Source organism: Balaenoptera acutorostrata, chromosome 6 (genome assembly GCF_949987535.1).
Source record: "Balaenoptera acutorostrata chromosome 6, mBalAcu1.1, whole genome shotgun sequence".
Lineage (NCBI taxonomy): Eukaryota > Metazoa > Chordata > Mammalia > Artiodactyla > Balaenopteridae > Balaenoptera > Balaenoptera acutorostrata.
The window spans coordinates 28,239,120-28,306,119 of record NC_080069.1 but is presented as its reverse complement, the minus strand read 5'-3'; the positions used below and the strand labels follow the sequence as shown (position 1 = coordinate 28,306,119).

The window sequence follows — 67,000 nt, the reverse complement described above, 5'->3', positions numbered from 1 at the left end:
TTCCTGTTCCTTTCTTTGTCTCTTGATGTCTTTCTTTGTGAACTGATGATTTCCTGTAGAGGAATGTTTGGTTTTCTTTACTTTTTCTCTTGTGTATCTACTGTAGGTCTTTGCTTTGTGGTTACTGTGAAGCTGATAAGCCATGAACATCTTATACATATAACAGTCTATTTTAGGCTGCGACAACCTAACTATTCACATACAAATTCTACCCTTTTACTCGCTCCCTGCAACAGTTTATGATTTGACGTCACAGTTTATGTATTTTTATATTGTTTATCTATAGCAAATTAGTGTGTAAGTGTAGTTATTTTTAATGCTTCTGTCCTTTAACCTTTGTATGATTAATTAACACACCATCATATTTATGCATTATTGTATTCCTATTTCACTATATACTTGCCTTACCAATGTGTTTTGTATCTTTTTGTTTTAATGTTCTTAGTGTTTTTTCATTTAACCTTGAAGAACTCCCTTTGGCAATGTAAGCAGTGTAGGTCTAGCAGTTGTGTATTCCATTAGATTTTCCTTGTCTGAGAGTCTTTATCACTCCATTTCTGAAAGACAACTTTTCAGGTAAACTATTTTTGGTTAATTTTTTTTTTTCTTTCAGCATGTTGAATTTATCATCCCACTCTCTCATACCCTGCAAAGTTTATTTTGAGGTATCTGCTGATAGTCTTATGGGGGGGGGGGTTCCACTGCATGTGATGCTTCTTTTTTCCTTGTTGCTTTTAAAACTTTCTCTTTGCCTTTGATTTTAGGCAGTTTTATCACAATGCTTGTTGGAGAAGATCTCTCTGGGTTGGATCTGTTTGGAGACTTATGAGCTTTGTAAACTTGGATGTCCAAATCTCTCTGCAGAGATGGAAAGTTCTCAGCCATTATTTCCTTAAATATACTTTCTACCCCTTTCTTTGTCTCATCCTCTGGGACCAGAGTTATGCATAGATTATTACCTGTAATGGTTTCCTGTAGTTCACAAAGGCTTTCTTCACTTTTTTTTTTTGGTTCTTTTTGTAAGCTAACATATGATGTATCATACAAAATGTTCAATATGCACTTGAAGAAAAGTGTGTGTTCTGTGCTTTTTGGGTGGAGTGTTCTATGTATGTCTTTTAGGTCTAATTGTTTTATATTGTTGTTCAGATTTTCTATTTTCTTATTGATCCTCTGGCTGGTTGTTCTATTATTGAATATGGGGTATTGAAATCTTGCTCTCTAGCTGTGGACGTGTCTATATCTCCCTTCAATTTTGTCGACATTTGCCTTGTATACTTTGGCGCTCTGAGGTTTGTTGTGTACATATCTATAGTTATTATATATTCTCAGTGAAATATTTCTTTTACCAATACATAATGTTCTTATTTTTCTCTTTTACCAGTTTTAGATTTAACATCTATTTTGTCTGATATTAATATATAGCCATGCAGCTCTTTTGGTTACTATTTGCATAGGATATCTTTTCCATCCTTTCACTTTTAACTTATGTGTATCCTTAGATCTAAAGTGAGTCTGCTGTATATAGTATATCCTTTTTGTAAAAATCAGCTGTGCAAAACTATGCCTTGTGCTTCAGAATTTTAATCCACTTATATTTAATTACTGTTAAGAAATAATTCTTTTGTTATTTTTCCATAAATAAAGTAATTATTTGTTTTCTGTAATTCTTATGGCTTTTTGTGGTAACTCATTTTGTCTATGACTACCTTCCCTTGTGTTTAGTAAATTGTTTGTAGTCACATGTGTCAGCTGCCTTCTAACTCCTTTTACAGATATTTTCTTTGTGGTTACCATAAGGGTTACATCTAACATCCTAAAGTTATAGTACTCTATTTTGAATTGAAACAATATAAATGTAATTGCACACAAAACTACCCCTTTATAATTCCATCTCCCTGCACTTTATGTTACTGATGTCTCAAGGTACATCTTTATAGTTTCTTTGCTCATTAGCACAGTTTTATAATGACATTCATGCATTTTTCTTTTAAATCCTGTAGAAAATAAAAAGTAAAGTTATAAACAAAATTATAATTTTTAAAAATTTTCTCATGGGTATACCTTTACTGGAGATCGTTATATGTTCATATGGTTTCAAATTACTCCCTAGTGTCCTTTCATTATAACCTGGAGGAGTCCCTTCAGCATTTTTTAGGGTAGTCTAGTGATCATGAATTCCCTCAGCTTTTGTTTAACAGTTTGTTAATATCTTACACATTTATAAAGTCATTATTTTCTGGATATAAAACTCTCAATTGGATATAAAATTCTCAGTTGATAAGATTTTTTTCCACTTTCAATACTTTCTATATAGCATCCAATGCCTTCTGGCCTCCAAGATTTCTGCTGAGAAATTCGTTGATAATCTTAATGAGGATGGATACCTTGTTCGTGACAAGTCACTTTTTTCCTACTACTTTCAAGATTCTCTCTTTGTCTTTCAACAGTTTAATTTTAATATATCTCAGTGTAGGCCTCTTTGGGTTTATCCTCTTTGTAGATGATTGAGTTTCTTGAATTTGTACATACCTCCTTTTCTCTAATTTGGGAGATTTTTGGCCCTCGTCCTTCAAGTAATCTCTCTGCTCTTTTCTCTCTTCTTCATCTGGGACTCACATAATGCATACATAGGTACATTTGATGTTTTAAATAACTTGATGTTTTAAATAACTAATTTTTAATGAGTCTCACTCTAGCTTCTCCTTGGAGCTATGTAGTTTATTATATGGGTCCACCAATAATCTAGTTCTCCAGAGAATGCAAATCTAAGATCTGCAGGTCTTAAAAAATTAACCTTAGTAAAGCAGTTTGGCCACTGAATTCAGCTCTCTTCAGAAAGGATTAATTTCCTCCACGCACCTCCTCGGTAATGATCGGATAAAAAGAATATGGGGTTATATGGACCTATTTTGAAATTTAGGTTCTGCCCTGATAATTGTAGTTTAGGTTACCCCCTTCTTTCCTTTGAAAGCTCCCTGAGGGTGCAACACTGTTATAGTCTTGAGTGGTTGTACAGATATATGGAGGGTTAGGTGACTAAATCCTATGTCAGGTTCTTTCCCTGAAGTTTGTCAGAATACTCAGATAAAATGATTATTTTAATTGTTAATTTTTACAGAGGGATGTCTAATCTGTGATTTGGTTTCACCCTACTTTCTAGCTAATAATTCTCAGTATAAAGGGCCCCTGAGAGTAGCTGTGATTAAATTCAAAAAGCAAATACAAATGAAACATAAATTCTTTAAAAAATAAAATCACGAGGTATTTTTAAAAAACTTTATTTGTTCATCATTTTGAAAGATTTTGCTGTTCTCCCCAACTGCCAAGTTGATAGTTTTTTTTTTTAGTCCCTTTCTTTCTTTCTTTTCTTTCTTTTTTTTCTTGCTTTGTTTCTGACAAGAAATTTGTCATCTTTATCTTAGCTTCCTTGTACAAATTATTTTTTTCTCCAGCTGCTTTTATTTTTTAAAGCTTTTTTAAAAAATTAATTTATTTTATTTTATTTATTTTTGGCTGCGTTGGGTCTTTGTTGCTGTGCACGGGCTTTCTCTAGTTGTGGTGAGCAGGGGCTACTCTTCATTGCGGTGCACAGGCTTCTCATTGTGGTGCCTTCTTTTGCTGCAGAGCACAGGCTCTAGGCACGTGGGCTTCAGTAGCTGCAGCACTGTGGGCTCAGTAGTTGTGGCTCGCGGGCTCTAGATCGCAGGCTCAGTAGTTGTGGCACACAGGCTTAGTTGCTCCACGGCATGTGGGATCTTCCTGGACCGGGGATCAAGCCCGTGTCCCCTGCATTGGCAGGAGGATTCTTAACCACTGTGCCACCAGGGAAGCCTCCAGCTGCTTTTAATATTTTATATTTATCACTGGTTTTGAGCAATTTGATTATGATATACTTTGGTGTAGCGTTATGTTTCTTATGCTTGACATAAACTTCATAGATGTATGGATTTACAGTTTGAAAAGTTTTCAAGCATTATTTCTCTAAATTTTCTCTCCCATATCCCTCACACTCCTACAGGAACTCCAATTGCATATTTACCTGGTCACTTGAAGTTTTTCTACCATTTGCTGTTCATTGTTAATTTTTTTCTCTGTTTTTTTTTCCTTATGTCTTTTCCCTAGAAATTCATAATGTGCTGTTGATCCCATCAATTGTATTTCTTATATCAAGCATTGTAGCTTTCATCTACATCTAGAAGTTCAATTTGAATCTTTTATCTCCCATGCCTCTACTTAACTTTTTGAATGTACAGAATACAGTGACAAAAACTGTTTTAAAACCCTTCTCCTAATTCTAACACCAGTATATGATTAGCAACAATTTTAATTGGTTTATTTTGCTCCCCATGGATCCCATTTTCTTGAATCTTTACAAATCTGGTCATTTTCAATTGGATTACAGACTCGTTGGGTGGTGGATATTTTGTAGCCAAATAAATATTCTTGAGCTTGGTTCTGAGATGTATTTATGTTATTTGTAAACGGTTTGATCTTTTTGTGTTTTGCCATTAAGATTTGTTAAGTGAGATGAGAGCAAGGCTCTTCTTTGGACTATCTTGTCCTGAACAAAGGGCCAGTCATGACCAAGCACCTCAACCTAAGGGAGCAGCACCAATTTGGTCAGGACTTTCTGCCAGGTTAGTGCCATACTCTCTTGCTCTCTTGCTGTGATTCCAACTAATAGACTAATCCTGAACAGAAAACCAAGAGCAGAGTAAAGGGATTTTTATTTCTTTTTCCCTACTGTCAACACAGCATCTAGAATAATAGGTGTCACACAGCAGGTTCTATGAATACACAGAAAAGATATTTCATATACATATAATATGTATAATATATGAGATGAGATGTATATATACTTCATCTCCATTAGTAATCTTTACTTAAATTCAATTATGACTTATTTAATAAAGCTCCACCAACCTTTTTGTGCTTATTATTTTTAATTCATTAGAGAGGTGTGTTAGTTTGCTAGGTCTGCCATAACAAAATGGTGCAGACTGAGGGCTCAAGCAACAGAAATATATTTTCTTACAGTTCGAGAGTCTAGAAGTTCATAATCAAGGTGTCCTTAATTTTGGTGTCTTCTGTGGAATCTCTCCTTGGCTTGCAGGTGTTTGTCTCCTTTTTTAAATTGAAATATATTTGACATATAACATTATGTAAATTTAAGTTGTAAAACATGTTGATTTGATAGGTTTATGTATTGTAGTATGATTGCTGTTGTAGTGACAATTAGCACCTTGATCATGTCACATGATTATCTTTTTTTTTTTGGTGATTGGAATAATTAAGACCTAGTCTTACCAAGTTTGACGATTATAATACAATATTGTTGTTTATATTCACTATATTGTGCTTTAGATCTCTGGGACTTTTTTTAGTGTTGCCTTCTTATTGTGTCTTCATATGGTCTTTCTTCTGTAGGTATGCATTCCTTGTGTCTCCTTGTGTATCCAAAGCTTCTTATAAGAACACCAGTTGGATTGGATTAGAGCTTACCTTAACAGCCTCATTTTAACTTAATTACTTCTCTGAAGGCCCTAACTCTGAATATAGTTACATAGTAGGGTACTCAGGCTTAGGGCTTCAACATATTAATTTGGGAGATGGGCACAATTCAGCCCATAATAGAGGACAAATTTATGATAAAATTGAAAATGAGTAACTTGTCATTATGTGCATGAAAATCCAAGACCATTAATACTAAAATTAGTTAAAAAATAAATTAGAGAATGAAGGAGAAAATATTGTTAATATATCAAAACAAGCATCTCTCCTATGTGCAAATAAATATTTGTTATACCATATGTGAGAGTGTTTTATTTACCGTAATAAGATTCAAATTGAAAGAACTTAAAAAATGTTTACCTATATGTAAGTCTATATGAAGAAAAGTATTAACCTGCATAAGAGATTTAAAGAAGAGAGAGGATATATAGTGGCCAGGATTATATTAGAGGCAGACAGGATAATGTCACTATTTCACTTTTGTAAAGATATCTTTTCTTGCAGGTGTGCAGGGTGCAGCCCAGCAATGTAGTTCTAAATAGTTTGACCTGATGATATGATTACACTTTAATTAAGGGTCAAAATAAGCTGTAAATAAGTAGAAAAAAGAAAAGCTTGTATTTGAAAAATGTATTTTTGTGGTGTACTGCACTGAATAAAGTTGAGGCTAATTAACATTGGTTATGTTTGGGAAGGAGATGGAGAGCGGGAACTTCCTCCAATTATCCCATCAAGCACTACTCTTTTGATGAGACTGATCTTGTGTTTTTGTATAATTTAAAACAAAATGTTGAAATATATTTATATACATTAAAGAACACAGGAAACACTCCATACAATGTTGAAAGAATAATGATTTTTCAACAGCCTTGCTCAGATCAGAATTGGTGGTGTATGAAAAAAATCCTTGAAAAGTATATTTGAGTATTTTCCTAGGCCTATGTCATGAGGAGGGCCATCTAGTTTGCATAAAACAAACATGGTTGGGCTATCAGTGCATTATACTGTCATATTTAGATTTAGCGTTAGAAGGTCAGGCATTTTTACATAGAAAATCATTGCCAAATGCAAGTTCATGTACCTGATGCACAGTAAGGCCAAACAGACCAAAACATTGATGTTTGGAGCAGGTAAAGATTTACTGCAGTGGTCAAGCAAGGAGAATGAACGGGTGGCTCATGCTCAAAAGACCTGAACTCCTAGATGATTTGGGGGGAAGAGTTTTATAGGCATATTTGGGGGCGGAACCTGCAAGGTATCTACTTTGGTTGGTGATGAGGTGACTGGGTGCTCTTCAGGAATATTGTGCTCAACCTGAAGTTAACCATCCTCCTGCAGAGAGGGGGCTTTAGATCCTGCAACAAAACTCAAAGATATTTTATGTATAATCCCCTGAGGAGGAACCAGGTCCCTGTTTTACAGCTGCACTATTGTTTCTTGACTGCTCCTCTTTGCTTCTGCATTCCCTCCCTTCCCTGGTTAGTAACTGTTTGAATCTGTCCTTTGGAACTCAGCGATGGTCTAGGAGCTGAAACCTTTTTCCTACAAAGATGCAAGGGACTGGGAAAGGCTTTTGTATCCAGAAGAGCCCTGTAGCGTCCTGCTTGGTTTCAAAATTGCAGTAAATGAAAAAGAAGTCTGTCCCATTATGACTAAACCAGTGAACTCACTTTTGAGAAAATACGCTATTTGTCTTTCACAAAGGACGCCCCCTTGATGCCAAGTAGGTTAATTAATGCAGAGACGGAAAATTCTATTCCATTAGGAGGATATTTTCTCGGGACTATCAGGATCTAGCAATCTGGAGAATCTGATATCAGTCATGACCTTTACGTGCTTGCCTTGGTACACCCACATAGGCCAGGTATGGAGATAGGCCAAGAACCACAGTGCGGAGAAACACCCGATCCGGGGTCTCGGGGAACCCAGGACCACGGAACAAGCATTTCCCCCGTATTTCTACTCTGCCGCAATAAATTGATTGCTCTGTTCAAGACACCCCAGGGCGCGGGGAGCGACGGGAAATGTAGTCTTTCTCCCTCCACAGCCCTCCTGGTCTCTGGGGCTTCCTCTGCGCCTGTGCAACATAGGCCCCACCTCATCCCTTCCGCCCTCACAGGCATCGTGGTGTGTAGAATCTGGAGCTTCGGTCCTCGCAGGTGCGGGGTCTGCACGGCGGGGACGGGGACTTCGCGTGGCCTGAAGCTTTGCTGAGAGCCGCGTTCCTGTGGCGGGGGCGGAAGCGGGACGTCTCGGGCCGTCCTCTGGCCCAGGCGGGACTGCAGTGCCCGGGTCTGGCCTGGATCTCGGCCCTGGGAAGGTGGGTGGGGCGATCCCGGTTCGGGCCTTGTGGTCTCCGGGGCAGGTGGAGCTGAGACCCGTTAGGAGCGGGGACGGTGCGTGTGGGTACGGAATGCTAGGTCCCGCCTGCGTCTGACGGGGGGACGCCGGGGCGGACAGTGGGAGGGAAAGCGCGGTGGTCACGCTGGCCGTGAGCGGGCCAGAAAGCGCGCGCGGAGGGTGTGCTGGGCAGCCCTGCTCTGGAGCGGGAGAGACCCGGTCAGTTACAGCCGTGTCACCTGTACTGTGGGCGGGAGAAGTAACCTGGGGGCGAGTCAGGTCTGCAGAGGAGGCTATGAATAATGCCTGCTTCATGGCGTTGTTCTGAGAATTCGATGTGGTGTCATTTGGAAAAAGAGCCAAGTGCCAGGTACTAACCGCCGAAAAAGTGATAATAGCTGTTGTACTTAGAAGGCACTTTGTTCTTTTCATTGGGTGGTTTACATAAGCTCCCAATTATCTCGTGATAGCGGTATGAGCATCTGCATTAGACACACTTTAAGCAAAAAGCAAATTTGAGTCTCAGGTTGGTGAGGTGGTCCTGAGTTTGAGAGGGCCGGTGACTTCTCCAGGCTCAACCGGATTGTGACAGAGCCAGGAGTCGAACAGTCGTTCATACTGTTCAGTCATCAAAAGAAACTTATCAAGAGTCCCTTTTGAGAAACTGCAGCCCACTTAAATAATGTTTTTAAAAATTGTCTTAAAGCTTGCCATCCTTTTTACTGGGCTTCCTGTGGATTTTCTAACTCAAGGGGTAAACAGTTTTGCTGGGTAAACAGTTTTGCTTGGCAAACAAAGTAAGGATGCAGGCTGTGTCTTTCCTTCTACTGTTAATTTTAATGAAACATGTCCTTTGGTGTATTTTAGTCTGTTAGTTTTTGTTTGTATTGTTTAAATTAGTAAAAAAAAGTTATTTTTACCAACTGAGAAGTGGTAGGTTTAAGCCCCATGATCATTTCAAACTGGAAAATGGACAAGTGGTGCTTCCACAGGGTACTTCCCTTGCCTTTTCAAGGGCCAAAGTGAGTCCTTAGGGAGGCTACCCCTCAGCTGGTCTGCTGAGGCAATTGGGGAGTGAATGTAGGAACTATAAGGCAGGCCGGGTGTCCTGACCCTTTCCTCTTTCTGTCCCCCCAGCTGAGTCTTCACCGTCCTCTACGCTCTCCCAAGACCTACTGAAAATGAACATATCTGAGGTGAGCTCTTTATTCATCCCCCTGTTAGTGGTATGATGGATTCAACTCTTGATTTCAGATTGCTCTCAGATTGTGTTACACATCTTTTATCAGTGTAAGTTATTTCCCTTTTATAATCAGTTTTACTTGGGTCATGAATGTACCCTGAATTATATCGAATACCTTTTTGTATCTATTGGAGTAAATCTATAGCTTATTTTTTTGAATCTCCAAATATTAGAGGTAGCAGGTAGCTTAAATGGATTTTAGAATGTTCACTTACTCTTGAATTCTTGTATAGACCCTACTTGATAATGGGTGTGAGCCTTTTTTGTTTTTGGTTTTAAATTTGTAACTGACATCTTTTTGCTATTATCATATTTGAACTTTTATTCTGTATTCACACACTAGATTAGCCTATAATTTTGTTTTCTTATGTCCCTGACTAACTGTGGTATCTTGGCTATATTAGTCTTTGGGGCTCTTTTCTGCTCTTTTCTCCTCTCCTCTCCTTTCCCTTCCCCCTTCCTTCATGTATCCTTTCTCTCTCTCTCTCTCTGTCTATTTCATATGAGAAAATCATCTGTTATAGACTTCCTGAAACTCATCTCTAAAACTGGACTTTGTGAGTACATCTGCTTTTTGTGTGTTGATGTAAATTACTGAGTCACTTTATTTAAACAGTCATGGATCTAGTCTGGTTTTCTATTTTTTTATTATTTTCAGAGAAAATTGTACATTTTTGTCTGTTTTTACAATGTATTTTCATGACCTTGCTGATAGTTTTCTTATATTTGTTGTTACATCAATAATTTCTGTCTTCATATATTTAAACTTTCTACTTAACACAGGGAATGCTGATGAGAAAACAACCAAATGTGTTAATGGGTTGGCCCTGTCATAAATCTAGAATTTCAGAGTCTGAGGTTGGGCTTGGAAATTTGTACAGGTAGTATATTCTAAATACTGAGTTGAGGGAGCATGCACTCAACCATTTTGCTGGTTCCAACTTCAGTACACCAGCTGTCACTTTCTTTTTTAGATAGGTGATATAGTCACATGACTATAAAATCTAAACAGAAAGCAGATTGAGGTCTTGATCAGTTTGAATTAATTATTTTTTGTGGTGCAAAGTATGAATCAAAGTTATTGTTATTATTTTTTGTCTAATGGAGTTTTTTAGTCTAACATGATTTGTGTCAGAATATACTTTCTCCATTGAATTGCCCAGACACCTAAATTAAAGAAATGTGTGTGTGCATTATGTTTATATATATCATTTTTAGACTTTTTCTTTTGATCTCTGTGTTTCATTTTCATTAACATCACACACTTTCTTTGTCTTAAGCTCTATGGTATGTCTTGAAATCAAGTAATATCAGTCCTCCGACCTTGTTCTTTTTCAAAACTGTTTTCATATTCTAGGTTGTTTGCTTTCTATGTAAATATTAGAATTAACTTGTGATTCTAAAAATCCTGGTAAGCTTTTGATTATGATTTCATTGAATCTATAGATTTCTTTGTGGAGAACTGACAATCTCCATCATACTGAATCTCCTAATCTATGAATTCAATATTTATCTCTGTTTACTAGGTTGTTTAGAGAATTTTGAGCTGAGAAAAGACATGACCTGACTTATACTTTAATAATAACTCTGAGAGTGGACTCTAGTGAGACAGTGGTGGAAACAAACGATGTAGCAGGACTTTCAGTAATCCTTTCAAGAAATGGTGATGTTAGCAGTTGTACTTTGAAGTGATCAAATTTTGGATGGAATTTAAAGGCAGAGCCAAAACTATGAAAATGCCTGCTTCCCTAGGACATCACAGATAATGTGTGTACTGTCAGATATTTTTGATTTTTCATAATGTGAAAAAATTTCAGTTTTTATCTTACATTCCAAAGGTATTATCCATGTCACCTAATTTTGAATTCTTCAGATTGATGAGAAATGTGCTTTCACAGACATCAGTGTCATTCAAGGACGTGACTGTGGAGTTTACCCAGGAGGAGTGGCAGTGTATGAACTCTGCTCAGCGGACCCTGTACAGAGATGTGATGCTGGAGAACTACAGCCACCTTGTCTCATTGGGTGAGCCTACTTTATCATGCGACTGCCTACAGTGTATTTGATTTTCTGTTTCTTCTCCTGTTTTTTAAAAAATCATCTATATTGAGGTATAATTAACAGAAAATAAAATTCAACAAATTTCTATGTATAATTCAGTGACTTTTGAAAAATGTGTATGGCTATACCACCAAAACCATACAGATATTTCTATCATGTGAAAATTTTCCTTATGGCCTTTCTCAGTCCTCTCTTCCCACCCATTTTATGATAATCACTGATCCTCTTTCTATTTCAATACTTTTGCCTTTTTTGAAAATTCTTATAAATGGAATCACACTTTATATACTGTCTGTATGGCTTCTTTCCCTTAGCGTAATTCTTTGGAGATTCATGGATATTGTTGTGTGTGTCTGTATTTATTCTTTATAGTGATGAGTAATGTTTCGTTCTATGGCATGTATTTTCAGTTGTTGATAAGACATGAGGTCCTCTTTGCTTTGGTGCTATCATAAGTAAAGGTGCTATGAATATTTAAGTCCAAGTCTGTGTGTGGCTATGTTTTCATACCTTTGTGTAAAGACCCTAGTTGTTGTTTCCTGTGTCTTACGGCAAGTATTTATACCTACAGGAATACCTGGTTTTATTGTGCTTTACTTTATTAGGCTTCTCAGCTGTTACTTTTTTTTACAAATGGAAAGTTTGTGGCAGCCCCTTGGGTCCAACCCTGTCTCTTGCTGCCAGTTTTCAAACAGCATTTGCTCACTTTCTGTCTCTGTGTCATGTTTTGGTAATTCTCACAACGTTTCAGACTCTTTCATTATTATATTTGTTATGGTGATCTGTTGTGATTGTTTCGGGGCACCATGAATTGCACCCGTATGAGATGGCAAACTTGATTGATAAATATGTGTGTGTTTTGACTGCTCCGCTGACTGGCCATTCCCCCATCTCTCTCTTTCTCTTCAGGCCTCCTATTTCCTGAGACATAATAATATTGAAATCAGGCCAATTAATAACCCTACAATGGCTTGTAAGTGTTCAAGTGAAAGGAAGAGTTACATGCCACTTACTTTAAATTAAAAAATAGAAATTATTAGTAAGGAAGGCATGTCGAAAGCCGAGATATACTGAAAGCTAGGCTCATCGCACCAGTTAGCCAAGTTGTGAATGCAAAAGAAAAGTTCTTGAAGGACAATTAAAGTGATAACTCGAGTGAACACATGAATGATAAGAAAGTGAAACAGCCTGATTACTGATATGGAGAATATTTTAGCGTCCTGGATAAAAGGTCAAACAACATTCCCTTAAGCCAAAGTGTAATCCAGGGCAAGGTCCTAACTCTCTTCAATTCTGTAAAGGCTGAGAGAGGCAAGGAACCTGCAGAAGAGTTTGAATCTATTATAGGTTGGTTCATGAGGGTTAAGGAAAGAAGCCGTCTCTATAAGATGAACGTGCAAGGGGGAGCAGCAAGTGCTGATGTAGAAGCTGCAGCAAGTTATCCAGAAGATCTAGCTAAGATGATTAATGAAGGTGGCTACACTACACAACAGAGTTTTAATGTAGGTGAAATACTCTTCTATTGGAAAAGATGCCATCTAGGACTTTCATACGTAGAGAGGAGAAGTCAACGCCTGGCTTCAAAGCTTCAAGGGATAGACTGACTCTCTTGTTGCAAGCTAATGCAGCTGGTGACTTTAATTTGAATCTAGGGCTCATTTACCGTTCCAGAAATTCTAGGGGCCTTAGGAATTATGCTGAATTTACTTTGCCTGTGCTCTGGAAATGGAACAACAAAGCCTGGATGACAGCACGTATGTTGACAACATGATTTACTGAGTATTTTAAGCCTATTGTTAGACCTACTGCTCAGAAAAAAGATTTCTTTCAAAACATGCTCATTGATTATGCACCTGGTCACTCAAGAGCTCTGATGGAGATGTACAATGTGATTAGTATGTTTATGCTTGCTAACACAACATCCATTCTGCAGCCCATGTGTTGAGTTGTTTTGACTTTCAAGTCTTATTATTTAAAAAATATATTTTGTAAAGCTATGGCTGCCATAGATAGTGATACCTCTGTGGGTCTGGGCAGAGTCAATTGAGAACCTTCTGGAAAGGGTTGACCATTCTAGATGTGATTAAGAACATTTGTGATTCATGGGAAGGGTTTACAATATCAGCCTGAACAGGAGTTTGGAAGAAGTTGATTCTAATCATTATGGATGACTTTGAGGGGTTCCAAACTTGAGTGAAGGATGTAACTGCAGATGTGGTGGAAGAAGCAGAAGAATCAGAATTAGAAGCGGATCCTGAAGATGTGACTGAACTGCTGCAATCCCATGATAAAAATTTAATGGGGCTTCCCTGGTGGCGCAGTGGTTGAGAATCTGCCTGCCAATGCAGGGGATCTGGGTTCGAGCCCTGGTCTGGGAAGATCCCACATGCCACGGAGCAATTAGGCCCATGAGCCACAACTACTGAGCCTGTGCGTCTGGAGCCTGTGCTCCGCAACAAGAGAGACCGTGATAGTGAGGGGCCCGCGCACCGTGATGAAGAGTGGCCCCCGCTTGCCGCAACTAGAGAAAGCCCTCGCACAGAAATGAAGACCCAACACAGCCAAAAATAAATAAATAAATTAATTAATTAATTTTAAAAAAAATTTAATGGGTGAGGAGTTGCTTCTTGAAGGAGCAAAGAAAGTGGTTTCTTGAGATGGAATCTACTGGTGAAGACACTCTGAAGATCCTTCAGATGATAACAAAGGATTTAGAATATTACACATTTAGTTAATAAAGTAGTGGCAGGGTTTGAGAGGACTGACTAGTTTTGAAAGAAGTTTTACTGTCCGTAAAATGCTGTCAATTCGCTTTGCATATTATGGAGAAATAATTCATGAAAGGAAGAGTCAATTGATGTGACAAACTTCACTGTTGTCTTGTTTTAAGAAACTGCCACAGCCACCCCAGCCTTCAGTAACCACCACCATTAATAGTCAGCAGCATCAACACTGAGGCAAACCCTCCACCAGCAAGATTACCATGCACTGAAGGCTCAATGATGGTTAGCATTTTTTAGCAATAAAGTGTTTTTTTAAATAAGATATGTACATTGTTTTTTAAGACATAATGCTGTTGCAAACTTATTAGTCTACTCTGTGTGTAAACACAGCTTTTCTATGTACTGGGAAACCAAACAATTTGTGTGACTCACTTTATTGTGATATTCACTGTACTGCTGTGATCTGGAACCACACCTGCAGTGTCTCTGACGTATGCCTGTATATGAAGAAGAAAACAACAACTGCCAGATGTTTTTAAAGTGCATGTATCATTTACGTGGGCATTAACAACTTATAGTAATTCTAGTTGCTCCAAATATTCACCATCATTTTGTGTTGTAAACCCAATGAGTTTTTATCCTTTTAGTGGGGGTCTTTTATATCTACTTGGGTTTCATTTATCATTTCTCTGACTAATGATGCTTTTTGTATGCTATTTGTTCATTCACATAGCTTTTAAAAAAGTAAGTTCAGATCCTTAGCCCATTTGTTTTGTTGAGTTTTTTGGCTTATAATTCAGTTGTAAGAGTTCTTTATACAATCTTGATAGAAGACTTTTATAAGATACACGTGTTGAAAATTTTTTCTCCTAATCTGTGGTTGATCATTTTAGTTGTGAAACAGTGGGGCAAAAGGTTTTCATGTTGATGAAGTCCAATCTATCATTTCCTTTACTTTCCTATTCTATTCCCCCCACCCCCTATTTAATAATTTGCCTAACAAAGGTCATTCAGATTTTCTCCTCTATTTTTTTCTAGAAATGTCCTTGGTTTAGGTTTTACATTTAAGTCTTTGACTTTTTCCAGTTAATCTGTGTAAATGGTGTGAAATATAGATTGTGATTCATTTTTGCAGCTAAAGGTCTGCTTGGCTCACTGGTTATCCTTTTCCTATTCAGTTGCCTTGGTACCTTTTGAAATAAATTGTACATATATGCATAGGCTTCTCTCTGAATATCATTCTGGTTTATTGATCTAAATACCTATCTTAATACTAGTCTTGCACTATTTTGATTAATCTGTCTGTGCAGTAAGTTTTCACATCAGAAGGAATAAGTCCTCTTAACGTTTTCTTTTGGCTATTACAGTTTCTTTTTCTTTCCCTATAAATTTAAAAAAAATTTATTTTTTCTGGAAACCCTAGTGGTGTTTTATAAGGATTGTGTTGAACGTTTAGAAGATTTGGGGGAAAATTTACATCTAATAATATTGAATTTTCTGATGTGTGAACAATGTCCTTCCTTTTCCTTAGCTTTTAATGTTCCTTTGCAGTGTGTTACAGTTTTCACTTACGTGTTTTCAGCCTTTTTTGTGAGATGTATCCTTAAATCTTTTGGTGCTATCTGTAATGATACTTCTAAAAACTTCAATTTCCAATTGTTTTTTGCATTTAAGTAGAAATATAATTTATGTTCATTGATGTTGTTTATCTCTGTTTTGCTAATTTCACTTGTTACTTCTGCTAGATGTCTTGAAGACTCCTTAGACTACTTTATATGTTAAATAGTATGATTTGTAATTAAAGATACTTTTATATTTTTCTAATCTGTATTCATCTTAATTTCTTTTTTGAACGGGCTAGGATTTAATGCGAAGAATTTATTATTTACAACTAAGTATGATGTTAGTCATAGGCCTTAAATAGTTGCTTGCTGTCACCTATTTCTTTTCTTTCTATTCCTAGTGCTGCAAAATTAATATCATTTCTTCCTTAAAAGTTCATACTAGAATTCATTACAGAAGCAGTCTGGACCTGGAATTTTCTTTGTTGGAATTTTTTTTAATAACAACTTGATTGAGGTAGAATTCGTGTACCAAAAGTTCACCCTTTTAATTTATACAATTCAGTATTTTTTAGTATGTTCACAGAGATATGGAACTATCACCACTATTTAATTTTAGTATATTTTCATCACCCCAAGAAGAAACCCTAATCTACTAATCTACTCTGTGTCTATAGAGACTTGCCTATTTTGGAGGTTTCATATAAGTAGAATCACAAAATACATAACTTTTTCTGAGAGGCTTCTTCTACTTAGCATGATCTTTTTAAGGTTTATCAGTGTTATAATATGTATCTGTAATCAAATTCAATTTCTGGTTAAGTAATATTTGATTTTATGGATATATCACATTTTGTTCTTCTGTTGATGGGCTTTGGGTTGTTTCCATTTTGACTGTTAATGAATAATGCTGCTGGCCAGTTGTGTTTTTGTGTGCACACAGTTTTGCATTCTACTTTGTACATACTAGCGTAGAATTACTGGGTGATATGGCAACTCTGTTTAACAGTTTTAGGAACTGCCAAAAGAATTTTTAAAAGCAGTGGCACTTTTTTTACCACCCCACCAGCAATGAATGAGGGTTCCTGTTTTTCCACAGGTACCTGAATAATTGTTACTGTCTGGTTTTTTTTTAGCCCTCCTAAAAAAGTGGAGTGTGAAGTGGGATTTCATTATAGTTATGAGTTGTATCTCTCTAATTTTGAGCATTTGTAATGTGTTAATTGCTTATTGGCTGTTTGTATATATTCCTTGGAGAAATGTCTGTTCACATCCCATTCTCCATTTATAAGTTGGGTTATTTGTCTTCATTGTTGACTTTTAAGATTTTTTAATATAATCTGGATACAAGTCTCTTTATCAGTTATATGTTTTGTAAATATTTTCTTCCATTCTGTGAGTTGTCTTTTCACTTTCTACATGGAGCTCTTTGAATCACAAAAGTTTTTATTTTGATAATATCCAGCTGGCCTATTTTCTCTTTTCGTCTTTTTTGTCAAATCTCAGAAAACTTTGCCTAACTCAAAGTCAAAAACATTTACTCCTATTTTTTTCTGTATATTTTATAATTTTTTCTCTACATTTAGGTCTGTTATTCATTTTGAGTTAATTTTTATAGATGGTATGTGTTACAACTTCATTCTTTTGCATGTGAATAGTGAAGTGTTTTCCAACATCATTTGTTGAAAAGACTATATTTTTCTGATTGAACTGTAGCACCCTTGTTGAAATTCAGTTGTCCATAGATGTAAGGGTTTATTTCTGTCCTCTCACTTCTATTCCATTGGTCTCTATTTTTCTTCTTACACCAGTACTACCTTAATAGTATAGTATGATATTGTGATTTATAATAAGAAAGAAGATTTGGTCTTCATCCCTGTTGCTGGCACAGAGTTCTAAATCCCTTGCGATTTCCTAAGTGGTAAGAGAGATTGAGGTATCTTTCGTTATTCATAACAAGCCCCTTTCAACCATGCCATAGTTCATGTTAATGAGGTGACATTTGGAAACCCCCTGAGGATGTAGGCTTGTTGCCAGGAATACCAATCAAGTGATTTGAGGGTTGGGACATTCAGGCCCACCCCCTGACCTCCAGGGGTTGACTTGATGACTAATAACAATTATTCCTACATAATGAAACCTCCATAAAATTTCTGAACTCTAGGGTTCAGAGAGCTTTATTGTTGCTGAACACTTGTAGGTGGTGGGAGGTTGATGCTCCTGGACAGGGCATGGAAGCTTTGCCCTATGCAGCTTTTTCATCTGGCTGTTTCAGAGTTGTATGCTTTGTAATAAACATGGCAATCTATTAATAGTAAGTAAACTGTTTTCCAGAGTTCTGTGAGCCATTCTAGCAAATTAAACCTGAGGACGAGGATGTGGGAACCTCCCATTTATAGCTAGCTGGTCAGAAGCACAGGTAGCAACCTGGACTTGTAATTGACATCTGAAGTGTGAGGAGAGGCAATCTTGCGGGACTGAACCCCTAGCCTGTGGGATCTGATGCAAACTCCAAGTGGATATGTCAGAACTGAATTGAATGTAGGACACCTTGCTTGTATTGCAGAGTTGCCTGGTAGTGGGAAGAAACCTCTGCACATTCAGTGACCAGCAGTGAAGTAGTATTGAGAATACAGAAGTATTTTGTGAGTAGAGACAGTAATATAGATGAGAAACAGGAGTGTTTTCCATAACAGAGTAATTGAAATTGAATAGTGTGAGCCCTCCAAGTTTTTTCTTTATCAAGGTTGTTTTAGCTATTCTGGGTAACTTGCATTTCCATAATTTTAGGATTGGTTTGTCAATTTCTGTAAAAGAGTAGAGCTGAGTTTTTGAGAGGGTTCGAATGAATCTGTAGCTCAACTGGAGTATTGCCATCTTGACAACTTTAATTCTTCTGATCCATGATCATTGAGATTATCTGTCTTTCCATTTATTTAGGCCTTTTAAAATTTATTGCAGTGATATTTTGTTGCTTTAAATGGGCAAGGTTTATACTTTTGTTAAAGCTATTCTAAGTATTTTATTCTGTTTGATGCTATTGTAAATGGAATTGTTTTCTTTATTTCATATTTGGATTGCTCATTGCTAGTGCATAGAAATACAGCTGAGTTTTGCATATTTATCTTGTATTCTGCAACCTTGATGAACCTGGTTATTAGCTTTCAGAAATTTATTTATTTTTGGATATCTTAGGATTTTCTATACTGATATAGTTTAACTTGCCCTTCCTTTCTTTGCTGTTTTATGATAAAATTTAAGCTCATGAATTGAAACTTGGTTTTGCTTTATTATTTTTATTTATTTTTAATTAATTTATTTTTGGCTGTGTTGGGTCTTCGTTGCTGCATGCAGCCTTTCTCTAGTTGCAGTAAGCGGGGTCTACTCTTTGTTGTGTTGTGTGGGCTTCTCGTTGCAGTGGCTTCTCTTGTTGCGGAGCATGGGCTCTAGGTGCACAGGCTTCAGTAGTTGCGGCGTGTGGGCCCAGTAGTTGTGGCACATGGGCTTAGTTGCTCTGCAGCATGTGGGATCTGCCTGGACAAGGGCTCGAACCCGTGTCCCCTGCATTGACAGGCGAATTCTTAACCACTGCGCCACCAGGGAAATCCCGGTTTTGTTTTTTTAATGTAAGCATAAGGCTCTCTATTTTCCTTTGAAAACTGCTTTAGCTGCATCACACAAGTTTTGATGTTGTGTTTTAATTTTCATTTAATCCAAGATATTTTTTAAAATGTTTTTGTTTGATCCATTGATTTTGTAGAATTTGTTTACTTTCCAAATATTTGTTTCATAATTTCTTATTGTTATAATTTTTATATCCTTTGTGTGTCACTCTGGATAATATTTCATGCATGGTTCAATCTTATTGAATGTATTGAAACTTGTGTTAGGGCCTAGCATATGATCCTGGGGAATGTTCCATATGTGACTGAAAAGAGTACTTTTTCTTGATGGGGATTAGTTCCAGTGGGCTGATCGTATTGCTGAAGGGTTCTATATCCTTTTAATGTCTTATCTACTTGTTTTATTAAATACTGAGAAAGGAATGTGAGTATCTAAGTATAATTTGTGTGTTATCTTCTTTTAAATAAGATTTGCGGGGCTTCCCTGGTGACGCAGTGGTTGAGAATCTGCCTGCCAATGCAGGGGACATGGGTTTGAGCCCTGGTCTGGGAAGATCCCGCATGCCGTGGAGCAGCTGGGCCCGTGAGCCACAATTACTGAGCCTGCACGTCTGGAGCCTGTGCTCCGCAACAAGAGAGGCTGCGATAGTGAGAGGCCCGCGCACCGCGATGAAGGGTGGCCCCCGCTTGCCACAACTAGAGAGAAAAGCCCTCGCACAGAAACGAAGACCCAACACAGCCATAAATTAATTAATTAATTAATTAATTAAAAAAAATTTTAAATAAGATTTTCTTCAGGCATTTTGAAGCTCTGTTCTTAAGTGGCAAAGCACTTAGGATTGTTACATCCTCCTGATGAATTTTCCCTTTTAGCATTTTGCATTGTTTATTTTTATTTCTGGTAGTATTTCTTTTTCAGAATTTTGTTTGGTACTGTATAGTCAGTCAGACTATCATTTGCTTATTGTGTGCTTCATGTGATATATAGTTTTTCTGTCCTTTTATTTCTAACCTGTGTCTTTACATTCACAGTTTCTAAGAGACAGTATGTTTTTTTTACTTTTTATCAGCTCTGACAAGTTTTGTGTTTTAGCAAAATGTTCATATCACTTATATTTTTTTTTCAAATTTTAACCTGTTTCACATTCCTTTTTTTTTTTTAATTTAATTTAATTAATTTATTTATTTATGGCTGCGTTGGGTCCTCGTCTCTGTGCAAGGGCCTTCCCTAGTTGTGGCAAGCGGGGGCCACTCTTCATTGCGGTGCGCGGGCCTCTCACTATCGCAGCCTCTCTTGTTGCGGAGCACAGGCTCCAGATGCGCAGGCTCAGCAATTGTGGCTCACGGGCCTAGTTGCTCCGTGGCATGTGGGATCCTCCCAGACCAGGGCTCGAACCCGTGTCCCCTGCACTGGCAGGCAGACTCCCAACCACTGTGCCACCAGGGAAGCCCCACTTATATTTAATGTTATCCTTGTGGTTGAATTTGAAACCTTCTTGCTCTTTACCTTCTAGTTTTTTGTCTTTTTCCCCCCCCTTTTTCCTGCCTTCTCTGTGATTAACTCGTTCCCCCCCACCCCCACCCTTTTTTTTTTTCTTTGGCTGCACTGTGTGGCATGCAGGATCTCAGTTCCCTGACCAGGGATTGAACCTGGGCCCTCAGCAGTGAAAGCACTGGACCACCAGGGAATTCCCTTAACTACTTATTTTTAATGAATCTCCTTTAACCACTTTTGGCTTCTGAGATATACGTGTTTGTATTTTTAGTGGTTTCTAAATATACATCTCTATTTATTTATTTATTTATTTATTTTTGGCTGTGTTGGGTCTTCGGTTCGTGCGAGGGCTCTCTCCAGTTGCGGCAAGCGGGGGCCACCCTTCATCGCGGTGCGGGGACCGCCCTTCATCGCGGTGCGCGGGCCTTTCTCTATCGCGGCCCCTCCCGTCGCGGGGCACAGGCTCCAGACGCGCAGGCTCAGCAATTGTGGCTCACGGGCCCAGCTGCTCCGCGGCACGTGGGATCCTCCCAGACCAGGGCTCGAACCCGTGTCCCCTGCATTAGCAGGCAGATTCTCAACCACTGCGCCACCAGGGAAGCCCAAATATACATCTCTAAAGTGTCAGTCTGCCTTCAAATAATATCTTGTTACTTCAACTGTGTTATTACAGAATTTTTTCCTTTTCTGTCTTTCATCCTTTGTGTTCTTGTTGTCATTTATTTTACTTGTACATATCTTGTAATCCACATAATACATTGTTTTCTTCTCATAAAATGTTATTTGCACTTTAATATATTTTTAAAATGAGAACAATGTGTTTTATTTATATATTCTCCATTTATATTTCTCTTTATTTCTTTTGTGTAGATTGATATTTACACTTGGTATAATTTTTTAAAATCCAGATGACTTAACTTTTCTTTTAGATCTGGTCAGCTGGCAATGGGTTTTATTTATTCATTTGTCTAAAAGAGTCATTATATTTTTGGATAAGTGCTAGCACTTTGAGTTTGCTCAGGATTCCAGACACTGGTTTGGGGAGACAAGAGGAACCTAACTTGATTGGGGCAGGTGAGAGTTATATTTAATGTTGGGTCCTTTATTTAGCAGAGAAAGTTAGTAAGAATAATGTACTGAATTTGTAAGATAAGCATGAACAGTTTGAAAATCTCATGTTTGGGCATACAGACTTTTTTTTAAAAGCTGCCATTTAGAATAAATCACAAGGGAACAGAAATGTTTGCTATTCTAATATTAAAGACTTTTGAATCATCTGGGAAAATTTGTTAGAAATGAAGATTCTCATATGTCACCCCAGAACCACAACTTAAGAACCACTAGAGTAATAGAGTGCTCAGTTGGCTGGGTGCCCTTTGAAATTAATGAGGAATTCCTGGAGGCACTGAATATGGCAGGTCTATTAAGACCATATGGCCCTTTGACTTGGCAGTCCCAGTGACCTTTTCAGAGTGCCTTTGAGGTCAAAAGTTGCCATAACAATACTAAGGTATTAGCCTTTTGCACCATTCACAAGCAAACAATGCAGTTTCCAAATAACTATATGATTGGAACATAACAAAATGAATGCAAAAGCACATAAGAACCTACATGTCTTATTAAAGAGATCTATGTCAGTTTTTATGTCTGATGTAAATATTGGTAATCCTTATAACAAAACCCTTTGGAGTCTTTTAGTGTTTCTCCCCCCTCTAGGGAGTATATTGTCCTGCCTTGAAGTTCAGTTTTGGACTTTTGTTTTAACTCTGTTTTCTCGGCATGTTCATGTTTTTCTCCTTTAACCTATGGAGTGTATTAGAATAGCAGCTTTGATGTCCTTGGAAGCAAATTTAATCTCAGATGACATTTTTTCTTCTGTCCTATTGATTGACTTGTTTCCTGGTCATGAATCACGTTTTCCTTCTTTTCATACTTGGTCATTTTTTTAAATTTAATTTTAATTTTATACTGGGGTATAGTTGATTTATAATGTTGTAATAGTTTCAGGGTACAGCAGAATGATTTAGTTTTACATATTCATATAAGCATTCTTTTTCAGATTCTTTTTCCATATAGATTATTACAGAATATTGAGTAGAGTTCCCTGTACTATAAAGTATATCCTTGTTTATTTTATATATAGTAGTGTGTATATGTTAATCCCAAACTCCTAACTAGTCCCTCCGCTGCCTTGCCCCTTTGGTAACCATAAATTTGTTTTCAAATTTATGAGTCTGTTTCTGTTTTGTAAATAAGTTCACTTACATCATTTTTTTAGATTCCACATGTAAGGATATCATGTTATATTTATCTTTCTCTGTCTGACTTCACTTAGTATGATAATCTCTAGGTCCATCCATGTTGCTGCAAATGGCATTATTTTATTCTTTTTTATGGCTGAGTAATATTCCACTGTAGATATGTACCACATCTTTATCCATTCCTCTGTCAATGGACACTTAGGTTGCTTCCTTGTCTTGGCTGCTGTAAATAGTGCTGCAGTGAACATTGGGATGCATGTATCTTTTTAAATTATGGTTTTCTCCGGTTATATGCCCAGGAGTGGGATTGCTGGGTCATATGGTAGTTCTATTTTTATGTTTTCAAGAAACCTCCATACTGTTCTCCATAGTGGTTGTACCAAATTACATTACCACCGACAATGGAGGAGGGTTCCCTTTTCTCCACACCCTCTCCAGCATTTATTGTTCGTAGACTTTTTGATGATGGCCAGTCTGACTGGTGTGAGGTGATACATCATTGTGGTTTTGATTTGCATTTCTCTAATAATTAGAGATGTTGAGCATCTTTTCATGTGCTTTTTGGCCATCTGTATGTTTTCTTTGGAGAAATGTCTGTTTACATCTTTTGCCCATTTATTGATCGTTTTGTTTTGTGTGGTTTTTTTTTTTTTTGATATTGAGCTGCATGAACTGTTTGTATATTTTGGAGATTAATCCTTTGTCAGTTGCTTTCTTTGCAAATATTTTATCTCATTCTGTAGGTTGTCTTTTTATTTTGTTTATGGTTTCCTGTGCTGTGCAAAAGGTTTTAAGTTTAATTAGGTCCCATTTGTTTATTTCTGGTTTTATTTTTATTACTCTAGGAGGTGGATCTAAATAGGTGTTGCTGTGATTTATGCCAAAGAGTGTCTGCCTGTGTTTTCCTCTAACAGTTTTATAGTATCTGGCCTTACATTTAGGTGTTTAATCCATTTTGAGTTTATTTTTGTCTGTGGTGTTAGAGAATGTTCTAGTGTCAGTCTTTTTACATGTTGCTGTCCAGTTTCCCCAGCACCATTTATTGAAGAGGTTGTCTTTTTCCATTGTATATTCTGGCCTCCATTGTTGTAGATTAATTGACCATAGTTGTGGGGGTTTATTTCTGGGCTTTCTATCCTGTTCCATTGATCTATATTTCTGTTTTTGTGCCAGTACCATACTGTTTTGATGACTGTAGCTTTGTAGGATAGTCTGAAGTCAGGGAGCCTGATTCCTCCAGCTCCATTTTTCTTTCTCAAGATTACTTTAGCTATTCAGGGTCTTTTTTGTCTCCATACAAATTTTCAATTTTTTTCTTCTAGTTCTGTGAAAAATGCCAGTGATAATTTGATATGGATTGCATTGGATCTGTAGATTGCCTTGGGTAGAATAGTCATTTTGATAATATTGTTTCTTCCAATCCAAGAGCATGGTATATTTTCCCATCTGTTTGTGTCATCTTCATTTTCTTTCATCAGCATCTTATAGTTTTCAGAGTAGAGGTCTTTTGCTTCCTTTGGTAGGTTTATTCCTAGGTATTTTATTCTTTTTGATGTGATGGTAAATGGGATTGTTTCCTTAACTTCTCTTTCTGATCTTTCATTGTTAGTGTATAGGAATGCAAGAGATTTCTGTGCATCAATTTTGTATTCTGCAACCTTACCAAATTCACTGATTAGCCCTAGTAATTTTCTTGTAGCATCTTCAGGATTTTCTATGTATAATATCGTGTCATTTGTGAACAGTGGCAGTTTTCCTTCTTCTTTTCCAATTTGGATTCCTTTTGTTTCTTTTTCTTCTCTGATTGCTGTGGCTAGGACTTCCAAAACTATAAAAGTGAATAAAAGTGGCAAGACTGGAGATCCTTGTCTTGTTCATGATCTTAGAGGAAATGCTTTCAACTTTTCATGGTTGAGAATGATGTTAGCTGTGGGCTTGTCATATATGGCCTTTATTATGTTGAGGTAGGTTTCCTCTATGCCCACATTTGGAGAGTTTTTATAATAAATGGGTGCTGAATTTTGTCAAAAGCTTTTTCTGCTTCTGTTGAGATGATGATACAGTTTTTATTCTTCCATTTGTTAATGTGGTGTATCATACTGATTGATTTGTGCATATTGAAGAATTCTTGCATCCCTGGGATAAATCCCACTTGGTCATTGTGTATGATCCTTTTAATGTATTGTTGAATTCGGTTTTTTAGTATTTTGTTGAGTATTTTTGCATCTATGTTCATCAGTGATACTGGCCTGTAATTTTCTTTTTTGTGGTGTCTTTGTCTCGTTTTGGTATCAGGGTGATGGTGGCCTCATAGAACAAGTTTGGGAGTATTCCTTCCTCTGCAATTTTTTGGAAGAGTTCCAGAAGGATAGGTGTTACCTCTTCTCTAAATGTTGAAGGAATTCGCCTGTGAAGCCATCTGGTCCTGGACTTTTGTTTCTTGGAAATTTTTTAATCACAGTTTCAATTTCCGTACTTGTGATTGGTCTGTTTATATTTTCTATTTCTTCCTGGTTCAGTCTTGGGAGTTTGTACCTTTCTAAGAATTTGTCCATTACTTCTAGGTTGTCCATTTTATTGGCATATAGTTGCTTGTAGTAGTCTCTTATAGATCCTTTGTGTTTCTATGGTGTGAGTTGTAACTTCTCCTTTTTCTTTTCTAATTTTATTGATTTGAGCCCTCTCCCTTTTTTTCTTGATGAGTCTGGCTAAAGGTTTACCAATTTTTTATCTTTTCAAAGAACCAGCTTTTAGTTTCATTGACCTTTTCTATTGTTTTCTTAATCTCTATTTCATTTATTTCTGCTCTAATCTTTATTATTTCTTTCCTTATGCTACCTTTGGAATTTGTTTGTTCTTCTTTCTCTAGTTGCTTTTGGTGTAAGATTAGGTTGTTAATATTCGAGATTTTTCTTCTTTCCTGTGGTAAGGTTGTATTGCTATGAACTTCCCCCTTAGAACTGCTTTTGCTGCCTCCCACGTTTCAGATCGTCGTGTTTTGGTTTTCATTTGTGTCTAAGTATTTTTTTATTTCCTCTTTGATTTCTTCAGTGATCCATTGGTTGTTTAGTAATATATTGTTTATCCTCCATGTGTTTGTGTTTTTTAAAGTTTTTTTTTCCTTGTAGTGGATTTCTAATCTCATAGCACTGTGGTTGGAGGAGATTCTTGCTATGATGTAAATCTTCTTAAATTTAGAGGCTTGATTTGTGACCCAAGATGTGATCTATCCTGGAGATTGTTCTGTGTGCACTTGAGAAGAATGTGTATTCTGCTGCTGTCAGATGGAATGTCCTATAAATATCAACTAAGTCATTTAAGACTTGTGTTTCCTTAGTGATTTTCTGTGTGGATGATCTGTCCTTTGATGAAGGTGGGGTTTAATAATAGTGGCATTAATATCTCCCACTATTATGTGTTACTGTTGATTTCTCCTTTTATGGCTGTTAGTATTTCCCTTATATATCAAGTTGCTCCTATGTTGGGGGCATATATATTTATAATTTTTATATCTTCTTCTTGGATGAATCCCTTGATCATTATTCAGTGTCCTTATTTGTCTTTTGTAACAGTCTTTATTTTAAAGTCTATTTTGTCTGATAAGAAGATTGGTACTCCAGCTTTCTTTTGATTTCCATTTGCTTGGAATATCTTTTTCCATTCCTTCACTTTCAGTCTGTATGTGTCCCTAGGTCTGAAGTGGGTTTTTTGTAGACAGCATATATATGGGTCTTGTTTTTGTATCCATTCAGCCAGCCTATAAGTCTTTTGGTTGGAGCATATCTATATGTTCGTATTGCCATTTTGTTAATTGTTTTGAATTTGTATCTGCGGGGCTTTTTTCTTCCCTTCCTCTTTTCTCTTCTCTGGTGATTTGATGACTATCTTTGGAGTTGTGTTTGCCTTGCTTTTTCTTTTTTTGTGTGTATTGTAGATTTTCAGTTTATGGTTACCATGAGGTTTTGATATAGAAGTCTGTATGTAAACAAGATTGTTTTAAGCTGCTGGTCTTTTAATTTCAAATGCATTTCCAGTATCCTACATTTGTACCATCCTCTTCTCACAGTTGCTGGCTTTGATATCATTTCTGTGTGGATGATTTCCTACCTTTACTCTGCTTGCCTTTACCAGTGAACTTTTCCATTAATAATTTTCTTGTTTCTAGTTATGACTTTTTCTTTTCATCTGGAGAAGTTCCCTCAGCATTTGTTGTAAAGGTGGTTTGGTAGTGCTGAATTCTCTCAAGTTTTGCTTGTCTGTAAAGCTTTTGATTTCTCCATTGAATCTGAACAAGATCCTTGCTGGGTAGAGGATTCTTGGTTGTAGATTCTTCCTTTTCATCGCTTTCAATATATCATACCACTCCCTTCTGGCCTGCAGAGTTTCTGCTGAAAAAATCAGCTCATAACTTTATGGTAATTTTGTTGAATGTTATTTGTTGCTTTTCCTTGTTGCTGTTAATATTTTCTCATTGTCTTTAATTTTTGTCAATTTGATTAATGTGTGTCTCAGTGTGTTCCTCCTTGGGTTTATCCTGACTGGGCCTCTGCAGTTCCTGGACTTGGGTGACTGTTTCCTTTCCCATGTTAGGGAAATTTTCAATTATTATCTCTTCAAATATTTTCTCAGGCCCTTTCTCTCTCTCTTCTTCTGGAACCCCTATAATACAAATATTGGTGCATATAATTTTGTCCCAGAGGTCTCTTAGACTGTCCTCGTTTCTTTGCATTCTTTTTTCTTTATCTGTTCCGCAGCAGTGATTTCCAACAATCTGTCTTCCAGCTCACTTATTTGTTAGTCTGCCTCATTTTTCCTGCTGTTGATTCCTTCTCATGTATTTATATTTCAGTTATTGCATTGTTCAACTCTCTTCTCAAAGCTTCTAATGCGTTATTAAACATTTCTTCTATCTTCTTCATCTGTGCCTCATTCTTTTTCCAAGATCTTGGATCATCTTTACTATCATTACTCTGTATTCTTTTTCAGTTACGTTGGCTATCTCTATTTCACTTAGTTGTTGTTCTGTGGTTTTATCTTGTTCCTTCGTCTGGGCCATAATTCTCTGCCATCTTATTTTATCTAACCTTCTGTGTTTGTGGTCTCCATTTGTCAGTTTGCAGGACTGTAGTTCTTTTTGCTTCTGGTGTCTGCCCCCTGGTTGGTGAGGTTGGTCCAGAGACTTGTGTAGGCTTCCTGGTTGGAGAGACTGGTGCCTGCCCACTGGTGGGTGGAGCTGGGTCTTGTCCCTTTGGTGGGCAGGGCCTTGTCAGAGGGTTTGTTCAGAGGCAGCTGTGGGGTTAGGAAGACTTTAGGCAGCCTGTCTGCTGGTGGGTGAGGCTGTGTTCCCACCTTGTTGGTTGTTTGGCCTGAGGCATCCCTGCACTGGAGCCTGTAGGCTGTTGGTTGGGGCCAGCTGTCAGTGCCAAGATGACGATCTCCCAAAGAGCTCATGGCGATGATTATTTCTTGAGGCCTCCGCCAGCAGTGTACTTGCCCCCACAGACAGCCATGGCCAACCTCTGCTTCTCCAAGAAGCCCTCCAAGACCCACAGCTATGTCTGGCACAGGCTTCTATGGAGTCACTGCTTTCCCTGGTTCCTAGTGCACATGAAACCTTGTGTGTGTCCTCCAAGAATGGAATCTCTGTTTCCCCCAGTCCTTTGGAGCTCCTGCTCTCAAGCCCCGCTAGCGTTCAAAGCCAAATGCTCTGGCAGCGCCTCCTCCTGATGCCAGACCCACAGACTTGGGAGCCTGACATGGGGCTCAGAATTCTCACTCCTGTGGGAGAACCTCTGTGGTATAATTATTTTCCAGTTTGTAGGCCACCTACCCACTGAGCATGGGATTTGATTATATCACAGAAGCTCCCCTCCTACCGTCTCGTTCTGGCTTCTTCTTTGTCTTTGGGTGTAGAATGTCTTGTTTGGTAGGTTCAAGTCTTTTTTGTCAATGGTTGATTACAGTTGTGATTTTGATGTTTTCATGAGAGGAGGTGAGCTCAAGTTCTTCTACTCTGCCATCTTGTCTCCTGCTCCCCACCCCATACTTGGTCATTTTTGATAGTGTGCTACATATTGTGACTTTTGCATTGTTGGCTGCTAGATTTTGTGATATTTGTTTAAATTCTTTGGGGCATTTTGGGGGGGAGTAGTAAATTACTTGAGAATCATTTTAATCCTTTCAGTGCTTGCTTCTAATGTAATTTAATTCAAGTAAATCATTTAAATTAACTCAGTATTTGCTTGTTATTTCAGGTCTAGAGCATTCTTTAAGACTAACTTGGTCGCACTAGTAGGACAATAATACTCTTGGATACAGAGCATCTAATACCTCACATAGTAGAAGATCTTTCCACTCTTTCCAAACATCCTGTCTGTGTGTATGCTTGGGAATTTTTCCACCTCTTGTGTTTGGGTTCTTTTTCCTCCATTGTTGGAAGCTTTCTTATATGAATGTACAAATTTTACTCAAGGTGACCTTTCTGTTAGAGCTTCCTGCCTCTCTCTCAGTGTACCTCTTTCCTCTGAAATATTTTACTCCAGAAATTCTAATTGTTTTGGCTTTCCTGAACTCTGAACTTTGCGTTCTGTAGTTCAGCAGGCTGTGATTTGGTGTCTTCTTTCTGTACCATAACCTAGAAATTCTATTTCTTTCCCTTCTCTCAGAGGTCCTTGTTTTCCAGTGCCATTGTCTCATGTGTAATCCCTAAAGGTCATTATTTTATTGATTTTGTATGGTTTCCAGTTGTTTGGCATGTACCATTATTCCTCTTACACCATTATGGTCATGATTGGAAGTTCCTGTGCAGAGCCTTATTTAAACCTCTGTACATGTAGACTCAGTGTTATGTATCCTTATGTTTCAGGGCTTTAATGAGATCAATCCCTTTTTAGATTCAGAAAAAAATTATATTGTAGTTTCCTTTCCAAAGGAAAGGTCAAATGAGCACCATCACTTTGCTACTCCTATAACTACTCCTTCCTTCACATTCATGTGCATTAAAGCCAGTTCAGCTGATCTAAATGCCATATTATTTCCCATTTACAGGGTATTATTTTACAAAACCAGATGTAATCATCAAGTTGGAGCAAGATGATCCATTGTTATTAGAGGAAGAATTTCTAAACAAGAGCCATACAGGTGAGTTGAGTACTTTAGACACAACTCCAGGGGAAGTTAGATCCAAAATGGTCAGTTAGAGGTGGACATCGTGAAATAGTTTAAACACTTTTCTTTGTGAGGACTTATATCTTGAAGTGTATAAAGAGTCCCAAATATGGGACTCATACCAAATATCATACCAAATATGATGTAAATGTGTGTGTAAGAAAAGGGATGGAATATTAGCACATTGATTTTCTCATCTTACAAATAGTAAGCTTTAAGATACAGTACATACCCAAATACATAGAAGATTATTCTAAATATAAATGATATAAACATTTCCATTCAAACATGCAATTTAGCAGTCATTCCCATGGGGAATTTTTTTCAGTTTTATGCATTGTTACCTTAGAAGTCAAGAGTCAGTAAATCATGTATTTGGTCCTGGTTTCTCTATTGTTTCTGTGGCCTCTTTAATATCTCTGCACTAGACCATTTCATATTGATTACAGCACCTTTGTGACATGTTTTAATAATGAGCTGATCAAATTTCAAAAAAATACTCATGAGATTTTTTTTGGCATTATGCTAAACCTTGAATTTAACTTTGAAAAATTGAATTCAGCCTTGACTGAGATTAGTGAATCCTGAATTATTTTTATATGTTTTCTTAATTTACCACTTTGTATTTCTGATTTTCCAAATTAATGTTAGGTATGTCTCAAATACAGTCTAATAGCATTTTCTTTTAATAGTTGACATTAGCCCATTAATATTGATTGGCAGTTACTTCTAAATGCTGTTTCTGTGTATTATGTTACAGAAGCTCTTCAGTTATAACCCTGCTTTCTTTTCTTTTTAGAATAAGTGTGTTTTTCTCCTAATAACGTAGTTAGGTTGTACTTTGGCTTAAGGTGTGACTGTAAAAATTTATAATCTCATGCAATTGCTTAATGATCCATTTATTTAGACAATGTCTAATAATCACCTGATATATAACCAGTTATGAAATTAAAATGCTTACTTTCTCTTCCTTCCCATATTTTAACACCCAACCTTAGTTTCTTTTATAATCTCTCTTAGTTTTTACCTTTTCAATATGATTGTGACTGTTACTTGATTTGTCAGCTGTAAGTTATGTATTTGGCTTCCTAGCTTTTCAAGATGTGAAAAACATCAGGATTACATCTCATTACTTTTGTTACATCTTACTTTTCCGATATTGAATATATTTTTTCTAAACGTCCAAATTCTTAAGGGCTCTAAAAGAGAGTTGTAAAACAGCACAGAAATGAGAGTAATTAATTACTGTAAATGTTATGAGTGATGTGACGTGTATTGATGCAGAAACTTGCTCTTAAGAAAGACCTGATGTTTTTCTGATCCAGTCATATTCTGTGTCTTTATGAGAATGTTAATTCCATGGGTGGTCACTCTGTACTATTTCTTATCATGGACAGAATAGTTGTATGTATATTTATGCTAAGTTTCATATTTTTAGAACCATGAGGAGACAGATCAAACAGCGGGAAATGATATTTGTTATAAATATACCTCAGAAAGAATTTATTTCTGTAATACATAAGGAATTCAGATCTTAAGACAGATATCTCCTTAGTATGGCCTTCCATGACTATCGTATTTTAAATGTCACTCCTGTGTCAAATAGTCTTATTTCCTCCTTTTTTCTGTTTCATTTTTCTCCCAACCACTCAACACCTAATATACTATTGTGAAGTATGAATTTTTCCCTGTGTTACTTTCCACTGGAATATAAGCTCTCTGAGAGCAGATATTTAAAATATTTTATTTTCTGATTCAGTACCTGAGACAAAAACTTGGGACTCAAATGTATGTTAAATATTAAACTACTAAAATTGTTAGTAAAAAGGCAAGCAACCCATTTAAAAAAGAGTCAAAGTCCATAAAGAGGCATTTCTCAAAGAAGGGGATGAATGGCATAGATGAAAAAAAATGCTTACTCTGGGAAGCACAAATTCAGATCAGATCACATTGTAGTATGATGTTCTTCCCACTCAATTTTCAAACATGGAGAATTTTTATGATTCCAAGAGTACGATGATATGCAGGGAATCATTGACAAGGCAGGAGCAGTATTAATTGGTATAACTATTTGGGAAAACAGATTAGCATTTTCTTTAAATTTTAACATACCTGTTCCCCATGACTCAGTAGTTTCACTCCCAGGTTTATCTTCTAGAGTTTCCTATACATTTTCACTGGGAGGCAAAATAAGACACTCTTCATGTAACATTTGTAAAAAGCCCAATTTTGGAAGGAACCTCAATACTAATTTACATGGAAACTTAAAGTTAAATCATGATATAATAATACAATGGAATATTACACACTGCAGGACAACCATGGTCTATGAAGCTAAAATGAAAATTATGCATATGAAATCAAGCAGCAAAAGTCTATTGGTAGAAAAATGCCGTGTAAATAATGGTCAGAAACAAAAAACTGAATAGTATCTTGTTATTTGGAACAGAATGTTAAAACATACACACATACAAAAATTAAGGTGTACTTAAAACGAATGTGTGTGGGTAAATTATTTGGTGTATTATAATGCACCAAAAAAGAGTATTCCCTACTTTATTCCTGCCTCTTCTGGGACGTTATATATAATTAATATTGTGTAGTTACATTGGATTGACCATAAGGTTGGAGAGAGATACTTCATACTTATTGATGCAGCAGTCAAATTTCTTTGATTAAGCCAGTGTAACTGAGAGTGGTCTGGGTAGCTCTGAAACATACTGCATTTTTTTAAAAACTTTTTTTTTTAATTTATTTATTTACTTTGGCTGCGTTGGGTCTTTGTTGCTGTGCGCAGGCTTTCTCTAGTTACGGTGGGCGGGGGCCACACTTCATTATGGTGCACGGGTTTCTCTTGTTGCGGAGCACAGGCTCTAGGCACGTGAGCTTCAGTAGTTGTGGCTCACGGGCTCTAGAGTGCAGGCTCAGTAGTTGTGGCACACAGGCTTAGTTGCTCTGCAGCATGTGGGATCTTCCCGGACCAGGGCTCAAACCCCTGTCCCCTGCATTGGCAGGCAGATTCTTAACCACTGCACTACCAGCGAAGTTCCATACTGCATTTTTAAGGACTACTAATTTATATCATATCACAGAGGAGTGCAATAATAATCAGAGAATGAGAGTTCTGTTTCAGATTTAGGAGCACAAAGCTGCATGAAATATACTTTATAGGCTCTAAGAAGGTATCAGTTGAAAGAGAAACCATTATTTTAGGGATAGCTAAAAAACTGTCGACACGCCATTAATTTTAAGATGAATCCTGATTTAAGTGATAATAATTTGCTTAAAAATGTGTGTGCCTCAATGTGCACGTGTGCTCTCCGTGTATTCATTGTTAAGATGAATGGTATAGGCAGTACTTACTGTGAGAGCGTAAATTAGTGTTGGGAAGCTCTAAGAAGGTATTTTCTTGGTCAAGTTTAGAGAATAGTATTGCCTCAAAAGATATCTAGATTAATCTTTAATCCCTAAGTTGGGATATAGAGTTACTTAGAGAAAGGATTGTGAGTAGAAGATAAATGTTGAAACTGAAAAATATCATTGTAGTTAAGGAACCACTGATAGGAGGCAAATAGCCTGGCCAGACTAGATTGGAAAATATGGAGTTGTGAAATGGTAGCTAGAATATCTAATGTGCCTAGAGTTGTTAAAAAAAAAAAAGTTGTTTTCCAGAATGATGCCACTTAACTCCTGTTTTCTATTATATTTAGAGTAGTGTGTTCAGTGCCACCTTAGGTTTTAGCATAGGGCTGGCATTTTACATCAAAGGTTAAAATAGCCTAGGTAAGATCAGTCACACATATGGAAGAAACTTTTATGTGAAATGAATAAAAAGGGTATTTCTAAATAGGCTTTTGGAAACAGGTTGAAACATGCTATTTAAGGATCTCAGTTAATAGAAACTAAGTATGTTGAGAAGTAGGTGGAATGCTTATATAGAGATTAGTCATGGTTAAGACTAGTTTCAGGAGAGTGAGTAATCATAGTGAAAGTGGAAACTTATGATTTGATGTTCAAGAGAGGTTTGTTGTTGAACAACCCTGGTATAGTAAACTAAGGCATTAGAGCCAGCATATAGAAGTGAATTCATTCTAGGTCAAATTATGGTTTTACCTCTCATCACTTTTACACTTCTTGTACATTTGTATTTCTGTGAATAACTCGAGGAGAATTTGAGCTTGAGCTATAGAATTGTTTCTATAATCAGGAGAAAATTAGTGCAATTATGAATTTATTTTAGTGTTGATGTGTTTAGAATAGAAAAGAGGGGACTCCATCTGGAAGCTTGTAGACCTCCCACTGTAATCTCTAGTTGGAAGTATAAGGACCTGGACATTGTTATTCTTCCTCAGTCCAATCCCTTCTTTGATCTATCATTTGAAAACCCTTATTAACTCATTTTTCTTACAATTCTACCTACTGCTCATAATCAGTCATCCCAGTCTCTCATTTTCAGATTTCCTGAGTGAACCACTTTTGAGAGCCCTATTATCTATTTACCATTCATTTCCTTATTTTTAAAATGCCAACTATATAGTAATAATCATCATAACTTTGTTGTCCTTTTTTCTCAAGGAGTATAGGAATAGTATAAACATTTGGAATGTTTATTTCAGGGAGACTAGGTTCCTAGAAAGCAAATAGTTGAATACAATATAGCACATATATATAAAGGCTGCATCCTGTAAGAAATGTGTTTAATGTTCATGAGACATTTTTATTTTCTTTATTTTATAAGACAGCAAACTTGATAACCATTTAGAGAAAAGTCTGGCAAATCAAGGAAAATACTTGCAGGAAGATTTTTTTGCTCAACTTCAGAATAAAGACACAGTTGAGAAAACTTTCCACCAGAAGTCACACTGCAGAGAACATCAGAGCACTCACTCAGAAATAAAGACCTTTGAAATTGGAGGTAACTTAAGCCCTGATGCAGCCCTTACCATACCCCAGAAATGTGACACAAAAGGGAGCTTCTGTCATGATACCATATTTTGGCAAACCTCGCCCACTCAGACTACCTTTAGTGTACATCAGAGAACTGAAATAAGGGTGAAACCCTATGGATGTAAAGAATGTGGAAAATCCTTCTCTAGGAAGTATTACCTTATCGGACATCAGAGAACTCATAGTGGGGAGAGACCTTATGCATGTAATGAATGTGAGAAAACTTTTACCCACACGTCACACCTCAGAGATCATCAGAGAACTCATACAGGGGAGAAACCTTATGAATGTAGTGAGTGTGGGAAAGCTTTTAGCCATAAGTCAACCATAAAAAGACATCAGAGAAGTCACACAGGTGAGAAACCCTATGAGTGTAATAAATGTGGAAAAGTCTTCTATACAAAGTTTCACCTCACTGAGCATCAGAGTAGTCACACAGGGGCAAAACGCTATGAATGTAGTGAGTGTGGAAAATCTATCTGTAGGAAGTCATACCTTGTTGTGCATCAGAGAATTCACACAGGGGAGAAACCCTATGAATGTAATGAGTGTGGAATATTTTTCTATAGGAAGTCATACCTCACTGGACATCAGAGAACTCATAGTGGGGAGAGACCTTATGCATGTAATGAATGTGAGAAAACTTTTACCCACATGTCAAACCTCAGAGAACATCAGAGAACTCATACAGGGGAGAAACCTTATGAATGTAGTGAGTGTGGGAAAGCTTTTAGCCATAAGTCAACCCTAAAAAGACATCAGAGAAATCACACAGGGGAGAAACCCTATGAGTGTAATAAATGTGGAAAATGTCTCTCTAGGAAGTCTCACCTCACTCGGCATCAAAATTCACACAGAACAGAAACCTTAGCAGTGTAGTGAGTGTGGAAAATCCTTCTGTGAAAATTCTCATCTACCTCTGCATCAGTGAATTCACAGAGGAGAAACCCAATGAATGGGTTGAATGTGAGAAAGCTTTTAGCTAGATGCCAGTCCTAAAGACTTCAGAGAACTCACACTGGGGAGAAATCCTATTAGTAATGAACGTGAGAAAGTTTTCCCCTGTAAACTAAACCTCAGAGTACATCGGACAGTCCCCACGTGGGAGAAACCCTGTCAACGTAGTAAACTTTAGAAAACTTAAAGCAGCAACCCAGGCCTGAGAACACATCAGAGAAGTCACACGGGGAAATCCCATTAACATGATGCATATGGGAAAGCTTTTAGCCAGAATTCAGGTCTTAGGAAACATCAGACTGAGAAACTCTGTGAATGTAACAGATATGGGGAAACTTCAACTGGAAGTGCAGCATCAGAGAACTCAGGGGAAGATCAATGAATATAATAAATGTGGAAATTTTCTCTTCGAGAAATCAACCATCAATCAACAAAACTCACAGAGAAGTCCCCCATGTGTATTGTGTATGGATAGTGTTTCAACCAGATTTCAGCCCTCATTGGACATTAGAGGACTCACACAAGAGGTAAATCCTTGAAATTAATCACTTATGAACAGTCTTTCCGCCAGACTACTCAGTGGGTGTTCGAAATTTACACAGGAAAAAAATCCTGTGAAGGTAATGGATGAGGAAAACATTTCTACCCAAAGACCACCTTCAATTTAATTGTACTGGAATCCAACATGAGGGTAGTGGGAATTATGCACTTTTTATGTAAAAACTATCATTATGTAAACATGTTAGAGGATACATTTGGATAGTTAAAATACCTCATGTTCCTATTTTCTCTTACTGTCTTCTGGCCAGTGTATAAAAGATGGACGATTGTTACTGAATTGCCTCTTCAGGAAAGAAGCCAAACAATGTTTTCTGCAAGACTTTTATTGTCTCAGGGTCACCAGTGCATTTAGTGTGAACATTATATTCATTATGCAAAAGTCATATGCACAGTTGTTTGGAGAACAAATCTGATTCAATTGAGGAGTTGCTGTGAACAGTGGTACTCACTATTTACCCTGTAAACAGAAAAAGAAGTTGTATTTCCATTCTCCTTTAGTTCAAAATATTTTAAAATTATCTGGGACTCGATCTACATGTTATTTAGAAGTGTGTTGTTCAGTCTGCAAATGTTTTGATATTTCTGGCTGTTTTTTTAATTAATTCTAGCTTCATTGTCTTTTGAATTGTGCATTGTGACCCACAATGTTGTCTATCTCAATCAAAGTGCCATCTGGGCTTAAAAATGTGTATTCTGCTGTTGTAGAATAAAGTATTCTATAAATGTTGATTAGATCCCATTGATTGATGGTGCTGCTCAGTTCAACTGTGTCCTTGTTTCGACTGATGAATCCATTAAGTACAAATGGAAGGTTGTTGAAATTTCAAACTATAATTGTTTTCAGTTTTTTTTTTAATTTATTTATTTATTTTTGGTTGCGTTGGGTCTTTGTTGCTGCGCATGGACTTTCACTTGTTGCGGCAAGCGGGGGCTACTCCGCATTGCGGTGCTCGGGCTTCTCATTGCTGTGGCTTCTCTTGTTGAGAAGCAGGCTCAGTAGTTGTGGTGCATGGGCTTAGTCGCTCTGTGGCATGTGGGATCTTCCCGGACCAGGGCTCAAACCCGTGTCCTCTGCATTGGCAGGCAGATTCTTAACCACTGCGCCACCAGGGAAGTCCCAGTTCTTGCCTCCTATTTTGATCTGGTTTTAGACACATACTCTTAAGGCTTGTTCTATCTTCTGCTGAATCTACACCTTTATCATTATGTAATGCTCCTCTTTATTCCTGATAATTTTCCTTTTGTTAATTCAGCTTTGTCTGAAAGTAATAAAGCTATTGTAGTTTTCTTTTGGTTTGTTTTTTTTTTTAATGGCTTTTTAAATTTTATTTATTTATTTGGCTTAGTTGCGGCACACCAGACCCTTCGTTGCAGTGCGTGTTCTCTTCATTGCGGCTCACGGACTTCTCTCTAGTTGTGGCGCACAGGCTCCAGAGCATGTGGGCTCAGTAGTTGCGGTGCGCAGGCTTAGTTGCCCTGTGGCATGTGAGATCTTAGTTCCCCAACCAGGGATCGGACCCATGTCCCCTGCATTGGAAGGCGGAATTTTAACCACTGGACCACCAGGAAGTCCCTTCATCCCTTTACTTTTAGTGTATCTTTTTACATTCAAAGGGGTTTTGTATAGATAGCATATATTTGGGTCTTTTTTAAATCCACTCTGAGATTGTTTTTTCATTGGTATATTTAGATAATTCACATATATCTGCCCTGTTTAAAATATTTATTTATTGTACTTTTTCTTTCTTCTCTTTTTCTGCCTTGTGTAACTTTAACTGCATTTTATGTGATTGCATTTTCTTTCCTCTTGATATATCAATTATCATTTTTAAAGCTTTAGTGGCTGCCCCAGAGTACACTATACACTTAAAGGTAATTCAGGTAGCTTTCAAATAATACTCTATATGCTGGAGGTTTGAACAGCATATTCCTGGATAGTTTTAATTATATATGGCTTGGTATCCTCTGGCTTCCTGGATCTGTGGTGGGAGTCTGTCACTAATTTTGAAAAACTCAGCCATTATTATTTAAAATATTTCATTTGTTTTTGCCTTCTCCTTCTGGTATCCTCATTATACATACGTTGCTTCCTTTGTAATTGTCCACACATCCCTTGGGTGTTCTGTCCGTTTTTTTTTCCTTTTTTTCCTCTTGCATTTCAATTTGCTGTTTCCATCTTGAAGTTCATTGATTGTTCCTCTACTGTGTCCAGGCTACTTGGGAGCCCCTCAAAGATATTTTCATTTCTGCTGTAGTGGTTTTTTTTTTTTTTTTGTATAAATTTACTTTTTATTTATTTATTTTTGGCTGCATTGGGTCTTTGTTGCTGTGCACGGGCTTTCTCTAGTTGCGGCGAGCAGGGGCTACTCCTTGTTGCGGTGTGCGGGCTTCTCGTTGCGGTGGCTTCTCTTGTTGCAGAACACAGGCTCTAGGCATGTGGGCTTCAGTAGTTGTGGCTCGTGGACTCCAGAGTGGAGGCTCAGTAGTTGTGGCGCACTGGCTTAGTTGCTTCACGGCATGTGGGATCTTAGTTCCCTGACCAAGGATCGAACCCTTGTCCCCTGATTGGAAGGCAGATTCTTTACCACTGGGCCACCAGGGAAGTCCCTTTCCTACAGTTTTAATCTCTGTTCTCCTAATGTCCATTTGTATTTGCATGTTGTTCTTTTTTTTGCAATAGAGCCTTTAGGCTATTAATCATGTTTTAAAATTCCAGTCGGATAATTCCAGAATCTGTCATATTTAAGTCTGGTTCTCTTGCTTGCTTTGTCTCTACATACTGTATTTTTTCTTGTCTTGTAATGCATTGTAATTTTTTGCCGAAAGGCAGACATAATTTATTGGGACTTCAGTGGGAGGGTTTATGTTTATCTTGGTAGGACTTATGCTAGCGTGTTCACTGTATGTTCACTGTTTGCTATACCTGTAGGTGTCTAAATCAATTTCCTCTAATATGCTTGTTTTTCTGTTCTTGGTAGTCTTTGAGTTTCCCTAGAATTTCCTCCTCAGAGTCTAAATCTTGTAGTTCTTTCAGCTGTAATCCTCTTTTATGCAAGAATCCTGTTGATGAGTTGATAGGTGTGGGGGAGAGGAAGCATTCTATGATTCTTTGATTACATATCAGTCTTTAACTTGACCTGTGCCCCTGTGCTGTAACCTTCTCAAGTGCTTCTCAGCTTTTTGTTTCCTGTAGGTGTGAGAAACAGGGAGGCTTGGAGTTGAGTGTTTTCCTTCCCCCACATCAGTTAGATTAACTCAAAGTAATTTCTCTTAAGAACAGGCACAGAATAGAATGCTCTGGATATATTAAAAATGGCTCCTTTTCCTCCTCCCTGCTGGAAACACGAGGGGATTTTTCTCTGACTGTCATCAGGAGAACTTGGTGGGGCTCCTTGAGGTAAAATTCATGAATGTGCGGCATTTCCCCTAAGAATAGGCTCACGGGAGTTTCTAAATCTCAAGCTAGTCCATACTCAAGCTCCAGCAGTTTGATTATATTTTACCTACCAGTTTCTGGCTCTAGCAGCTTCTTCTCTTGGCAAGCTGTGTTTCTCTGTATTCACCTTTTTTGGGGCAATTGTTTTCCCAGTGACGTTGTTGCAGCAAGGGGGACCCCTTCCAGGGCCCGAGAGCGGGCTCTTGTCTAACACTCGGAAATGAATTGTCCGAGGAGACACACGCCATAAAATAACCCATGCAAATGGTTACTGTGGTGCCTGGCCAGGGTGGGCAGTTTTAATCACTGTTTCCCCTAACAACCTCAGTTGTCTGATAGATCCAAGAAGTGTAGTTGTTCACTTTATCTGTTAGATTTTCTTCATTATTGTGAAGATGGGACTGACAGTTTCAAGGCTCTTCTCATGTTGGAGTGGAAACATGAACGGTTTTTGATAATGCTGCTAGGCTTGAATTATCCCTGCTCTGATGCACTTCCTCAAGGCAAAACTGAGGAGCTATTCCAACTGCCTCTCCTTCCCAGGTAAAATCTCTGCATCACTGCTCTGGAACTGGGTTCAGGCAGTATCCTGCTTCTCCTGGAATGACATGCATGCTCTGCAAACATGCTGGATAGGGACTGTAATGGCTAGTCTTCCCTGTGTGGATACTCCACCCTGTGAGCTATTGTGAGGTTTATCAGGACTCAAATAATTTTGACTTACTATACCTGGAGTAGAGCTTCCGTCCCATGTGTACTGTCTGGGTGGGGATATTCACTGCCATGTCTGCAAGAAAGAGCTTCTGCAACCCCGGGCGGGCAGAAATGAGAAATTTCATGTCCTGCCCCTCCTGAGGTAAAAATGCAAAATTCTGAAATGGGGGAATGGAGCCCATTTGCTGGTTTGAATTTGCTCATATTAGCGTGCCCACAACAAAGATCTGTGGGGTGGGGGAAGGGGAAAGTAGTGCATTCATATTTCAGACTCTGGCTGTTCTTAGTAAAATTTAGATTTTCTCAAATCTGTTTTTCCCTTTATGATATGCACTACAGACAATATCCAGAAACTTTTAATAATATTTTAAAGACAGTTTTCTCCAGTTAAATCGGCTGTTTTGCTGTTGTTGTTGTTTTTTGTTTGTTTGTTTGTTTTTTATATGAGTAGATGATCTAGCACACCTCAGTGGTTAGCCTCAGAAAACCCTCTGGCCGCCTTAAAATTTTTCTTCTTATGTTTAGGTTTTGAAGTTTTTCTGTTAGGTACCTACATATTTTCTTCATATTTATGTTGCTTTGATTTTGAGATTCTTGGATACAAAAAGTAATATTGTCACCAAATTTTGGAAATTTTCAATAATTATTTCTTCAAATATTTTACCATTTTTCTCCATGTCTTAACCACACACATTCGATCACTAGTATTTTCTCACAGATCACTGATACAGTGTTCTCTTGTTTCTCAGCCTATTTCTCTCTGATCTTTAGTTTAGGTAATTTCTATGGATCAAGAATGTGCCCCCATAACAAAAAGCAATTGCCTGGTTGTGCATGACTGAAAATACTGGCGTGACATATTTTGTTCGTTTATACAGTTGTTTTTGGCTGAATTAGTACCAGTTGGGTACTAAGTACTCTGTCACTAGCAGCCCAGAAGTCTAAAGACATTGCATTTTTTAGAAGGTCATTGTGGCTGTTTTGCAGAAAATGGATTAAAGATGCAAACATTAGAGGCGAGTGGACCATTTGGAGGTGGCTGGAGTAAACCCAGGAGAGAAACTAATGATGCCCACAGGCTTGATGTGTATTCCCAGGTTAATCCAGCTAATAGGCCTTAACTCTATATCTTCTGGGGCAGATATTTGTCTGCCCCCGAGGAATAAGCAGGGATTGGGTCCTGGACAGCCAATGAACTGAATCTGTTAAAACTTCCTATTTTATCTTCCATGTAAATTTGATGATAGTAACACCACCACCACCTAACACTTGTAAAACACTTGCAATGGCACATGGCCACTCCTTTTATATAGATTAACGTCTTCACACTTCATAGTAGTCCCATGAGGCTGTCAATATATTATACACATTTTTCAGATGAACATACAGTGGTTTAAGTGAGGTTAAGTGTCCTACCCAATATCCCATAGGAGACCTGAGACTTGAGCACATGGAGTCTGGAAACAAGTCCATGCCCTCAAATGTGTGTCATGTACCAACGCTGGATAGGTCATAGCATACTATTTGGGACTCCATCATACAAATTACAAAGGCAGACAATATACGGATTATAGAATTAAGATTTGCACAGTCAGTTCTAGATAGGTATTTCACTGAAACACATTAGAAATACAATAAAAACCCATGAAGTTCCCCTTTAGAAAGCTTTGGGTAACCTAGATGACTCTCCATTTGAATGACCCTGCTTCTCCCTTTCTGCACCCTAATTCCTGCTCTTATACTTTAAATTTGCCAAGAAAGAGTGAACTCACAGAACCATAGACACACCTCCGCCCCCAGACCCTAATAAAGACAGAACCCCAGGTCCATGCTCCATGCCTATATATCGAACTCACTGTGTGGCCCTCAGGTATGCCCTGTACCCTCCAGGACCTGTTCTTCAGAGCTCGCTAATGATTTCTTGCTCAGGTGCATCCTATGATTATGATAACCACAGGCTGGCCCAGCCACAACATTGGTTCTGGTAGGAGAAGTGTCTGTGGTTTCTCACCACCAGTAATACATCCTAGGTGAGTGCCTCAGGGATTCCTACTCAATAACCTCACTATCAATACAATGAGACCAGTACATCCTGCTGGTGTAGCCAGCAGGATTGCATGATTGTACTTGCAGTTAACCAAGGGGAGTTCCCTTTATCAGTGACTGGCTTAGTGACTGGCAAACCCAGCTGGGTAACACCCTTTGAGGAGGCAGCAACCACTTGCTGGAGGTCCCTGACACCGCTTTGTGTTTTTCCATATTCCTCTGCCATGTGTTGTCAGCAGTACCCATCCCCAAGTGTCACAACTGCCATAATAATTGAACAGTTTTCCCAGAGCTGCATGGTCAAGGCCATATGATCTAATAAAATGATTAGACCACTAATTATAAAGGTCTTAATTAACTTAATATAATCAACTATCTTCCACACCTCATGCCAAGGAGAGCTAAGGAGGGTGGATTGAATCATAAGGCTATTATCACTGCCCAAGGTGGAGCTCTGGTCAAAGGCACAAGGAAAGGTTATTCCCATAGGTAAGGTGGAGGGAAACTTACCCCTGCAACCACTGAGGCAGTAGGGTGCCAGGACTATTGTGTCCTAACCTAGATGAGTGAAATATCCTTGCAACAGAAACTCATGGCACCAAGAAAGGGGAAATTGAACCAAGACTTACTTTCTCTAAGTGGCTGCCTCACTTCCTGCTGTAACTCTTTGTTCCCCAACCTAATGGGATACTGTGGGTGTCGGGATGTGATTTCTTTTGTGTCATGATTCATCTTGTGTGAAATCATAGGACTTAAGTATGTTAGGTAATTTTAAATGGAGTCATAGTGGCAAATGTGAACCTACATATTGATTGTTTTGAAATGTTCGGTATATGACTGTGGATGTCTTAGTGTGATGTATTAAGAGTGTTACTTTAGGCACAAAGACAGACATATGGATCAATGGAACAGAAAAGAGAGCTTAGAAATAAACCCACACACGTATGGTCAATTAATCTTCAACGAAGGAGGCAAGAATATACAGTGGAGGAAAGAGTCTCTTTAGCAAGTCGCGCTGGGAAAGCTGGCCAGCTGCATGTAAATCAGTGAAGTTAGAACTCGCTCTTACACCATACACAAAAATAAACTCAAAATGGCTTAAAGACTTAACTATAAGACATGACACCATAAAACTCCTGGAACAGAACATAGACAAAACGTTCTGTGACATAAATCGTGACAGTGTTTTCCTAGGTCACTCTACCAAGGCAATAGAAATAAAAGTAAAAATAAACAAATGGGACCTAATCAAACTTACAAGCTTTTGCACAGCAAAGGAAACCATAAACAGAACAAAAAGACAACCTATGGACTGGGAGGAAATATTTGCAAATGATGCAAGTGACAGGGGCTTAATTTCCAAAATATACAAACAGCTCATACAACTCAATAACAAAAACACAAACAACCCAGTCAAAAAGTGGGCAGAAGACCTAAATAGAAATTTCTCCAAAGAAGACATACAGATGGCCAATAGCACACGAAAAGACGCTCATCATCCCTAATTATCAGAAAAATGCAAATCAAAAGTAAAATGAGGTACCACCTCACACTGGTCAGAATGGCCATCATTAAAAGTTTACAAATAACAAATGTTGGAGGGAGTATGGAGAAAACGCAACCCTGCTACACTGTTGGTGGACATGTAAGTTAGTGTAGCCACTATGGAAGACAGTATGGAGGTTCCTCAAAAAGCTAAAAGTAGAGTTGCTGTATCAACCAGTAATCCTACTCCTGGGCATATACCCAGACAAAACACTAATTCTACAAGATACATGCACCCCTATGTTCATAGCAGTACTATTTACAATAGCCAAGACATGGAAACAACCTATATAAATGTCCATCTATAGATGAATAGATAAAGAAGATGTTGTGTATATATACAACAAATACTACCCAGCCATAAAAAAGGAATGAAATAATGCCATTTGCAGCTACATGGATGGACCTGGAGATTATCATACTAAGTGAAGTAAGTTAAAAAGAGAAAGACAAATACCATATGATATCACTTACATATGGAATGTAAAATATGATGCAAATATGACATATATGAAAAAGAAGCAGACTCACAGATAAAGAGAACAGACATGGTTGCCAAGGGTAGGGATGGATTGGGAGTTTGGGATTAGCAGATGCAAACTATTATCTATAGAATAGATAAACAACAAGGTCCTACTGTATAGCACAGGGAACTATATTCATTATCCTATAACGAACCATAATGGAAAAGAATATGTGTATATATGTACAACTGAATCACTTTGATGCACACCAGAAATTAACACAACACGGTAAATCAACTATACTTGAATTAAAAAAAAAAGTGTAGATAAGGTATTCGATGACATCCAAGGAAATACTTCACCGGAACAGAAGGAGCAACTAATGAGAGAGGAGTCCCCCTGGGGTGTAACCACTATACCCTACCAGCAGACTCCTTCAAATGAGACCACTGAACTCAGCAACTTGAAGGCACTTTGCTGGAGGACCGCCTCCACCCTGCTGAGAGCTGTTCCCGACCGATGCTGCTGGAGCCTCTGTGGGAGCAGGAGGCAGCTTCCCACTCATGCTTGTCTCAAGACCCATTGCTGGACCAGAGAGATTGCTGCTGGTGCTGACACATTTCTTTCTTAGACTTCTCCTTGGTGTGCTTCGTTATCCCCTTTGAACATTAACTATTTTGACTAATCTGTGATGTGTGCTAATTGTGTGCAATAAACCAAGTGATTTGTTTCATGTATCTCCAATCACATGATTCTTACCTGGCCTTACTGCTGGGCCCTGTGACAAAACAGTGGGTCCAATCCCTAACACAGTGTTGCAAAAAAACTTAATGGACAACTGTAAGTGTTCTGAGCATCTTGTGCCAGTGCCTTCTGGAACTCCGGAGGAGATTCAGCAACTCCTCCATAAATGTAAAATCCCTATAGGAACTTCCTGGGTGTGGCTTGGTAGCACAGCACGCCAGCAGGCCAGGGCTGTGTTATTACTCTCCAGAGGCCTTGGGGCTTTTTCCAAAGACCCTGTGTGTAAGACACTAGTGGAGGCAGACTCTAATTCTTGGGTGCTTCACTGGGACACCCAGGAAGGGGAGGCAGCCACTTACTAAGAGGGCTTACAAGAAGTCCTCCACAAAATTTCCAATACCAACACATAAGGTTCAGGTAACAGGAGAAAACTCAGAAAGTCAAACTAAGATCTGAAATTATATCTTAAATTGAAAACTTAAAAATTTGGTGCAGCAGAGGGGAGAGAAGGGAGCTGACTGACTATTGCGGGTTTTTGGAATGGGCTCTGGATTGTTACTCTCAGCTGCTGAAATGTACCAACTAGCCAGTATGTCTTAAAGACCTTAAAGATCCATCTGGGCTGCGTGCTCGTTTCCTCTGAGATACCACAACCTAAGCCCTCTTGGCTTTCCCCTGAATGAGGGCAGAACCAAAAAACACACCTCATGAGATACCCCTGCCACCAAGGATAAAGCAAATAAGGTTATTAAGGCCTCTAGTGACGAGGAGAGGAGGACAAGAGAAGGCAGGGACCACTGATATTCGCACCAGAGCCCTCCCTCTCCTCACCTGGATATTTATTGCCTGGCACCATGCCCACCTTTCATCATGGTGATTACTGCTAAGCTCAGTGAATAGAAGACATTAGATGAGGCCCATCTTGTGCTGCACAAAATTAGCATGACCCAATGGGTTTACCATTTCTATGACTGTAGTGACTGAAATGAATGCCTCTCTGTTTCTAACCCTAAAGAGGACCCATTTAAGTCTTGAGTCCAGAGGATTTTTACAAGGCACTCCCCCTAAATACAGAGTAGCACTATTCCATTTTATTGAGACTTTTGAAACCATTCAAAAGGCACTGAAGGATATGAATCAGCTCGTTAGACATGGAGGAGAGATTCGCACCCAGATACCCAAATACTTGAGGCTTATGCACCTCTGCCCCCACTGCCCTAGAGAGACTGCCCTAAAGCAAATTTCCCTCAATTGAAAAGGCTCCCCATTTCCTCCCCAATGAATTCCCATCCTAATTTTGCTCCTCAAGGGAATACACACCAAACCTCTGCTGGGAGTCATGGCCACTTGATCTCTGAACAGCCAGTCTCTAAATTTCAGTCTATAGAACTAGAATTCTCCCACTACAGCCCCTTTCTACCATCCATCCTCTTGCCACAAAACCCCCTCTAACCTCTTTGGCCCCAACTCAGTCCTTATTGCTCCCTCTGTGTTCTTCCCTAACCTCCAGAACTTCCAGCCACCTAAGCCCCTATCCTGGAAAATTGGTGGCTCCTGAGTGCTTTTCCCATGCCCTGGGGACAGTCACTCCTGTACCATTCTGATGGACAATTTGGACAATGAAAATATGCAGGGGTTTTTTTGACCCTATTGGAAACAATGTCACTATTATTCCAGGTAGTCCCTCTAAATTCCCAGTGCGGGAGCCCTACTACTTACAGGGAGTTGCTGGTAAAACCGTCACATCCATTCGGATGTAACTATTGGGACCACTCACATCAAATGGCTTGCTCTTATGGTGGCCCCCTTGGTTCTTTATTTATTGGCATGATTGCACTTACATGAATCTATGCCACATGGAGGAAGCCCAGTTTCCTGGCCTTCCTTCTGGGAGTGGCCAGCTGGCTGCCAATGACTCTTCTTCCTCAGGTCAAGATGTTGAGCACCCCCAATACTGACTTAAACAGGGCACTGAAGTCCTGTGCCCTGTTATTACAGAAACGGGAGTCATTAAGCCCCCACCCTCCCCTTTCAGTAGCAGTGTTTATCTGGTACTTAAGCTAGCCACTAAGGAGTGGTGCCTCACCATGGACTAGCTAAACCTCAGTTCTCAGGTTTTCCCAATTAAGACCCCAATTTCTAGTATTATAGAAAGATTGGGGAGATACAAGGGACCCGAGGAGTGTCCTTTGCCGTCATTGACCTAGCTAATATATCTGTTCCCATCTCAGAAGAATCCCAGATCCAATTTGCCTTCACTTTTGAAGGGGTTAAACACATTGATATGGCTCCCAATGGCATATTTAAACAATACTGCAATTGCACGGACCTCTGCTCCTGGGATTTAGATAAATTGCAATTGGAAAATTGCATTTTTGAGGCATTATTTTGACGGCATTATGCTGAGGTGTCCCTCTGAGGAAATGATATGGGCAGAGTTGCACACCCTTACACACCGGCTACACCAGTGTGACTGGGCAAACGCCCCTCAGGACATCTAATGCCCAGTGTTATCTCTATGTTTCTGAGCATCACCTGGGACTTTAAGGGCTGAGAAATACCCCCAACTGCCAAACATCCATTGCTCACTATTAAATCACCCACTACACTCAGGCACAACACATTCAGGCTTCAGGCCTTTTCATGTTCTGGTGGCAAAACATCCCTCATCTCTTACTGGTTATTTGCCCTGTCTATGCAACCACATGCAAATTTGCCACCTTCCATTAGGGTGAGGCCCGACAGTGTGCTTTGGAAGCTGCCCAACAGAAAGTCCAACAAGCTTTACCTTCAGTGCCACCTGACTCCACCTGAGTATAGTCTGTGGCCACGCCTGACTATGCTTCCTGGAGTCTCTGCACCAAACCTGAGTCTACTGAGTTTCTTTTGGGTTTTTGGCATACAAGGTCTAAACTTGACATCAAAAGCCTTTCCATATTACAGGAGAATGTAACTTTCCCACACTGCAAGAGGTAACCCATGGCTTTCTTGTCAAAAGCAACTGCAGTCAGCTGTTAATCGATATTCAAGTAGCTCATCCAGAAGGAACCCCATCGAAGCCCATCAAATGTTGGTACTCTGTATGGCTATAGCAATTCGTACTGCATTATGCAGTCTGGATAATTGAGTTACTGGTAGATCCCCTGAGGCCTAACCATCACTCAGGGACAATATTGGAATAATACTGCTCCTGTCCACAACTGCACCACCGGGTGGATAAATGGGGAATGTTGGAGAGCTGTGTTGGAAGGGTTTAGGCTAGCATGACACCAAATCTGAGCAGCAAAGGGATTGAATCCCTTCACAGGAAATGGGTTCTCTGGAGGTGATGTCTAAATGATACTCACCCACCAATTCTTTATATCAAATATTGTTACAAACTAATTGGCCCTGTGAGTGACTATACACAAAACCCATCTGGTTACAGGGACTGTGCTCCCATGATTTGTCCATCACCCTCATGGGTCAGTCCGAAGAACGCCTAAATAGTATCCAGAAGATCTTCTTTAGCGTGGGATGTAAATGTGCTCAGAATCTTTATGTGCCTTGGATGCACTGCGCATGGAATGAAAGGGCAGCCACCTGTTCCTTTGGGGAATGTGTCCCTGATGATGCCAGGGAGGTGTTAATAATTTGTTCCAGTAGCTGGAGGCACCAAATATGAAAGTCAGTCTTCAGGAAAGCTTCCAAGCCGTATCAGGCTAGTCTATCCCAGCCCATGACCAATATCCCAACCGGATAGCCCCATTGGAGGGTCACTTGCCCCCTGGGTGGCACCATTCTAGAGGACCTTACCCCTGAGTGAGATGAACTCAGAATTGGAGAGGACATCATCTCAGATGATTTGCCCCAGCCCAAGAGGTCACTGCTGGAGATGACTATGCCCCATACAGTAGAGAGGACACACCAGGGGCATATCACTGTGTCAGAGACCTTGACACTTGCCCAGATTGCTCTGCTCCCCAGTTTACTGTGACGTCTCTGAAATACTGCAACAGGGTCTAAGTGTTTGTGAGAAGAGTGGTTTAAATATATTGCCTTAATAGAATCAGGGGACCCACTGGAATATTATTTTCCTGAATTTACCTGGTGTTTGCCTGCTGACCCTTCCTAATACCAACATGCTTGTCAGACTGTGAGTACATCCTCTGTCAAGTGCAGGGCAGCCTTGCCTCCTGTCTTCCCTATCGTGGCAGTCAAAAATATGCATTCAGCATCATATAGCTTCCCTGCCTAGAAATATTACTCATATAGACTCCTTGCCCTACCTGCTCTCCTTGATCTTCCAATTTTCTGTGCTTACATAGGAATTCCCAGCCATGACTTCTGCGGGCCGCCACCATCCCCTACTAGGACTACCCCTGACACTTTCATAACCTCGTCCACTACACTTCCTCCTATACTGGCAAGATGCTTCACAAACACCAGCAATTTTTTTGGCCAATATGCTGAGAGGGCTGCCCATACTTTGAAGTCAGAAATTGCTAGGCCTATCGTTTGGCCTCCAACCACTTGTACTCTACCTTAAATGCTTACCCTGCTGACGTATTCAATTCCAGTCGACTCCACTTAACAATAATGTCTTTGCCCTGGGCTTCCCTTCAATTAGATGCCTCATCCATTTTCTACTCCAGTAGCTCCTCCAAGGGTCATTTTGAGGTAGCCTTCAAGCCACCTTGGTGATTTTGTGCCCAGAAACAGACAAATCTTGGTCCACGTACCCTGTTAATCGCACCACTCATATAGCACAGATAACCATGAATGGGCGCAAATTCCTGCTTTTCTCACCGACAACCCCAATGAATATTTTACAGTAAAAACGGCCAACTTTGGATTCTACTCTATGCAACAGTGTAAGATACTCACCCAGTACATTACTCTCTTTCCCAGCCCTCTGATTGACTTTCCCTGGGCTACATACTAAGTGCATCATTGTTTCTCTCGTTCTGCCTGTGGAGGTATAAACCATGGGACACAAAATCACTGAGTTTCCTACTCTGCTGGGCTTCTACTGACAAAAAGCCATTTTCATTGCTTTAGTCCCGGGTATTTCAGTTCTACTAGGACTGACTAGACTGGGCACCCATGCACTGGCCCTTGCCACACAAAATTGGGTATTTAGTGCCAAGAAATAATTATTGGCAATCTTAACGCAACATATACAAAGCCTCCATGACACCCTGTCCCTTGTGCAACAGTCATGAGTCTCTTGCTCCAATGGTTTCAGAAAACCACCTGGCTTTAGTTTATCTTCTTGCCAAGGAAAGAGCAGTTTGTGTGCTCCCTGGGACCACTTGCTGCATGTTCATCACTAGCTCAGGACAAGTTCAAACCTACTGATATAAGATGGCCCAAGATGTTAAAATATTCAGTAATACTGTCCAAATCTTTGAACATATTCCCTGGGCCTCCCAGATCACTGACGTATTTTCATGGCTGGACCTTTCAAGTTTGGGACAAAAGCTACTGACTGAATTTCCAACCATTGTTTGTATAATTATTATAGGATTTGTTATCATAACTGAAATCAGATGCATATTTTCTTGGTACCTACCCCTGACTTTTAACATATCTGCTACCCTGGCTGTTAGTGTCCTCACCATTAAATCTGATGCCTTGGCATCATAGGGTGGATTGTAGTATAAGTGCCTGACATTAAGCTTTTGATTGCCCTGGCATCAATTTCAAAGACATACATCTCAAATAAAGGTATTACCAACTGTGTGACACAGCTATTAGCAAAAGTACTAAAGAAGGAACCAGACTGCCCCACTCATAAAATTTCCCTTCTAGAAAGTTCTGGGTAACCTTATAACTGACCCCTTGGGTCACTTCTTCTTTCCCATGCCTTAATTCCCACTCCTATGCTTTAAATTCACACAAAATTTGTGAACCCATGAAACCATAGATACCCTACCCCTCTAATCCTAATAAACGGAGAGCCCCACGTGTGTACTCTCTCCCTCTCTCCCCCTCTCCCCACAACTTCACTGAGTGGCCCCATGTGTGCCATGTACTCTCAAGGACCTGTGAGTAGTAAATCTTGTTCTTCAAACTTCCCTGATGGTTTCTTGCTGAGCTGCATCCTGTAATCATGAGAACCACAAGGACTGGCCTAGTCATAACATTTTCCCTAGGGATGATGGTGGGAAATGTCTGTGGGGTTCACTTTGAGTCAATACAGTAAATGTACTTGCCCAGGCATTCCTGGCAGCGAACAAAGGTATCAATAGGCTGATTCAATACAACATATTACAACAGAGATTATTTTCTAAGGTAAGAAAGCTTCTGGAGGGAATGTAAAGACATATTACACATTTGAAACAACCTTGTGAATGACATCCTTCTCATCAGAAAAAGGTAACCCAGTATTCTATATCAAGGGAATTGTATTTCAAAACTGAGGTTGACATAAAGACATTTTCAGAAAAATGACAGCTGAGATGTTTTGTTACAGCGGATATGCCCTGGAAGAAATGATAAGTTGTTCAGGCTGTAGTAAATTCATATCAGATGCAAACTTGTATCCATGGGAAGAAATTGAAGAGCACCAGAAAAGGTAAGTTTACCATTATGTATAAAATACTGCTCCCTCTTTTCCTTCTCTCACTCTGTTTTTTTTTTTCCTTCTTTGAAACATAATGGCATGAAATATGTCAGATAACAGGGGTTCAATTGCTAAAGAAGATTCACAGGACCCACAATGACTATACTTAGAAATCTACAGTTTAGTGAACGAAAAGTATACAACATAGTTACACATCTAAGTAATGATATGAACCACATTGAAACCTGTGTCATAGCAAGGGGTCTATAGAGGCCAAATTTGGGCTTTAATTATCTTACTTCTGTAAGTGCTGTGACAGAATATACTTTGTTTTAGATCAGAAACCACCAACATATGCAATGACCCCTTGAAATCAGGGAGCCTCAAATGGAATGTTGGTTGAGATGTATTATTTTAAAATTTTGCTAATCATTGAGGCATATTACTGCTACATATTGAGCCTCAATGGTAGAGGCTTTCAGGAGTCTCTCCAATACCATGTGCAATTATCTATGCTCCTGTTTTCAATACAGTGTTTATGGTTGGTACAATACACTCTTAAATTCTATAGTCCCAAAGCAAAACTCTTAATTAGTATATTTCTCTCCTTGTTCAGAGTTCACTTGCATGCAAATATATTAGCAAAACAACTCAGGCTCATTCCAGGCCTGGTAGAGTTGAATCTCTTTTGAGCATGAGTGGCCCATTCTCCTTGTTGGCTCCATATTAGGTGTAATAAACAGTGTACTTTCCTTCACTACATTCTCAGTGTTAGTAGATTGGTTTTACAGTGCATTGTGCAAGTGGACCCAAGTTTGTTTTGGTAACAATACCAAGTTACTTTTTTTTTTATACAGTGGTATAAAATTAGAAATCAACAACTTGAGGAAAGCTGGGATATTGTAAAAATTAAACACCACACTCCTGAATAACCAGTGTGTCAAATAAAATATCAAATGAAAAACCAAAAGATATTTGAAATAAAAAATAGAACACAACTTACCAAACCCCTGGGAGCTGCTATAGCAGTTCTGAGAGGGAAGCTTATAGCAATAAATGCACATAGTAAGAAGTTAGAAAGATTTCAAAAAAACAACCAAAGTTGCATGTTTAGAAAAGAAAATCAAATTAAACCAAAGAAGCAGATGGAAGGACATAAGATCAGAGCAGAAATAAATAAAATAGAGTTCAGAATAACAATAGAAAAGATAATGAAACTAAGTTTTCCTAAGAGATAAACACAATTGAAAAACCTTTAGCTAGACTAAGAAAAAATGTGAGAAAACTCAATGAAATGAAAGAAGAGAAATAATAACTGACACTACAGAATTACATAGGATCATAAGAGATTATTATGAATAATTATACAGCAACAAATTTAATAACCTAAAAGAAATGGTTAACTTCCTAGAATCATACAACCTACCAAACTGAACCAGGGAGAAACAGCAAGTCTGAACAGACAAAGAAAAAGTAATGAGATTAAATCAGTAATCAAAATCCTCCCAACGGGGCTTCTCTGGTGGTGCAGTGGTTGAGAATCTGCCTGCCAATGCAGGGGACACGCTTTCGAGCCCTGGTCTGGGAAGATCCCACATGCCGCGGAGCAACCAGGCCCGTGAGCCACAACTACTGAGCCTGCGCGTCTGGAGCCTGTGCTCCGCAACAAGAAAGGCTGCGAAAGTGAGAGGCCCGCGCACCGCGATGAAGAGTGGTCCCTGCTTACTGCAACTAGAGAAAGCCCTTGCACAGACACGAAGACCCAACACAGCCAAAAATTAATTAATTAATTAATTAATTTAATATATATATATATATATATATACGTGAATGATCAAGCCACACTTCTTAAAAAAAAAAAAAATCCTCCCAACAGAAAATCCCAGATCAATGGAATATACTGTGTAAAGACACATGTATAAAAGAAGTTAAATAGAGTGCCAGTGGTATATGTAAATAAAGAACCATCTTCTTTCAGTGAAATAATTAGTTCATCACACTGTGGCACATGGAAAAAAAACTTGCTAAGACACATGTATAAAAGAAGATTACAAATAAGGCAGTTGTACTTGTAAAAATGACAGAGTTATTCTAGTGCAAGACTGAGTTCAACATTCTGTGGAGCATGAAAACACATTATGAATTTACATGTATAGAGTTTTTCCTAATAAAGCTAGTTGTATATTTGAAATAATGACAGTGTTATTAGAGTGAAAAAATGTGGTCACCATACTGAGGAGTGTAGTATAATGTATGTAAAAACCTGTGCATAAAACGTATCTTAGAGGGACTTCCTTGGTGGCACAGTGGTTAAGAATCCCCCTGCCAAAGCAGGGGGCACAGATCCGATCCCTGGTCTGGGAAGATCCTACATGCCACGGAGCAACTAAGTCCATGTGCCACAACTACTGAGCCTGCGCTACAGAGCCCACGAGCCACAACTACTGAAGCCCGCACACTTACAGCCCATGCTCCACACCAAGAGAATCCACCACAATGAGAAGACCGCGCACGGCAATGAAGAGTAGCCCCCTCTCACCACAGCTAAAGAAAGCCCCTGTGCAGCAATGAAGACCCAACGCAGCCACAAATAAATAAATAAATAAATTTATTTTAAAAAACGTATCTTAGAATGCTTGTTGTATATGTGAATAAGATCTGTGTTATTTTAGTGAGAGAATATGATTACAGTACTGTGGTGCATTGAATACACTATGAAAAGTCACATGTATAGAAAATCTTTCAAGAAAGCTAGTTGTATATGTAAATAAAGGACAGTGTTATTTCAATGAAAAAAATGTGTTCACCAAATACAATATGTGTTATATATTCTAAACGAACATGTATAAAAGATGGTCCTAAGAGAATTTTGTTGCATTTCTGTAGTGTTCTTTCAATGAAAGAATGTGTTCAATAAACTGTGGTACATTAAATTCACTATAATGAAAGATATACAGGCACGTTTTACAGAATGGTAATTGTATGTGTGAGTAAGGATAGTGTTATTTTACTGAATGAATAATTCACCACAAAGTGGTACATGGAAAACATTATGTGAAAGCAGGTTTGTAAACCATGTTTCTTTGAATGCTAATGTTTATGCATATGAAGGGGGTGTAAATTCAGTGATAGAATGTGTTCACCACTATAATACATTATGGTAAAACTCATGTATAAAATTGTTTCAAAGAATGCTAATTGTCTAAATGAATATGGTAAAGTTATTTCAGTGAATGAAAGAATGACTACAATGTGGTCTTAAGGTTACTCTAATTAAGATACATATATAAAGGATGCTTCCAGTTACTGTGGTTGTACTTCTGAATATGTCAGTGTTAAGTGGAAGAATGTGATCACTGGAAGAACGGGCATGGAATATATTGTGAAAATCACATGTATAAATGATTACTCTAAAATGCTAGTTTTATATGTGAATATATAAAATGATAGCATTTTTTTTCTCAGTGAAAAAATATGTTCAGCATACTCTTGTTAGAATATGCTATGTAAAAATACCTGTTTAAAATAAGTTACAAAAAATTCTAGTTGTATATATGAATGAGGAGAGTATTAGCTCACTAAAGATGTTTTCACCACACTGTGATATTTGCTATACACTATGTAAACACACATATATATAGGAGATGTTTCTCAGAAATTTATTTATATATATGAAAGAGCAGAGTGACATTTCACTGACATAATGTATTCACCAAACTGTAGTGCATGGAATCCATTATTTAAAGAAACGTTTAAATAAAAGATGTTCCTCATAAAGCTAGTTGTTAATGGGAAAAAGAACAGTGTATTACCACGAAAATTAGTTCAAAGTAATGATATATTAGAAACACTAAGGGTCATATGAAAACACTGTGAAGAAATAATATGCCAACAAATTAGGCAATATAAAAAAATAGATAAATATTTAGAAACATATAACTTACCAATTATGAATCATGAAGAATAAAAATATGAACTACTACACCAAATATAGTAAGGAGATTGAATCACTGTGGTGCAGATAATATACTATATAAAGTCACATGTATAAGAGATGTTTCTAAGAATGCTAAGTATATGTGTGACTAAAGTGATGTTTCGATGAATAACATATGTACAGCAAAGTATGGTGCATGATATGAATACAATGCTTAAACATATTATAAAAGATGTTTCTAAGTGTGCTAGTGTTTAGTAGCATCTAAGTAGTGTTATTTCAATGAAACAATGTGTTCAGCACAATGCTGCATATTATATACACTATCAACACGTATAAAAGATGTGTGAGAATGCTAGTTGTATATGTGAACAAGTACCCTGTTATTTAGTGAAAATGTAATTAACACATTACATTACAAAGAGTATACTATGTAAAGACACGTATATAAAAAAATGTTTATAATGAAGAAAATTATACATGTGAATAAGCATTGTGTTATTTCAATGAAAGATAATTTCACCACAATGTGGTGAATGAAATACATTTAAAGAACCATGTAAATGAGATGTTTCTAAGACTCATACACTTATTTTTTTTCATCCAGGTATTGTTACTTCCTGGAAATTATGTTCTCACCACACTGTTCTGCATGAAATATACTATGTAAAGACACATGTACAAAAGACGTTTCAAAGAATACTAGTTTTATATGTGAATAATAACAGTGTTATAAGGAAAAGCTTTGTTGACCACACTGTGGTTCATGTATAATATTATTTAAAGTCATGCATAAAAGATGTTTCAAAGAATGGCAGTTGTTTATGTGAATAAGAATGGTGCTGTTTTATTGAAACGATGTATTCCCCAAGTTGTTGTGTATGTAGTACTATATAAGGACACGTGTATAAAAGATGTTTCTAGAACTGCTATCTATCTTTATCTTATTACAGTGAAAGAATGTGTTTACCAAACACTGGTGTATATATTCTCTGTTAAGGCACACATATAAAAATTGTTTCCATGTGTGCTAAATTTGATGCATCCAGGTAGTGTTATATGTTTTAAAGAATGTTTTTACCACATGGTGGTACACAGAATACACTGTAAGATCACATGTATAAATATTTTTCAAAGAATGCTTATTGTATATGGGAATACCATTGTGTATTATTACTTTAGATTCAAATATCTTACATTTCATTTCAGAAACCTTTTCATTTCCGGCCTTTCAGAAGATATAATCACAAAAGGGAAAGGGAGAAGTTCCTGTGTACCTTTAGAAATCTTCATATTAAGTTATACTTAATTTTGGGTCAAGAGTGGGCTGAGGGAGGTAAACACATAATTAAAATTGAGAATGGAAAAAGACCTCGACTTTATTTTTTTTTAATTCTTTTTAAAAAGTAGGTAGTTTAGATGCTTGGAAAATCTGAATTAGTGTTTCCTTCAAAAGAAACGTATAGGAATAACTCTTAAAATTGAAATTAATTGTAATTGTTTTGAGAAGTTCAATTTATAATTTACGAGGTTTTGTTTTTTCTTTTTTTAAAATCTACAACAGTGATTTCTCACCCTTGGTGCTGTTGACATTTTAGTCTGGATAATTTTTGTTGTGGAGGCTGTCTTGTCCCTTTGTAGTATATTTAGCAGCATCCTGGCCTCTATCCACTAGATGTCATTAGCAAGTCCCTCCTTTCACATCCAGTGTGACAACCACAGAGGACAAATTCCTCCCAGATGCCCTGCATTATAGGATTACTATAATGTAGTAGTACTGTAGTTACTATAGGTGTAACTTATATTGCTCTTTTCTTCTATTGTGAATGTCAGATTTGACTAAAAATTTAATATTCAACTTTTTTTTTTTTCATGTACTTCATTACTCCTTTGCCTCTCGCAATCACCAATCTGTTCTCTGTAACTATAGGTTTGGGTTTTTTATTTTTAGATTCCACATACAATTGAGATGATACAGTGTTTATCTTTCTCTAACTTGCTTTGGCATAATGCCCTATAGTTTATCCATGTTGTTTCAATGGCAGGATTTCCTTCTTTTTTATAGATATATATGTATATATATCAATACTAGACAGCTGGTCAACCCAGTAGCCTGATGCTGGAGGCTAAGTCAGAGATGCCCAAGATGAACAGCTAGTCAATCCAGCAGCCCAGTGCAAATTCAGAACACTCTGGGATGGACAACTGGTAGATCCAGCAGCCAAACTCAGAAGGCAAAGTCTGGACTCCCCAGACAAAACAGCTGGTTTACTTGGCAGCACAGCACGTGAGGCCAAATCCAGGATGCTCAAGATAGATAGCTAGTCAGCTGGGCAGCCCAGCACCAAAGGCCAAGTCTGGGATGTCCAGAATGGACAGCTGGGCAACCTGACAGCCTGGTGCCAGAGGCCAAATCCTGGGTACCCCTGAAGGACATCTGGTTGACCTGGAAGCCCAGCACCTAAGGCAAAGTCCAAGGTGCCTAGTACACCCTGGATGGTCAGCTAGTCGATTAGGAAGCCTGACACCAAGGCCAATTCTAGGACACTCAGGACTCGTGGGAGGGATGGCTGGTTGACCTGGCAGCCTGTCTTTGAGGCAAAGTATGGGATGTCACAGTTGAGCAGCTGGTTGACTCTGCAACCTGGTGCTGAAGGCCAAGCATGGGACACCCAGGGTAGATAGCTTGTTACCCTGAGAACCCAGTGCCCAAGGCCAAGTTCAGGCAATCACAGTGATCACCATGATAAGTCTAGTTTTCATCTGTCACCATACAACGATATTGCATAATTATTGACTGTATTCCCCACACTGTACATTTCATACCTGTGACATTTATTTTCTAACTGAAAGTTGTACCTCTTAATCTCCCACACCTATTTTTCTCTTCCCCCACCTCCTCCCCTCTGGCAACCACCTATTTGTTCTCTGTATCTATGACTCTGTTTCTATTTAGTTATATGTGTTCACTTGTTTGTTTTTCAGATTCCACATATAAGTGAAACCATACAGTATTTGTCTTTCTCTGTGTGACTTATTTCACTTATTTTCAAGTCCATTATGTATCACAAATAGCAAGATTTCATTCCTATTTACAGGTGGATAATATTCCAGCATTTGTGTGTGTGTGTATGTGTATGTGTATATATATATATATTTTTTTCCATTCATCTATTGATGTGCACTTAGGTTGCTTCCATATCTTAGCTATTGTAAATAATGCTGCAATGAACATAGGAGTTCATATATCTTTTCAAATTAGTGTTTTCATTTTCTTCAGATAAATATGCAGAAGTGGAATTGCTGGATACTATGGTAGTTCTATTTTTAAATGTTTGAGGAATCTACATAATGTATTCCATAGTGGCTGCACCAATTCATATTCTCACCAACAGTGCATGAGGTTTCACTTTTCTCAACATCCTTGTCAACACATGTTATTTGTTGTTTTTTGGATGATAGCCATTCTGACAGTTATGAGGTGATATCTCATTGTGGTTTTGATTTTCATTTCCCTGATATTTAGTGGTGTTGAGCATCTTTTCATGGGCCTATTGACCATCTGTGTGTTTTCTTTGGAAAAATGTCTATTCAGATCCTCTGCTTATTTTTTTTCATCAGTTTGTTTTTGTTTTTTGTTTTTTTGAAGGTGTATCATATGAGCTCTTTGTATATTTTGCATGTTAACCCCTTACCAGATGTACCAAAGGCAAATATCTTCTTCCATTCAGTAGGCAGCCTTTTTATTTTAATTGTTTTCTTCACTGGGCAAAAGCTTTTTATTTGTATATAGTCCCATTTGTTTATTTTTGCTTTTGTTTCCCTTGCCTGAGGAGACATATTCAAAACAATACTGCTAAGACCGATGTCAAAGAGCATACTGTCTATGTTTTCTTTGAGAAGTTTTATGGTTGCAGGTCTTATATTTAAGTTTTTAATCCATTTTGAGTTTAGTTTTGTATGTGATGTGAGAAAGTAGTCCAGTTTGATCCTTTTGCATGTAGCTGTCCACATCTTTTTTAGATGTGTCTTTAACGGTGCTTTAAACAGACAGCTGTGTGGTTAACATATACATTCCTTGAAAATAACACTTTTTGAAAATTGCATGCAGAGTACTCTTAGAAACATTTTTTACATGTGTCTTTAAACACTGATTTACATTTAATAAAGTGTGGGTAACACCCATTATTTGCAATAACACTGGTCTCATTCACATTCAAGAAGCTCTCTTAGGAACAGCTATTATACATTTATCTTTAATACTATTTTACAAGCATATTAGCTTGGTGAACACATACATTTCTTGAAGAAACACTGTTCCAAAGTTCACATGCATATATAACTCTTAGAAACCTCTTATATATATATGTAAGTTTTACATAATTTACTGTGTGTGAAACATAACCATTCTTTGAAATAACATCAAATTTGTATGCAAGTAGCACTCTTAGAAACATACTGTTTGCATGTGTCTTTAAACACTGTTTTCCATGATTTTCCATGTATCTGTTTCATGAAATAATTAATAAAATGTCAGTGCAATTAACACTGTTAAAAAACCTATACATGTGCCTGGAGTCACTTTTATATGCATAACCTTTTTTTGAAATAACACTTTTCTTGACATTGCATGCAAAAAGGACTCTAGTAATATCTTTTTTACACCATTAATCAGTGAAAGGCAAATAAAAACCACAACGGTATATCACCTCACATCTCAATTTCTCATGAAGGTAAACTTCTTACAAACAACTTCTTTTACACATTTTAAAACAGTTTTTTAAATGGAGAACAGTGTTCTTAACACAGCTACTCCTTGAAGGAACACTGATCTCAAATCTGCATGCAAGTAGCACTCTTAGAAACATCTTTTATATTTTCTCTTTCAACACAGTTTACAAGCATTACAGTGTGGTGAACTCATCTGTCCTTGAAATAACACTGTTCTCAAATATGGACACCAAGTAGCATTGGAAGCAACCTAAGTGTCCATCATCGGATGAATGGATAAAGAGGATGTGGCACATATATACAGTGGAATATTACTCAGCCATAAAAAGAAACGAAATTGAGATATTTGTAGTGAGGTGGATGGACCTAGAGTCTGTCATACAGAGTGAAGTAAGTCAGAAAGAGAAAAACAAATACCGTATGCCAACACATATATATGGAATCTAAGAAAAAAAAAAAAGGTTATGAAGAACCTAGGGGTAAGACAGGAATAAAGACACAGACCTACTAGAGAATGGACTTGAGGACATGGGAAGGGGGAAGGGTAAGCTGGGACGAAGTGAGAGAGTGGTATGGACATATATACACTACCAAATGTAAAATAGATAGCTAGTGGGAAGCAGCCGCATAGCACAGGGAGATCAGCTCGGTGCTTTGTGACCACCTAGAGGGGTGGGATACGGAGGGTGGGAGGGAGGGAGACGCAAGAGGGAAGAGATATGGGAACATATGTATATGTATAACTGATTCACTTTGTTATAAAGCAGAAACTAACACACCATTGTAAAGCAATTATGCTCCAATAAAGATGTTAAAAAAAATAAAAATAAAATAAAATAAACCTCTTTTAAACTTGCTTTTTTAAAATTTTGTTTTCATGTAGTACAGTGTAATGAACACATCTATTCCTAAAATCACACTAATGTCGATATTGCATGCAAGTAGCACTGCTATATGCAATTCTCACACTTGTTTTAAAACATGATTTACATGGAGAGCATTGTCGTGAATGCATTTATACCTGGATAACACTATTCCCAACTTTACATGTAAATAGTACTTTTAGAAACATCTTTTATACATGTAGCTTTAAACACTGCTTTGCAAGCAATACAGTGTGGTGAACATATCTCTTCCTTGATAAAACACTATTCTCAACTTCACAAGTAAGAAGCACTCAGAAACATCTTTTACATCTGTGTCTATAAAACCATTTAACATCCATTTCATGTAGTAAAGTCATCTACTGCTTGAAATAACTATCAGCTAGAGGTTAAATAGCACTCCTAGATACATCGTTTATACGTGGCTCTTTAAACACGCTATTTTATGATCATTACCAACAGTGAATACATTCGTTTACTGAAATAAAAGTCTTCTCACAGAGGAAGTACTGTAAGAAGCATCTTTTATAAATGTGCACTTAATGCACATATATGCAGTCCAGTGTGTATACAAATGGTGAATACATTCATTCACTGAAATAACCATTTTCTCAACTTCTCAAGCAAGCAGCACTTTTACAAACATGTTTATAACATTTTTCTCTAATGTTTACCATGCAGACCAATGTGGTGAATCTTCACTGAAATAACACTGCTCTAAAATTTGCACACTAGTAATGTTATTTGAAATGTTTTTCAAACGTGTCATTAACAGTGATTTAAATGCACACCAGTTAATGTACAGAATCATTCACTGAAATGTTGTTTTCAGCTTCACATAAAAGTAGTACAACGAAACATTTATATATATGTGTGTGTGTCTGTGTCTGTGTGTGTATTTAAACAGCTATTTACATGCAGAGTGATGTGATGAACACATTTATTCTTTAAAATAATTCAGTCCTCAAGTGAGCTTATATGAGCTCGGTTAGAAATATTTGTATAAATATGTCTACAAAACATCTTTCCATGTAGAGCAATGTGGTGAAAAATTCCTTCATTAAGAAAACAGGGCTTCCCTGGTGGCGCAGTGGTTGAGAGTCTGCCTGCTAATGCAGGAGACACGGGTTCGAGCCCTGGTCTGGGAGGATCCCACATGCCGCGGAGCGGCTGGGCCCGTGAGCCACGGCTGCTGAGCCTGCGCTTCTGGAGCCTGTGCCCCGCGACGGGAGGGGCCGCGGTGGTGAAGGGCCCGCGCACCGCGATGAAGAGCGGTCCCCGCACCGCGATGAAGAGTGGCCCCCGCTTGCCGCAACTGGAGAAAGCCCTCGCACGAACCAAAGACCCAGCACAGCCAAAAATAAATAAATAAATAAATAAATAAATAAATAAATAAAAATTTAAAAAAAAAAAAAGAAAAAAAAGAAAACATTGTTCACTATTTTTTTCCAGATTATTAAGATTTAATAGCTAAATAAAATTGTGTACCTTGGGCTTCCCTGGTGGCGCAGTGGTTGAGAATCTGCCTGCTAATGCAGGAGACACGGGTTCGAGCCCTGGTCTGGGAAGATCCCACATGCCACGGAGCAGCTGGGCCCGTGAGCCACAGCTGCTGAGCCTGCGCGTCTGGAGCCTGTGCCCCGCAACGGGAGGGGCCGCGATAGTGAAAGGCCCGCGCACCGCGATGAAGAGCGGTCCCCGCACCGCGATGAAGAGTGGCCCCCACTTGCCGCAACTAGAGAAAGCCCTCGCACGAACCGAAGACCCAGCACAGCCAAAAATAAATAAATTAAAAAAAAAATAAAAAAAAAAAAAAGTAAAAAAAAACATCTTTAAAAAAAAAAAAAAAAAAAAAATTGTGTACCTTTAAAGTGTAGAACGTGATGATTCGACATATGTATATATTGTGAAATAATTGCTACAATAAGTTTAGTTAATACATCCATCACCTCACATAGTTACCACTGTTATCCATGGTAATAACTTGTAAGATATACTCTCTTAGCAAATTTCAAGTATATAATAAAGTATTGTTAGCCATAGTCACATTGCTGTATATTACACCCTAGATCTTATTCATCTAATAACTGGAAGTTTGTACCTTCACCTACCCAACCCACCTTCCCTACCTGCCTCTACCAGATACCATCTACTCTCTCTTTCTGTGAGTTAGGCTTTCTTAGATTTCACACATAGGTCCTACAATATAAGTCTTTCTCTGTCTGAATTATTTCACTTAGCATAATGTCTTCAAGGTCTATCCATGTGGTTGCAAATGGCAGACATTTATATGGTTGGAAAATATTCCATTATATATATATATATATATATATATATATATATATATAAAATTTTCTTTTTTCATTTATTGATCAATGGACACTTAGGCTATTTCCATGATTTGACTACTGTAAATAATGCTTAAAGAACATGGAGGAGCAGACATCTCTTTGAGAGAGTGACTTCATCTGTTAAGAATGGATACCCAGAAGTGGAATTACTAGATCATATGGTAATTCTATTTTTAATTTTTAGGGGAAACTTCATACTGTTTTCCAGTGGGTGCACCAATTTACTTTCCAACCAACAGTGTACAAAAGTTCCCTTTTCTCCACATCCTTGTCAACACTTATCTCCTGTCACTTTTATAATAACCATTCTAACAGGTGTGAGGTGATATCTCTTTGAGGTTTTGATTTTCATTTCAATGATGATTACTGACATTGAGCAACATTTCATGTTTCTGTTGGCCGTTTGTATGTCTTCTTTGTGAAAAAAAATGTTGTTCAGGTCCTTTGTCCATTTTTAAACCAGATTATTTATTTATTTATTTATTGTCATGATCACTATTATTATTATTTGATATTGAGCTGTATGAGTTTCTTGTATGTATTGGAATTAACCGTTTATCAGATGTGGCTTGCAAATATTTGCACCCATTCTGTCAATTGCCTTTCATATTCTTGTTATTTTCCTTTGCTGTATGCAGAAACTGTACAGAAGTTTGATGTAGTTCCACTCATTTATATTGACTATTGTTGTTTGTGCTTTGGTGTTGTATACATAAAATCATTGCCAAGACCAACGTCAAAAAGCTTTTCCCGGGCTTCCCTGGTGGCGCAGTGGTTGAGAATCTGCCTGCTAATGCAGGGGACACGGGTTCGAGCCCTGGTCTGGGAAGATCCCACATGCCACGGAGCAGCTGGGCCCGTGAGCCACAATTGCTGAGCCTGCGCGTCTGGAGCCTGTGCCCCGCGACGGGAGGGGCCGCGATAGAGAGAGGCCCGCGCACCGCGATGAAGAGCGGTCCCCGCACCGCGATGAAGAGTGGCCCCCGCTTGCCGCAACTGGAGAAAGCCCTCGCACGAACCGAAGACCCAACACAGCCAAAAATAAATAAATAAATAAATAAATAAATAAATAAATAAATAAATAAGAAAATCCTTTAAAAAAAAAAAAAAAGCTTTTCCCTACATTTTCTTTTAGGAGTGTTATGGTTTCGGGTTTTACATTTCAACCTTTAATCCATTTCAAGTTAATTTTTGTGAGTGGTTTAAGAAAAGGGTCCAGTGTCATTATTTTGCATGTGAATATCCGCTTTTTCAAATACTATGCATTGAAGGAACTATCTTTTCCTCATTGCATATTAATAGTTCCCTTGTCAGATGTTAGTTGGCCTTATATACATGAGTTTTTTCCTCGGCTCTCAAGTCTTTTTCATTATCTACCTGTTTGTTTTTATGCTAGTACCTTTCTATTTTGGTTAGTATAGCATTTCAATATAGTTTCAAATCAGAAAATATGATGCCTCCAGGTTTTTAAAATAATTTCTCTGGATGTCTTTGTCTATTTGGGGTCTCCTGTGGCTCCAGATTAATTTTAGCAATTTTATATTTTTGTGAAAAATGCCATTGACATTTTGATAGGGGTTGCATTGAATCTATAGATGGCTTTGTGTACTAGGGACATTATAACAATAAAAATTTTGCCAGTGTATCTTTCTGTTTATTTATGACTTTTTCAATCTCTTCTGTCAAAGTTTCGAGTGGATTTTTCACCTCCTTGGTTAAATTTATTCCTAAACATTTTGCTATTTTTGATGCTATTGTAAATGGGATAGTTTTCTTCTTTTTTTTCTTTTTTAGATAACTCTTTCCTAGTGTACTGAAATGCAGCTGAGTTTTTTGTATGTTTATTCTGTATCTTGTTTATTAAATTTATTAGTTCTAAATATTTTTGGCAGGGGAGTCTTTAGGATTTTTTACACATACTACGTCATCTGCAAAAGACAATTTTAGTTCTTGTCATTTAATTTGGATGCCTATTGTTTCTTGTTCTTTCCTAATTTCTCTAGCCAGAACTACCAATAGATTGTTGAAAGGAGGGGTGAGAGTGGGATCCTTGTCTTGTTCCCAATTCCAAAGGAGAAGATTTCAAACTTTCTCTGTTGAGTATGATGTTAACAGTGGGCTTGTCATATATGGCCTTTATTATTTGTGGAATAGTCCTTCTATGTGCATTTGTTGAGAGTTTTTATCATGAAAGAATTTTTTTATTTTTAATTTTTTAAATTTAATTTTAATTTTATTTTATTTTGGGGTATAGTTGATTTACAATATTGTCTTAGTTTCAGACATTCAGCAAAGTGATTCATTTATACGTATACATATACCCATTCTTTTTCAGATTCTTTTCACTTATAGCTTACTACAGAATATTGAATAGACTTCCCTGTGCAATACAGTAGGTCCTTGTTTATTATCTAGTTGATATATAATAGTGTGTTTATGTTAATCCCAAGCTCCTAATTAATCCTTCCCCCAACCTTTCCCCTTTGGTAACCATAAGTTTGTTTTCTTTGTCTGTGAGTCTATTTCTGTTTTGTAAACATGTTCATTTGTCTCATCTTTTTAGATTTCACATATAAGTGACATCAGATGATATTTGCCTTTGTGTCACTTACTTCACTTCACTTACTTCTCTGTGCGACTTACTTCACTTATTACTTATGATAATCTCTGGGTCCATTCATGTTCCTGCAAATGGCATTATTTCATTCTTTATTATGGCTGAGTAATATTCCATTGTATATATGAAGCACATCTTCTTTACCCATTCCTCTGTTGATGGACATTTAGGTTGCTTCCATGTCTTGGCTATTGTAAGTTGTACAGCAGTGAACATTGAGGTGCATGTATCTTTTCAAATTATGTTTTTTTTCCAGATATATTCCCAGGAGTGGGATTGCTGGATCATATAGTAGTTGTATTCTTAATTTTTTAAGGAATCTCCAGACTGTTCTCCATAATGGTTGTATCAATTTACATTCCCTAGCGAATTCTATCAAAAATTTAGAGAAGAGCTAACACCTATCCTTCTCAAACTCTTCCAAAATATTGCAGAGGGAGGAACACTCCCAAACTCATTCTATGGGGCCACAATCACCCTGATACCAAAACCAGACAAAGATGTCACAAAGAAAGAAAACTACAGGCCAA

The 67,000-nt window shown here is 38.0% G+C and overlaps 1 protein-coding gene across 1 annotated transcript; it reads left to right on the top strand.

Annotated features, from left to right (window-relative positions):
* Positions 1 to 7,612: 7,612 nt before the first annotated feature.
* Positions 7,613 to 37,193, top strand: LOC103005370 (zinc finger protein OZF-like). The gene is made up of 5 exons (XM_028167032.2): positions 7,613 to 7,673; positions 8,992 to 9,050; positions 10,996 to 11,122; positions 29,870 to 29,962; positions 34,728 to 37,193. Exons 2-5 carry the CDS (start codon positions 9,036 to 9,038, stop codon positions 35,813 to 35,815), a joined length of 1,323 nt encoding a protein of 440 aa, XP_028022833.2. The 5' UTR covers positions 7,613 to 7,673; positions 8,992 to 9,035; the 3' UTR covers positions 35,816 to 37,193.
* Positions 37,194 to 67,000: the final 29,807 nt, after the last annotated feature.

Coding starts and splice junctions, on each gene's coding strand:
- LOC103005370 (XM_028167032.2), top strand. Junction 11,123..29,869: donor CAGCCACCTTGTCTCATTGG/GTGAGCCTACTT, acceptor TCCCATTTACAG/GGTATTATTTTACAAAACCA. Junction 29,963..34,727: donor TCTAAACAAGAGCCATACAG/GTGAGTTGAGTA, acceptor TTATTTTATAAG/ACAGCAAACTTGATAACCAT.